Genomic DNA, 72,089 nt, shown 5'->3' with positions numbered 1-72,089 from the left:
TATTCATTTTGGAAAGTAAGAATAAGAAATTTCATACAATCTGTAGATATTGATGCATGGAGAATTATTAAAAATGGTCCACATGTTCCTCAAAAGAATGGTCAAGGAACTACAAAAGTACCAAAACATGAAGATGAATATGATGATAATGATTGGAAGAAAATTTCTATAAATGCTAAAGCTATTAATATTTTACACTGCTCACTTGACCTTAATGAATACAATCGTGTTTCAGGATGTCAATCTGCTAAGGAAATTTGGGATAAGCTTGAAGTCACTTATGAAGAAACTGATGTCGTCAAAGAGTCCAAAGCAAACCTTCTTATCCGAGATTATGAGCTGTTCGAAATGAAGCCAGGAGAATCAATTGCGGATATGAGTACAAGGTTTACCGATCTTGTAAATCTTCTCAAAGCACTTGGTAAAAAATTTGAGGAAGCCGAACTTGTGAAGAAAATTCTTAGATCACTTCCAAAATCTTGGGAAGCAAAGACAACAGTTATCCAAGATACCAAGGATTTTAAAACATTCACTTATGATGAACTCATTGGATCTCTCATTGCACATGAGATGGTATATAAGAAAGATGAAGTTGAAAATGAGTAAAAGAAGAAGAAAAACATTGCTCTCAAGTCAAACAAGGATGGAGATAAGAAGAAAGGAGTTGCATTCAAAGTTGACTCAAGTGACAACTCAAGTGCTTTGAGTGATGATGATGATGAAATGGCTATGCTTGCAAGAAAATTTAAAAGAGCTTTCAAGAAGGGAGGAAGCAAATATAAGAAATTCTTAAAAAAGTATACTCCCAAGGATAAACATTTCAGGGATTCAAAAGAAGAAGTTGTATGTTATGAGTGTCACAAACCTGGACATATCAAGCCTAAATGTCCATTACTCAAAAAGAAGAAAGGAAAAGAAGATAGGAGCAAGAAAGCTATGAAAGTAGAATGGAGCAATAGTGAAGAATCTTTAAATGATGAATCAAGTGACAAGGAGACTGCTCACCTTTGTATGATGGCATTTGAAGAGAAATTCAAGAGTTCACAAAAGGAAGAAGAAAGTGACAATGAGGTAAACTCTTATGAATCTCCTAATGTAAAAGAACTTGAGCTTGCATTTGCTAAAGTATATGATGAGTATAGAAATTACAAGAGAAAGTACACTAAAATGAATTTAGAAATTGAATCATTGAGATCACAAAATATTGCCATGTCCAATGTGCATAAAGAAAATGAATTTTACAAAGGACAAATTGCTTTGTTTAAAGAACTAGATTTAGAGTTGAAAATCTCAAAAGAAACTTGTGAAATGCTCATTAAGAAAAATAAAGTTCTTGAAGCTAAAGTAGAATCTTTGACAAATGATTTGGCAAAATTTATAAAAGGAAAAGAAACTCCAGATGTACTTCTTGGAAACCAAAGAATTTCAAATGAAAAATATGGAATTGGTTTTGATGGTTTCATGAACTATGGCAAATACAAGAATTATTTCATTAAAGCATCTACATCCTCTTTGCCCAATATCACATGTTATTATTGTAATAAAAGAGGTCATATAATTAGTTCTTGAGCACTTAGGAAGGATCTTCTTAAGGTAAAGAAGGTATGGGTGCCAAAGGGAACCTTACCTAAGGTCACTAACCCCCAAGGACCCAAAGTTGCTTGGGTACCTAAAGCTCAATGATTAAATTTTAGGTTTGTTTCAAAGGGATAAAGGAAAGTAAAAAATGGTATATAGATAGTGGTTGTTCAAAGCACATGACCGGTGAAAAGGACAAGTTTTCAAAAATCACAATGGAAGATGGAGGACATGTAAAATTTGGAGATAAAGGGAAAGGAAAAATAATTGGAAATGGCACAATTAGAACTAAATCTTGCATTGAAGATGTGTCGCTTGTTGAAGGTTTGAAATATAACTTGCTAAGTGTAAGCCAATTTTGTGATAAAGGTTTTGAGGTAAAGTTCACTTCTTCTCTATGTACAATCAATAACTTAGATAATGACATATTGTTCATTGCTAATAGATCTAATAATGTTTACTTGCTTGACAGGAGTAATTTTGAAACTAATCATGGTATATGTCTAGTATCTTTTGATAACTCTAGTTATTTGTGGCATAGAAGACTGGGTCATGCAAGCATGCATACACTCTCAAAATTGTCTAAGAAAGAACTTGTTAATGGTCTTCCTAAGATTAATTATGAAAATGAATTTCAATGTAGAGCATGTGCACTAGGAAAGCATACTAGAGCATCTTTTAAATCTAAAAATATTGTGTCTACCACTAGGCCATTAGAATTGCTTCATCTTGATTTATTTGGACCCGTATCTCCCACTAGTCTTGGTGGGAAGACATATGCTTTAGTTATTGTTGATGACTATTCAAGATATACATGGACATTCTTGCTTACTCACAAGGATGAGACTTTTGAGAAATTCACCTCTTTTAGTAAAATGGTTTAAAATGAAAAAGGTTTTTGCATCACATCTATAAGAAGTGATCATGGAACTGAATTTGAAAATCATTTGTTTGAGAGATATTGTGATAAACATGGAATCAACCATAATTTTTTAGCTCCTAGAACACCACAACAAAATGGGGTTGTAGAAAGGAAAAATAGGACTTTGCAAGAAATGACTAGAACTATGTTGAATGAAAATAATTTGCCAAAGTACTTTTGGGCTGAAGCTATTAATACATCTTGCTATGTGTTGAATAGAATTTTGATTAGACTAATTTTGAAAAAGACCCCCTATGAGCTGTGGAAAGGAAGAAAACCAAATATCTCATATTTCAAAGCATTTGGTTGTAAGTGCTATATTTTAAATAATAAGAAGGATAACTTAAAGAAATTTGATGCTAAATCCGATGAAGGAATCTTTCTTGGGTATTCAACAAAGAGTAAAGCCTATAGAGTGTTTAATAGAAGAACTTTAGTTATTGAGGAAACTATTCATGTTTTGTTTAATGAGACTAACCCTTCTATTAGAAGGAAACATGTTTGTGATGATAATAATGAGTAGGTATTTGGAAAAGAAAATATAATATCAAGTCAAGAAATGGAATAAATTGATGACAAAGATGAGGAAACTCAAGGAGATACCACAATATATGTCCATAATGCCAATAATGATCAAATCAATGAAGAAATGCCAAATTTGGAAGAATTATAAGTGAATGAGCCCCAACATGAAGATTTACCTAAAGAATGGAGATTCCATAGAAATTATCCCCAATAAGACATTATTGATGATCCATCTCAAAGGATGATGACTAGAGCACAATTGAGAAGATATTTTGGTAATGTTGCTTTTGTTTCACAAATTGAACCTAAATGTTTTGAAGATGCTCAAAATGATGAAAGTTGGATTCTTGTCATGCAAGAAGAACTAAATCAATTTGAGAGAAATAAAGTTTGGAATTTGGTGCCTAAACCAAAAGATCATTCAATTATTGGTACTAAATGGGTTTTTAGAAACAAAATGGATGAAAAAGGCAATGTTGTTAGAAACAAAGCTAGACTAGTGGCTCAAGGCTACAACCAAGAGGAAGGGATTGATTTTGATGAAACCTTTGCTCCGGTTGCTGGAATTGAAGCTATTAGAATGTTGTGTGCCTTTGCATGTTACAAGGATTTTATGCTTTATCAAATGGATGTCAAGAGTGCATTTTTAAATGGTTATATTGATGAGGAGGTGTATGTTGCACAACCTCCAGGCTTTGAAAATCATGAGCATCCAAATCATGTTTATAAACTTACTAAAGCTTTATATGGTTTAAAATAAGCTCCTAGAGCATGGTATGAAAGGCTTAGTAAATTCCTTCTACAAAATGATTTCCAAAGAGGCAAAGTGGACACAACACTTTTTGTTAAGAAACATCATAATGATGTGCTCATTGTGCAAATTTATGTTAATGATATAATCTTTGGTGCTACTAAAGAATCTCTTTGCAAGAAATCTTTTGAGATTATGCAGAATGAATTTGAGATGAGCATGATGGGGGAGCTCACATTCTCCTTGGACTTCAAATTAAGCAAATGAAAGATGGCATATTCATAAATCAATCAAAGTACATCAAGGATATGTTGAAGAAATTTAAAATGGAAGATTTAAAGAGCATGGGCACTCCTATGAGTTCAACAATTAAAATGGACAATGATGAAAAAGGTAAAGAAGTAGATACAAAACTTTATAGAGGTATGATTGGCTCTCTTTTGTACCTTACTGCATCTAGACCAGACATATACTTTAGTGTTTGCTTGTGTGCAAGATTTCAATCATGTCCAAAAGAATCCCATCTAAGTGCAGTTAAAAGAATCTTCAGATACCTCATTGGCACATACTCAATTGGTTTATGGTATCCAAAATGTGAATCATTTAATCTTGTTGGTTATAGTGATTTCGATTTTGCTGGAAGTAGATTGGATAGAAAAAGTACTTCAGGTACTTGTCATTTTCTTGGTCTTGCATTAGTTTCTTGGCACAGTAAGAAACAAACTTCAGTAGCTTTATCTACAGCTGAGGCAGAATATATAGCTGTTGGTAGTTGTGTCGCTCAAATTTTATGGATGAAACAACAATTGGAAGATTTTGGTTTAAAATATAACCTTGTTCCAATTAGGTGTGACAACACAAGTGCCATAAACTTGATCAAAAATTCAGTCCAACATTCAAGAATAAAACATATTGAGATCAGACATCATTTCATTAGAGATCATGTTCAAAATAGAAATATCAAAATAGAATTTATTGCCTCTGAAAATCAACTTGCTGATATTTTTACAAAACCACTTAATGAGGAAACCTTTTGTAAAATTAGAAGGGAAATTGGCATGAGCGAACCACTTGCTTGAAATTTAATTCATAGTAATTTAATATATCTGCATATTATCCAATGTGTGAGTAATTTGCTGTGATATAAATTTGCTGAGAAAATCTAAAGAACAATAGCTAACTTATTTGTGTACTCGAGAAATTAGTTTACTAAGTTGTATGCTAATGTTGCGTGACTAAAATTAGTTTGCTATATCGTGTACTGTTCAAATTTCAAACCAAAAAGTGATTGTGCTTGAAACTCTATGCGCGTCAAACAATGCACTTACCTATTCACATTCTCCTTGTTGTGTCAGACATATAGAAATATATATATATATATATATATATATATATATATATATATATATATATATATATATATATATATATATATATATATATGCATATAGAGATAGATAGACATATTTGAAATAAAAAAAATGAAGTTCAGATAAGGTACACTAGAATAGAAAAGCGCGGGACTCAAAAAACTTAAACCTCTGCTACACAAAACCGTCACCCATCATTTTTTTTCCCTACTCTCTCTCCTCTGCATTGGCTTACGGCATTACTCCTCCAAAATTTTCTTGCCAGCAAATCTAACCCATTTTCATCAGAACGCTTATCTTTCTAATCTCTCCTTCATTCCTCATTGCACCAAAAGCCTTTTTAGAATTCCCCATTCTTCATCGTCTCTATTTCCCCATCTATGGCTCGCACTAAATGAAAAACTGCTGCTGCTGTTGCTGCTGCTTTGTCGTTATCATCGCCATCTGAAGATCTCCCTATCACCGCATTAAGGAAGAAATTGAAGGAAAAGAAGAAGACACTAGAAACTGAATCGACTAGTGCATCCTCCGACCCATCTAAGGTAGTCGAACCTGCTGTATCGGCACTAGAAAAGAAAAAGGGGAGAAAAATGTGCGGGATTGATACTCAACGCAAAAAGGGTGTTGCACAATCTTCGGGTTCGGTTGACAAAGCACTGCTTGATTGTAAATTCATCAAATGGGATTATTTTGATCAGGTAAATTTTCAATTCAAAGAACTCTTTGAATTTCAAGAATGGATGAACGTTTGTGAGTGCACTAATGCTTATTACCCTAGATTGGTTCAAGAATTCTATAGAACTCTAAGAATAGTTGATGAAGAGGACAAATTTGAAGTTGCCTTGAATGATAGTGCATATGTTATTTCTATTGAATTGATTGCTAAGGCTTTAAAATTGCCTAATGATGGAAATAAAATCTCTACTCATAGAGATGTTGCTAGAGTTCCAGGCTTTAACTGGCTGAGTTTGAAAATGAAGTCTTTCCTGCCAACAATGCCACCAGTGAGAAGTCCACTAGCACAAAAGCTTTTCAACATATTAAAATCATTCACAGTATGGTGAACTATATTTTTTGTCCTAAGTCTGGCAGCTATGGCTATTTGAGTTACCTGGAAATGTGCATCATGTGGCATATTGCTAACTGAGTAAGAATGAATTTGGCTTACCTGATTTTCAAGAATATGTGTAAAGCTTATGGGATTGGAAAATTGCCTTATGCACATCTCTTGACTGCTTTGTTTAAAGAGTTGGATATAAATGTCTCTAAGGAAAGTTCTAGGACAGATTTGATTGTGCTTAGAGAAATTCACTCCGATACTGATGGAAGAAAGAAACGGTTTGAAAAAGGTGGTTCTTCCTCAGCTAAAGTTGATTCAGATTCTTAAAGTGAGTTTATGAGTGAGCTTCAAGGGCTAAGTGTAACACCCTCCCTGCAGCAACTCCGTACATTCTACTGTTCCGGTGACCAGTGTCGGTTCAGACAGTTAGAACGTTCGGAAAAATATTTAAACTAAAGTGAAGAACCATAATTAGCTCAAATATTAATAAGAAAAATTTAGGAAAAATTTTAGAAATAAAATACAACCAAGTTAAATGAGTCGGTGCCCTAGCGATGGGTAACCTAGTGAGAAGTTGCGGTTCTCGCAACTAGGAGCCCTAGACCCGGGGAAAAATTTATAAAATAATTTTTGAGACTCCAGAGAAGGGTCATTGAGGTTCCTATGGCATTAGAATGCCAAGAAAATATTTAGAAAAATATTTCAATCGGTACAGACAATTTTGGCCCGTTAAGCCAAACGGAGGGCATTTTGATCATTTCGTCTTCAGAGATGATTTTTGGCCGACTTGTCCAGTTAAGTAAATAATTATTATGACATAAAATGTAAATAAATATTACTAAAAATTTAATTGAAAATGAGTAAAAAAAAAAGAAAAAGAAAATGAAAGAAAATGCCTAATATAACATCATACATGTGTCATCATGATGTAATTAAAAAGCCCCAACCAATCAAAATTCAACAAGCCTTCTTAAAACAATTAAAAGAGATAAAATGGACCAAAAAAATTCTGGTGTTTCTCCTTCTTCTTCAGCCAGCCGAGAGTTCTCTCCCTCTTCCTCCATAACTCTTATTCTCTTATACCTTCAATCCTTTGATTTCTCACCCCAAAATCTATAAAATCATTCACTAAAATTTGTCACCCAACCTTGCTAGAGTGTTTGGCAGCCAAGAAAATAAAAGAAAGTGAAGAATTAACAACAGAAAATTCTGCCCTACTAAGTTAGTGCCATCTTTCTCTCTCTTTCTTTGGATATCCATGTTAAGACACTAAGTTAGGCTAGGAATTTGTGGGAATTGAAGAGAATTATGCATGCTAGGGTATATGGTAAATTTTGGCAGCCTATTGGGGGTGGTGATTTTGATTGTTTTGATGGGTTTAGAGTGGATTAGAGATGGTGTTTGAAGTGCATATATATTGATAATGAATTAGTATGTTTAATTAATGTATGTTGTGTGAATTGGAATGGGGAATTAGGGTTTTGGAGAAAAATTTGGGCTTTGCTTATGTAATGGTGAATGAACATTCTAATGGTCAATTAGTGACCATTTGAGGTAAATTGACCATAACTTGGAGTGAATTGTAGCATTAAAAACTGATTTGGTATGCTGCCTTGTGTGACCTGCAGGTTTTGATGTGAGTCTAGCCTGTTTGGACAGCCATAACTTGGGCTGTGTAGGTTCAATTGGTGTTTGGCCAATTGGACATGAAACTAGACACATAATGGCACAACTTTGGTGAAGAAACCATGCCCATAAGACCAAACCAAGTGGGCCAAAAGCTTGCCCCAATCTGGGTGTCCTGCAATCTGTTTCTGCAGAATGACCAAATGAACAGTGATTGTTCATTTGGCCATAACTCAGTGTAGAATGGCCCAATTGACCTGAAATTTTACCAACAACAAGATAAGATATAGACCAACAACTTTCATGAAGAAACCTACCCCAAATTATGACCAAAACCTATCCAACAAGGGAGTTTCAATCACTGTTCACTGCACTGTAGATATAGTCAGTCTAGAAAAATTTCAATCCGGCCAGTTGTGGTTTTTGGACCATAACTTGAGTTACAAAACTCCAAATGGAGTGATTCAAAAAAGGAAATTCAACTAGACAAAATAAGGAACAACTTTCATGTTTATCATTTTTCCAAATTCCCACTGCAACAGTAACTAATGGAACAGAAAATATAAGGTATGAAAACTGAAAATTCTGCTCAATTAACTTTAAGCTTAAAAATGGTATTGGTAACCAATACCAACAAATTTTGAATGCAAAATGTGGTATGTTGAGAGTATCAAAAGCAATGTACCTATTGTCTATGCAAAAGTCAATATTTTTGTTGACTAATGAAGGGAATAGTAACACCAAAACTTGAAATTCAAAAATTGTAAAACTCAAAAGTGTCAAATGCCCTAGTATACCTAACAAGATTGGTTTGGATAGTTTGGCATGCCAATAGGGTTCAGTTAGCGATCGCACATGGCATTATGCCATTCAGTGATTTCATGGCTTTTAGCCATTCGACATTGTGTTGAGACTTGGCCTTGTGCTAATGTTATCTGACTTATTAGGTACATTACATTGCCTGCCGGAGATACATATGTGACCGATGGTGTGACGGCTCGAGGTACTTGATACCCAATGCCAGTTTACCCGTTTATCCAGTCCAGTCGTCCAGTATAGGTTACTTGGGCAACCAAAAATGAAAGTGGATAAATTAAATGAAATAATGAATATAACCAGTACAAAATAAGTACGACTACAAATACTCAACGAAAATTTATTTACAATGAGACATCAATACATTCACTGCATATTTATTTTATGTTATTTCTTTTTATTTTATTATTGGCACCACTAAGCATTATTGCTTAGCGCGTTGCTTTTGCTACGCGTAGGTTCTGGAGATACTGATCGAGAGCCCAGTAGACCACAGACTAGGTGAGACCTCCTGCAGCTCTGCATAGTGTCCGTATCACCTCACCGACGTCAGTGCATTGGTAGGACACTAGGTTTCAATTTTGATATTTTGTAATTAACTTTTATTTTCTCATATGTAATTGAAACTTATGTAATGTATTTTGGTATTAATGTAAATAGTAAAAAATTGTGTTTATGAATGAAAAAAATTGAGTATTTATTTATTGCTTATATATGAATACCATGAGAAATGAATGATTGAGAAATGGAGATCTTGTGGAAAATATTGAGATTTTGATAATTATTGGAGTTTGAGAATGATTGGAAACAATTATTGGAAGTGTTTTTAACAGGTTCCGAAGAACTGTTTTCTCCATTTTTAGCCGGTACTCTGCCGGATTTTCTATAAAATTTGCGGAACCTTAAATAAATTTATGACTTCAATAAATGACTGAAATGAATTATATTTCACAAATTATACTCCATAACTTTGAAAAAAATAAATAAATAAATAAATAAATTAGGAAGAATAAAAATGATTGAAATAAAATAGTGTGTTCCGGTACACTGTGTGACATATCTTACTCGGCTATACTGTAGACGGGTAAGGGGTGTCACATTTAGTGGTATCAGAGCACGGTTTAGGCGTTTCTGGGCCTAGATTGAGTCCATACCATGCATTGCATTTGTAAGAGTCGAGGTGACACTAATGCAGATCTGTTTGTCTTTGTTATTTTGATTAGGATATGGACCCCACATCTCAGAGGGCAGTTGAGGAGGAAGTGGAGAGTCATGCTCCACTGCGATGGCGAGGCGAGGGTAGGGGAGAACTTGCTCCACCAGCTCCATCAGAGCCTGCTCAACCTCCACAGGCTGTGTTCCAACAAATGGCCGAATTCTTCAAACAAATGGCTGGGGTAATGCCACCACCACCACCACCTCCACAACCGAAATCACACCTGGAAAAATTGAGAAAATTTGGAGCAGTGGACTTCTTTGGCAAGAGAGAAGATGATTCTATTACAGTCAAAAATTGGTTGAACAGAACAGGCAAAGTTTTAAAACAACTCCACTGCACTCCAGAGCAAAACTTAGAAGCTGCCATATCTCTGTTGCAAGATGATGCATATGAATGGTGGGATACTGTGTCCAGTGAAGTACAGCCAGAAGTAATAACTTGGGACTTCTTCCTCTTCGAATTTAAGAATAAATATGTGGGTAGTGTATACCTGGAAGAGAGAAGAAGAGAGTTCATTAACATGAGGCAGAGACAGCTGACAGTGGCTGAGTATGAAAAGGAATTTGTCAGATTAAGCCGCTATGGAAGGGAGATAGTCCCTAATGAGGCCGAAAGGTGTAAGAGATTTGAAGAGGGATTAAATGACAACATAAAGATCATGATTACTGCCTTGGGAATCACAGACTTCACCAAGTTAGTGGAAGCTGCAATAAAAGTTGAAAAGGTTAGAATAAGTGAGCAGACCAGAAGAGAGAGACAGCAGAAGAGGGGCCCGAGTCAGTCTAGTTCATCTCCTGCACCTGGAAAAAGTTCAAAGGTCCACCTGTATAGAGTTCAGGTCAACCATAAGGTCGAGTCGGTCTCGGGGGCCTGTGCCACGATTTACCCCTAGGAGAGGTCGGTCCACACCATCGGTGGGCGGCTCTCTCGAGGATGGGGTTCAGGGGACCAGCCCCAGCATCTTCTGCATGTCCACATTGCCCGAAGTGGCATAAGGGGGAGTGTTGGAGAGTGACTGGTGCCTGCTTAAGGTGTGGGTCAACAGAGCATAAGTTGAGGAACTGTCCACGCAGAATTACTACAGCTGCTCCAACACAAGCAGACAGACCTGCTCCTACACCACAAAGAGGTAGGAAATCTGGTAAATCTGAGGCAGTGGGACCATCACAGAGGCCTGCATCTGAGCCAGCAGAGAGGCACGAGCGGACCACTGCGAGCCTATGCCATGAGAGCCCAGGAGGAGCAAGATGCCCCGGACATCATCAAGGGTACGTTCTCCCTCTACAATACATCTGTGCATGCATTGGTGGATCCAGGATCCACTCATTCATACATCTGCATCAACCTACCCGTAGAAAGGGGGATACTAGTAGGGGAGAGTGACCAAGACATTCTGGTCACTAATCCATTGGGCCACAGTCTAGTGGTGAACAAAGTGTACAAGGGTTGCCCATTAAGGATTCAGGGGTATGAATTCTCGGCAGATCTAATTAAGTTGCCCTTCCACGAGTTTGACGTGATTTTGGGAATGGACTGGTTGTCACGTCATCAGGCAATAGTTGATTGCAAATTGAAGAGAATTTCTCTGAAAACTTCTGAGGGTAATGAGATCACTGTTGTGGGTGAAAGGACAGATTTCCTGTCCAATGTTATCTCAGCCACAGCTGCAAGAAAACTGATGAGAAAAGGCTGTGAAGCCTACCTAGCACATGTGGTGGATACTAGGCAGGCTAAGCTAAGTCTGTGTGACATACCCACAGCAAAAGACTTCCCAGATGTGTTCCCTGAAGAATTGCCTAGTTTGCCACCAGAAAGAGAAGTTGAATTTGCTATTGAGGTACTGCCGGGTACAGCACCAATCTCTATTGCTCCTTATAGGATGGCACCCACAGAATTGAAGGAACTAAAAATCCAGTTACAAGAGTTGCTGGACAAGGGGTTCATACGCCCCAGTGTGTCACCATGGGGAGCTCCAGTGCTCTTTGTGAAAAAGAAGGATGGGACTTTGAGGTTATGCATCGATTACCGGCAGTTGAATAAAGTAACTGTGAAGAATAAATATCCATTGCCTAGAATTGATGATCTGTTTGATCAATTGAAGGGAGCAGGAGTATTTTCAAAAATTGATCTCAGATCAGGGTATCATCAGTTGAGGGTGAAGGATGTAGATGTGCCAAAGACTGCATTCAGGACCCAGTATGGGCATTATGAGTTTCTGGTGATGCCCTTTGGCCTAACAAATGCACCAGCGGCATTCATGGACCTTATGAACCGTATCTTCCATCCATACCTAGATTAGTTCGTAGTGGTCTTTATTGATGATATTTTAGTGTATTCTAAGACCAGGGAAGAATATGATGAACATTTAAGGATTATTCTGCAAACCCTGAGAGAAAAGAAGCTGTATGCTAAGTTGTCCAAGTGTGACTTCTGGTTGAATGAGATTGCATTCCTTGGACACATAGTGTCAGCTAATGGGATTAGAGTGGATCCCAAGAAAATAGAAGCAGTGATGGAATGGAAGCCTCCCAGGAATACAACTGAGGTCAGAAGTTTCTTGGGGCTAGCTGGGTATTACAGAAGATTTGTGAAGGGATTTTCCTTAATAGCTGCTCCAATGACCAAGTTATTACACAAGAATGTCAGATTTGACTGGAATGACAAGTGTCAGACCAGTTTTGAGAAGTTGAAGGCTATGTTGACAGAGGCACCAGTGTTAACACAGCCAGTATCAGGAAAGGAATTTGTGGTCTGTAGTGATGCCTCTCATAATGGGTTAGGGTGTGTATTGATGCAAGAGGGGAAGGTGGTCGCTTATGCTTCCAGACAGCTAAGGCCACATGAACAGAATTACCCTACCCATGATCTAGAGCTTGCAGCAATTATCTTCGAACTGAAGATATGGAGACACTACTTGTATGGTGAAAAGTGCTACATTTACACAGACCACAAAAGCTTGAAATACTTGCCAACCCAGAAGGAGCTCAACCTTAGACAGAGGCGATGGATTTAGTTCCTGAAGGACTATGATTGTGTAATTGACTACCATCCTGGGAAGGCAAATGTAGTTGCTAATGCTTTGAGCAGAAAATCCATCACAGCTTTGAGATCATTGAATGCCCGTCTATCTTTGGTTCGAGATGGAGCTATTTTAGCTGAGTTGCAAGTGAGGCCAAACATGTTACAGCAGATTTTAGATGGGCAGAAGGTAGATGAGAAGCTAAAGGCTATTATGAGAAAAATCCTAGAAGGGAAAGCAACTGACTATGAGGTGAAAGCAGATGGGTGTCTGTACTACAAAGGAAGAGTATGTGTACCAGATAATGGGGAATTAAAAGCCAATATTCTGAAAGAGGCACATGCCAGTGTTTATGCTATGCACCCAGGGAGTACAAAAATGTATCATGATTTGAAGCTTCAGTATTGGTGGCCTGGTATGAAGAAGGACATAGCTGACTATGTGACTAAATGCTTGACATGTCAGCAAGTCAAGGTAGAACATAAAGTTCCATCGGGTTTGCTCTTGCCCATACGCATACCTGAATGGAAATGGGATCGGGTCACCATGGATTTTGTAAGTGTTCTACCTCTCACCTAGAAGAAACATGATGCAGTATGGGTGATAGTAGATAGATTGACGAAGTTAGCACACTTTCTACCAGTTAGGACTGACTACTCACTAGAGAAGTTAGCATAATTGTATATCAGTGAGATAGTTAGACTGCATGGAATTCCACTTTCTATCATATCTGATCGAGACCCAAGGTTTACATCAAGATTCTAGAAGAAGTTGCATGAGTCCTTGGGTACACAACTCCACTTCAGCACAGCTTTCCATCCTCAGAAGGATGGGCAATCAGAAAGAGTAATCCAGGTCCTTGAGGATATGCTGAGGAGTTGTGTCATTGAGTTTGAGGGAAGTTGGGATAGATACCTTCCACTGGCAGAATTTGCATACAACAATAGCTACCAAGCTAGTATCCAAATGGCCCCGTATGAAGCACTGTATGGGAGGAAATATAGAACTCCAGTGTGCTGGACTGAATTGGGTGAAGACAAACTGGTAGGGCCAGACTTGGTGAAACAGACTGAGGAGAAAGTAAAACTAATCAAAGCCAATCTGAATGTTGCCTCAGATAGACAGAAATCTTATGCCGACCTGAAGAGAAAAGAAATAGAATATGCGATTGGCGACACAGTGTTTCTCAAGGTGTCATTGTGGAAGAAAGTATTGAGGTTTGGAAGAAAAGGTAAGTTAAGCCTTAGGTTCATTGGCCTATATGAAGTCATTGAACGTGTGGGTCTAATGGCCTATAGGCTAGCTTTACCACCAGAGCTGGACAAGATCCACAATGTGTTCCACGTGTCTATGCTAAGAAGATACCGTTCAGATCCTTCACATGTCATCTCTATGGAAGAAATTGAGGTACAACTGGATTTGACATATGAAGAAGAACCCATAAGCATCCTGGCTCGGGAAGTGAAAGAGTTGAGGAATAAGCAGATTCGACTGGTGAAAGTACTTTGGAGGCACCATAATACCGAAGAGGCAACATGGGAAAATGAAGAGACGATGAGGCAACAGTTCCCTCAACTATTTGCATCAGGTAAATTTCGAGGACGAAATTTAAATTAGAGGGGAAGAGTTGTAACACCCTCCCTGTAGCAACTCTGTACATTCTACTATTCCCGTGACCAGTGTTGGTTCGGACAGTTAGAACGTCCGGAAAAATATTTAAACTAAAGTGAGGAACCATAATTAGCTCAAATATTAATAAGAAAAATTTAGGAAAAATTTTAGAAATAAAATACAATCAAGTTAAATTAGCCGGTGCCCTAGCGATGGGTAACCTAGTGAGAAGTTGCGGTTCTCGCAACTAGGAGCCCTAGACTAGGGGAAAAATTCATAAAATAATTTTTAAGACTCCAGAGAAGGGTCATTGAGGTTCCTATAGCATTAGAATGCCAAGAAAATATTTAGAAAAATTTTTCAATCGGTACAGACAATTTTGGTCCGTTAAGCCAGACGGAGGGCATTTTTGTCATTTCGTCTTCAGAGATGATTTTTGGCCGACTTGTCCAGTTAAGTAAATAATTATTATGACATAAAATGTGAATAAATATTACTAAAAATTTAATTGAAAATGAGTAGAAAAAAAAAAAGAAAATGAAAGAAAATGCCTAATATAACATCATACATGTATCATCATGATGTAATTAAAAAGCCCCAACCAATCAAAATTCAACAAGCCTTCTTAAAACAATTAAAAGAGATAAAATGGACCAAAAAAATTCTACTGTTTCTTCTTCTTCTTTAGCCAGCCGAGAGTTCTCTCCCTCTTCCTCTATAATTCTTATTCTCTTATACCTTCAATCCTTTAATTTCTCACCACAAAATCTATAAAATCATTCACTAAAATTTGTCACCCAACCTTGCTAGAGTGTTTGGCAGCCAAGAAAACAAAAGAAAGTGAAGAATTAACAAGAGAAAATTCTGCCCTACTAAGGTTAGTGCCATCTTTCTCTCTCTTTCTTTGGATATCCATGTTAAGCCACTAAGTTAGGCTAGGAATTTGTGGGAATTGAAGAGAATTATGCATGCTAGGGTATATGGTAAATTTTGGCAGCCTATTGGGGGTGGTGATTTTGATTGTTTTGATGGGTTTAGAGTGGATTAGAGATTGTGTTTGAAGTGTATATATATTGATAATGAATTAGTATGTTTAATTAATTCAATTGACCTGAAATTTTACCAGCAACAAGCTAAGATATAGACCACCAACAACTTTCATGAAGAAACCTACCCCAAATTATGACCAGAACCTATCCAACAAGGGAGTTGCGATCCATTCCTTTGCACTATAGATATGGTCAGTCTAGAAAAATTCCAATCCGGCCAGTTGTGGTTTTTGGACCATAACTTGAGTTACAAAACTCCAAATGGAGTGATTCAAAAAAGGAAATTCAACTAGACAAAATAAGGAACAACTTTCATGTTTATCATTTTTCTAAATTCCCACTGCAACAGTAACTAATGGAACAGAAAATATAAGGTATGAAAACTGAAAATTCTGCTCAATTAACTTTAAGCTTAAAAATGGTATTGGTAACCAATACCAACAAATTTTGAATGCAAAATGTGGTATGTTGAGAGTATCAAAAGCAATGTACCTATTGTCTATGCAAAAGTCAATATTTTTGTTGACTAATGAAGGGAATAGTAACACCAAAACTTGAAATTCAAAAATTGTAAAACTCAAAAGTGTCAAATGCCCTAGTATACCTAACAAGATTGGTTTGGATAGTTTGGCATGCTAATAGGGTTCGATTAGCGATCGCACATGGCATTATGCCATTCGTGATTTCATGGCTTTTAGCCATTCGACATTGTGTTGAGACTTGGCCTTGTGCCTAATGTTATTACAATTATTAGCCGCTCATTGCACACCGGAGATACATATGTGACCGATGGTGTGACTCGAGGTACTTGATACCCAATGCCGGTTTACGCTTATCCATCCGATGCGTCAAAGATAGGTTACTTGGGCAACCAAAAATGAAAGTGGATAAATTAAATGAAATAATGAATATAACCAGTACAAAATAAGTACGACTACAAATACTCAACGAAAATTTATTTACAATGAGACATCAATATATTCACTGCATATTTATTTTATGTTATTTCTTTTTATTTTATTATTGGCACCACTAAGCATTATTGCTTAGCCCGTTGCTTTTGCTACGCGTAGGTTCTGGAGATACTGACCGAGAGCCCAGTAGACCACAGACTGGGTGAGACCTCCTGCAGCTCTGCTTAGTGTCCGTGTCACCTCACCGATGTTAGTGCATTTGTCACACCTTACCCCTCTGTAAGGCATAACATGATCCCGTAGAATACCTAATGAACTACCGAACTTCACCTACCGATAACTCATTAAGTACCCTACAAGGGATTTTAAAACATTTTTCTTATTTTTGACAAGTGGTGAGCATTTTTCAATAGGTATTTAAAACATTTAATTGAAATTAAAAACTAATTAAAACTTTTGGCCCATTTTATTTTTTCGTAAATTTTATAAAAATTTCGACAGAGTTCCCTCTGTATTTTGAGAAAACAGTTCTTCAAATACCTGTAAAAAGCACTTCTAAAAATTTTCTCAACAACTGCTTCAATTTCATACTCAATCTCAATCAATTTCTCAACACATTTATCAACTTTCAAATTTCAAATCTACTATCCAATGATTATCAAAATACTAGCAATCCATTTCATTCATATTTTATTAGAAACAAAACAATTTAGATACATCATTACAACATTTACATTAAGAGAATTTCAAACTACAATATATATTATAACTTTATACAAATTTTATACAAACTGCTCAAGACCCATTTTTACATGTCCATACATTTATGTGCAATATATACATCAAAAGAAATATTTACAGTTAGGGTATAAATTATACCCGAAGGCTTTAAGCTGATCGGTCCTCACACCTCAGCAGCTCAGTCTGCTACTCCTCTAGTCTCTGTATCTGCGACAGCAATAGAAGCTATCGCTGAGTACTAGGACTCAGTGGTGCACAACATACTAAAATAATCTTTATGCAGGACTTAAATCATATTTATTCTAAAATTTAACTGAACATGAGAATTAAATACAAATCATGCATTATGAGATTTTAATCCCAAACAATTTCATTTTGAAGTATCAAATCACATTTCATAAAACCCACAGTTAGATCATGCCATTCGAAACAAATAGAATCTCAATAGCCAGAGGCTAAAGAGAAATCACATCACAAGGCTAGCTAGCTCAAATATATGGATATCCATTCAAATCCTCTTCTACTGGCACACCTCAACACTTCTCCAGAGAAGGAATCAAAATTCGAAACTAATTACCCCCACTAGTCGTGCTAGTGAGGTGTTCAAATATATGGTCATGACACTGTGGTTTCAAAACTTATCTTAAAAATTTGCTAAACATTGTCATTTCAAATATACACAATAACTTTCAACAATTTAAGTCAAAACATCATCACTAATGTCACAAATAAATTTTCAATAATTCAAAGCAAATGTAAAATACATATTTCATTCACTTTATCAATACATTTTAAAACATAGTGATGTTGTGCACAAACCTCAAACGAGTTGCCTGTTGGCCTTGACTCGACTCCTCGGGTTTTGTCCCGGTATTCTTTTCCACTGAAACACACAATTTCATAGTGTTTCAGTACCATAACTTAGCATAATTCCAATAATAAATTTAACTTCACTTTTATCTAACTCTAACGTGCTAAATTCGATGTTCTTGAAATTTTGTGTTTCGGGTTACTATTCACTACACTATTCAAGTCAAATTGTTGACTTTTTAAGGCTTAATAGGTATGGGAACTCCAACTTCACCCACATACCACATTTTGATCATTAACTTTGTTGGTTTTGGTCATTTTCTCAAAACTTAAGTTCTTTTGGCAAAATTGTCAAATTTCAGTTTTGGAGTCCTAAGTTGCATTGTTCCATTGGTCACTTTATTGTTGGAATTTGGCAAAACTTTCTTCGTAGAAAATGTTCCTTATTGTCTTAAGTATATTCTCATTTTTGGATCACCCCAATTGGAGTTTTGTAGCTCAAGTTATAGCCAAAATACAGTTACTGTTCACTTGCACTGTTCATACTGCTATTTTGGTTCTGGCAGATTTTTTATCCAACTTCGTTCAGTAATTTGATCAAGTTAAGTCCATAATTTGGTTTAATTTCCTTCATACGAAATGTTCTACTATGTCTTAGGTTTCCATTGGTTCAAGAATCGCCTAAATCGGAGTTTTCTAGAGAGAGTTATAGCCATTGGAACTTTACTATTCAAATGGAAATCTGCAATTTTGCAGGTTCAGTAACTCAAATTTGCTCAATCATTTGACTAGGTTAATGGCATAATTTGGGTTGGTGTTCTTCATGAAAGTTTTAGATCTATATCTTATCTAATTAATGGTAAAATTTCAGGTCATTTTGACCTACCTAGCTCGAGTTATGACCAAATGAACAGTTACTGTTCATTTGGTCAGTTTGTGCAAGATGTGCATCGCTCTTACTCAACTTTGGTCAATTTGTTCACTAGGTTTTGGTCAGTTTTTGGGCATGATTCCCAAATGAAAATTGTGTCATTTTATGTCTATTTTCATCCCCAATTGGTGGCATATCAATTGGACTTGTAAAATTTCCATTTTGATCCTTTAAAGTTGGCTTGGTCATGCTGCCAGCAGCATGATCATTTACCCTACGAATTTGACTTCCATTCTAACAATTCCCACATATCTCCTTTGGTCATTATTGACCATTTTTCACTTCACAATAGGTCAAACATGCCATTTACTTACTTCTCACATTTTTGGTTCACAAACCCTAATATTCAAAACCCTAACTCACTAAGTTGTTTCATTTAACAAATTCAATGCCAATATACATGCTTCTTTAACTCTATCAAGCTCATACACACCTTTAAGTCCATCAAATTCATGCACACACATCAAAACCCTAGCTGGATGAATTTTGCTTTAATCCTCCAACAATTAATTTCTTTTCATTTTAAGCATAATTCTAATTAATTGAACTATAAACACAATTAATTCAACTAGAAATTTCAAGTTTAGCTTACTAACCTTTCCTTGAATTTTCAATCTTCAAATCTTTCACTTTCTTCACTTTTCTTTCCTTAGTTCTCCTTTCCAAGTTGCAAGAACGAGGTGTAATCCATAATTTTTGGGGAGTTTGTGGGAAAATTTGGGGTTTTAAAAGCTTACACACAAGCTTTAATGGAGGATTTAACTATGGTGAGGGAGAGGGAAATGGGAGGCGGCAAGAATGGGAAGATGGCCTTTTGTTTTTAATTTTTTTTTTCTTTTCTTTTATCTTTATCACTTAAAGAAGACCAAAATCCTAATTACTATATAAATTAATTAATTTCTTTATGACATCATGCATGAGGTCATGCATGATGTCATCACCTTTGACTTTTCCATCTTCTTCTTCTCTTTTATTTATTTATTTATTTATTTTTCTATTAGTTCTTTAATTTAATTTTCGATTCCGAAATTTTCTTTTCTCCGATTTTATTTGACAGTTAGGTCAGGAGTCAGCTCTCGGGGTCAATTGACCAAATTGCCCCTCGCCGATTCATCCCAGTTTGCAAATAATTCCATATTTCTTCTGGCTCCCTGACCTAATTATTTGACTGGCTTAACAGTTCTTTTTCATGATTTTCTCTTTTCCACTGTGTTCATAAGGGTCCTAAGGACCGCAGCGTCACTTTTTACGGTTCAAAATTTGAGTTTAAAATGACTTCGCAGTCATTCCCGAGAAGGTCACCCATCGCTGTGACTCTCGGCTAGTTTAACTCTTACATTACTTTTTCTTGTTTATACTTAACTAATTGAACATTACTAATTATTTGTGTTTATGGCTTCTCTAGTTGTCTTAAGTGTGGTTCTAATCCCCTTAATTGTCAGGACCAACACCGGTTACCGGAACAGTGAAATCTACCAGGCTATGCAAACGGGGGTGTTACAATTCTCCCCACCTTAAATAAATTTCGTCTCGAAATTTTACCTGGTATCAATCTCTGAACAGCTGTGGGTGCTGTCTCCTCATGTCCTTTTCTCGTTCCCAAGTAGCCTCCTGGCCCGAATGATGGTTCCACAGCACTTTCACCAACGGTATCTGCTTGTTCCGTAGCTGCTTCACCTCATAAGCTAGAATCTCTATGGGTTCTTCTTCATATGTGAGGTCTGGATTTACTTCAATTTCCTCTACTGGTAGTACATGAGATGGGTCTGATCGATACCTCCTCAACATCGATACATGGAAAACATTATGTATCTTTTCCAACTCTGGAGGTAATGCCAACCGATATGCCAAAGGACCTACTCTTTCCAGAACCTCATATGGGCCAATAAAACGAGGACTCAGTTTCCCCTTTCTGCCGAATCTCATAATTCTCTTCCAAGGAGAAACTTTGAGGAATACTTTCTCACCCACTGTATACTCAATATCCCTTCTCTTCAGATCAATGTAGGACTTCTGTCGGTCTGATGCAGTCTTAAGTCGATCTCGGATCACCCTGATTTTCTCCTCAGTTTGCTGAACAAGTTCAGGTCCAATCATCTTTCTTTCACCCACATCATCCCAACACAACGTGGTTCTACATTTTCTGCCATACAAAGCTTCATATGGAGGCATCCCAATGCTTGATTGGTAGCTGTTGTTGTAAGCAAACTCAATCAAAGGCAAGTGTGTATCCCAACTGCCCTCAAACTCAATCACACAAGCCTATAGCATGTCCTCCAAGATCTGAATTACCCTCTCGGACTGGCCATGCATGCGTGGGTGGAATGTAATCAAGTTCAATCTAGTTCCTAGGGCTCTCAAGACTATCCCGAATCTAGAAGTGAACCTAGGATCTCTGTCGACACGATAGATCTTGCACTCCATGCGATCTCACAATCTCATCGATGTATAACTTGGCCAATCTTTCTAAATCAGAGTCCATCCGAATCGCGTAAAATGAGCGATTTAGTCGATCACAATAATGACCCAAACTGCATCATGACTCTTCTGCGTCCTCAGAAGTCCCATCACAAAATCCATCGTTATTCTCTCCCATTTCCATTCTGGTACTGGTAGTGGATGTAACAACCCAGCGGGTACTTGATGCTCTGCCTTTACTTGCTGACAAGTTAGGCATTTGGATACAAACTCTGCCACATCTCTTTTCATACCCATCCACCAGTAATGCTCCTTTAGCCCTCTATACATTTTTGTGCCACCAGGGTGTATGGCAAAAGGAGACTCATGTGCTTCCTTAAAAATGATCTGCCTCAAATCAACATCATTAGGAACACACATTCTGCCCTGGTGTAGCAATAAACCATCATCTCTGATTGAGAATTCTGGTTTCTTGCCCTGTCGGACTTCTTCCATCAACTTCTGATACTTCTGATCATTCTGAGCAGCCATTCTGATATGATCAATCAACATTGGCTGTACATGCCATGCAACTGCTGTCTGCCCATCATCATTAATCTCTAAGCTGGCATATAATGATCTCAACTCATGTACCAAAGACAAAGGAGTAACCCGTAGACTTGCCATAGTCTTGCGACTTAAGGCATCAGCCACAACATTAGCTTTCCTTGGCTGATAGTCTATTAGACAATCATAGTCTTTTATCAACTCTAACCATCTCCTCTGTCTCAAATTCAACTCTTTCTGGGTGCCCAAATACTTTAAACTCTTATGATCTGTATAGATGTAACACTTTTCTCCATACAAATAGTGTCTCCAGATCTTAAGAGCAAACACAATAGCTGCAAGCTCCAAATCATGTGTTGGATAATTCCTCTCATGCGGTTTTAGCTGGCTTGATGCATAGGCAATGAAATTTCGATCTTGCATCAATACACAGCCTAACCCATTGTGAGAAGCATCAATATATACTGTATATTCTTTACCCGGAGTAGGTAAAGTCAGGACTGGAGCTTCAGTCAAACATCTCTTCAATTCATCAAAACTCTGCTGGCATTTGTCCGTCCACTGAAATTTCACATCTTTTCTAAGCAGCTTGGTCAATGGAGATGCCAACATGGAGAATCCCTTCACAAATCTACGGTAGTATCCAGCTAAACCTAGAAAACTGCGAATCTCTGTGACATTTCTGGGTGGCCTCCAATTAAGGACAGCTTCAATCTTACTTGGATCTACCTTGATGCCCTCTTCTGATACTACATGCCCCAAGAAAGATATTTCTTTCAGCCAAAATTCACACTTCGGCAATTTGGCATATAAATTTTCTCTCTCAAAGTCTGCAATTCACGGATGTTTATCATGCTCTTACGCATTCCTCGAATAGTACATTATTTCATCTTTGAATACCACAACAAACCGGTCGAGGTATGGTGCGAAGATAGTGTTCATCGATCCATAAAAGCGGTGAGCATTAGTTAACCGAATGGCATGACCAAGAACTCATAATGGCCATAGCGGGTTACGAAGGCGATTTAGAAATACTCTGCTCTTGTACCTTCAGGTGATAATAACTCTTGATCTCGGTCAATTTTGGAGAACAATTGCACCCCTCAACTGATCAAACAAGTCATCAATGCGGGGCAATGGATATCTATTCTTTATTGTCACCTTATTCAACTGCCGATAATCAATACACAAATGGAGAGTGCCATCTTTCTTCTTTACAAACAACACTGGCGCTCCCTAAGGTGACACACTAGGGCGGATAAAGCCCTTGTCAAGCAGTTCTTGCAACTGCACTTTCAACTCTTTCAATTCTGCAGGTGCCATTCTATATGGCGTTATGGAGATTGGATCCACACCAAGTATAACATCAATTTCAAACTGCACGTCTCTTTCTGGAGGTAATCCTGGCAATTCATCAGGAAACACATCCGAAAAATCACATACAGTAGGGATGTCCCTTAGTGCTGGACTCCCCACTTGGGTGTCTATCACATGTGCCAAGTATGCTTCACACCTTTCGATCATCCTTCGGCTAGTGCAACGAAATGATGTTTGATGGCGATAAATGCCTCTCCCCATGTATTACCACATCACCGTACAAAGGAGACCAAAAGTGACTCTTGATCTCTGATCAATCATGGCGTGATGCCTGGCTAACCAATCCATGCCCAAGATGATATCATACTCTCTGAAGGGCATTTCAATCAAGTCTGACAGGAAAACATGTCCTTGGATCACCAAAGGACAGTCTCTATAAATTCTGTTGACCCGGACCTCTTGTCCTAACGGACTAGTTACTAGCACTTCAAAACCCATTTGCACACATGGAACAGTAAGTGAACTGACTATGCTAGCACTAACATATGAATGGGTTGAACCCGGATCAAACAATACAAATACTTCTTGATCAGAGATAGAGAATGTACCAGCTACCACATCGAAAGTCTCAGCCTCTTCTCGCTGTCTCATCGTGTAGACTCTGGCTGAAGCACTCCCTTGTGCTGATTGACCAACTGTGCCATCGCTCAAGCGGTGCCTCTACCTCTGCCTCTTCCTCGCTAATCGATGTGAACCTCTAGGAGCGGGACTGCAATAGATCCCTCGGCAGTAGTAGGAGCTGGACCATATCTCGGAGCACTAGTACAGTCTTTAGCTATATGGCCCTTGCCTCCACAGTTGAAACAGGCTCCAGTGGCCCAATAGCATTCCCCCCCATGAATCTTACCACAAGTCTCACAGGGGCGGGCAGAATGTGAACCCCTGCTCATTCGACTGGACCTAGGGGTCTCTCGAGAAAAATCTGCCTTTGCCAAATCTTCCACCTCGACCTCTGCTGGGTCCACTAAACTTCTTTTTCTTTCCAGAGGTAGCACCAGAACTCTGTTCAACTGATTTTTCCCCCTTGTCTTTTTCCGATTTCTCAGCTTTTTCTGATTTTTCTTTCACTGGGGTTGCTTCTGATTCAATTCTCTCCAGTTCAAGTGCTTGAGACATAAGCTCTGAGAAGTTACTGTGTCGAAATCCCACAACTTGCATCCTTATGCTGGGCTTCAAACCGGTCTCAAATCTCTTGCACCTTGCCTTGCTGGTATTAAGGAGACTCCCAGCATAATGACTTAAGCGGGAGAACTCCCTCTCATACTCTGCCACTGATCTATTCCCTTGTTTTAGACTCAAAAACTCTTGTAACTTCTGATCAACATATGCATATGGGATGTATTTCTGTCTAAACTCTCTGATGAAGTCATCCTGTGTCAAGATCGTGGTTCAACCAAGTCGTGGGGATGGTCTTCCACCAGTCATACGCATCCCCTTGCAGTAACGACACAGAATACTCAAACTTCAGCTCATCTTGGCAGTGCAACTTCTTAAATACTCTGTCCATTCTTTCAAGCCATTGCTCTGCCTCTAAAGGATCCACTGTACCTTTAAATTCTGTAGCCTTATACTTCAGTAATTTATCATACTGTCTTGCTGGAGGCAATGGTTGTGCCACAGGTATTTGCGGTGGAGCTTGAACAGGCATACCCCCAGTCATTTGTTGAAACATTGCCGCCATCTGCTGTGCAAACTGTGCAGGAAACTGCGGCATTTGTGGGGCTGGTGCTACTGACCCACTGACATTCGGTAAAGCTGGGGCTTCCCCTTGTGCCTCAGCTTCAACAGACTGCTCAACTGAGCGATCCCCTTCTTCCATTTCAGGCTGAAGTTAGGGTATCTCCTGAACAAGTAACACAAGGAGATTTCCCTCCATTAGTTCATATTCAAGATGTAATGCACTGTATGTAACAATTATGGACATTGAGCAGTTATACTTAACAAAGAAAAGACACAAATTCACAATTTAAAACATACTTTAAAAACTTGCTCTGATACCACTAAAACATGTCACACCTTACCCCTCTGTAAGGCATAACATGATCCCGTAGAATACCTAATGAACTACCAAACTTCATCTACCGATAACTCATTAAGTACCCTACAAGGGATCTTAAAACATTTTTCTTATTTTTGACAAGTGGTGAGCATTTTCCAATAGGTATTTAAAACATTTAATTGAAATTAAAAACTAATTAAAACTTTTGGCCCATTTTATTTTTCCGCAAATTTTATAAAAATTTCGACAGAGTTCCCTCTGTATTTTGAGAAAATAATTCTTCAAATACCTGTAAAAAGCACTTCTAAAAATTTTCTCAACAACTGCTTCAATTTCATACTCAATCTCAATCAATTTCTCAACACATTTATCAACTTTCAAATTTCAAATCCACTATCCAATGATTATCAAAATACTAGCAATCCATTTCATTCATATTTTATTAGAAACAAAACAATTTAGATACATCATTACAACATTTACATTAAGAGAATTTCAAACTACAATATATATTACAACTTTATACAAATTTTATACAAACTGCTCAAGACCCATTTTTACATGTCCATACATTTATGTGCAATATATACATCAAAAGAAATATTTACAGTTAGGGTATAAATTATACCCGAAGGCTTTAAGCTGATCGGTCCTCACACCTCAGCAGCACAGTCTGCTACTCCTCTAGTCTTTGTATCTGCAATAGCAATAGAAGCTATCGCCGAGTACTAGGACTCAGTGGTGCACAACATACTAAAATAATCTTTATGCAGGACTTAAATCACATTTATTCGAAAATTTAACTGAACATGAGAATTAAATACAAATCATGCATTATGAGATTTTAATCCCAAACAATTTCATTTTGAATTATCAAATCACATTTCATAAAACCCACAGTTAGATCATGCCATTCGAAACAAATAGAATCTCAATAGCCAGAGGCTAAAGAGAAATCACATCACAAGGCTAGCTAGCTCAAATATATGGATATCCATTCAAATCCTCTTCTACTGGCACACCGCAACACTTCTCCAGAGAAGGAATCAAAATTCAAAACTAATTACCCCCACTAGTCGTGCTAGTGAGGTGTTCAAATATATGGTCATGATACTGTGGTTTCAAAACTTATCTTAACAATTTGCTAAACATTGTCATTTCAAATATACACAATAACTTTCAACAATTTAAGTCAAAACATCATCACTAATGTCACAAATAAATTTTCAATAATTCAAAGCAAATGTAAAATACATATTTCATTCACTTTATCAATACATTTTAAAACATAGTGATGTTGTGCACAAACCTCAAACGAGTCGCCTGTTGGCCTTGACTCGACTCCTCGGGTTCTGTCCCGGTATTCTTTTCCACTGAAACACACAATTTCACAGTGTTTCAGTACCATAACTTAGCATAAATCCAATAATAAATTTAACTTCACTTTTATCTAGCTCTAACGTGCTAAATTCGATGTTCTTGAAATTTTGTGTTTCGGGTTACTATTCACTACACTATTCAAGTCAAATTGTTGACTTTTTAAGGCTTAATAGGTATGGAAACTTCAAATTCACCCACATACCACATTTTGGTCATTAACTTTATTGATTTTGGTCATTTTCTCAAAACTTAAGTTCTTTTGGCAAAATTGTCAAATTTCAGTTTTGGAGTCCTAAGTTGCACTGTTCCATTGGTCACTTTATTGTTGGAATTTGGCAAAACTTTCTTCATAGAAAATGTTCCTTATTGTCTTAAGTGTATTCTCATTTTTGGATCACCCCAATTGGAGTTTTTTAGCTCAAGTTATAGCCAAAATACAGTTACTGTTCACGTGCACTGTTCATACTGCTATTTTGGTTCTGGCAGATTTTTTTATCCAATTTCGTTCAGTAATTTGATCAAGTTAAGTCCATAATTTGGTCTAATTTCCTTCATACGAAATGTTCTACTATGTCTTAGGTTTCCATCGGTTCAAGAATCGCCTAAATCGGAGTTTTCTAGAGAGAGTTATAGCCATTGGAACTTTACTATTCAAATGGAAATCTGCAGTTTTGCAGGTTCAGTAACTCAACTTTGCTCAATCATTTGATTAGGTTAATGGCATAATTTGTGTTGGTGTTCTTCATGAAAGTTTTACATCTATATCTTATCTAATTACTGGTAAAATTTCAGGTCATTTTGACCTACCTAGCTCAAGTTATGACCAAGTGAAGCCATTCGTTCATTTGGTCGATTTGTGCATGTGCATCGCTCTTACTCAACTTTGGTCAATTTGTTCACTAGGTTTTGGTCAGTTTTTGGGCATGGTTCCTAAATAAAAATTGTGTCATTTTATGTCTATTTTCATCCCCAATTGGTGGCATGTTAATTGGACTTATAAAATTTCCGTTTTGATCCTTCAAAATTGGCTTGGTCATGCTGCCAGCAGCATGACCATTTACCTTACGAATTTGACTTCCATTCTAACAATTCCCACATATCTCCTTTGGTCATTATTGACCATTTTTCACTTCACAATAGGTCAAACATGCCATTTACTTACTTCTCACATTTTTGGTTCACAAACCCTAATATTCAAAACCCTAACTCACTAAGTTGTTTCATTTAACAAATTCAATGCCTATATACATGCTTCTTTAACTCTATCAAGCTCATACACACCTTTAAGTCCATCAAATTCATGCACACACATTAAAACCCTAGCTGGATGAATTTTGCTTTAATCCTCCAACAATTAATTTCTTTTCATTTTAAGCATAATTCTAATTAATTGAACTATAAACACAATTAATTCAACTAGAAATTTCAAGTTTAGCTTACTAACCTTTCCTTGAATTTTCAATCTTCAAATCTTTCACTTTCTTCACTTTTCTTTCCTTAGTTCTCCTTTCCAAGTTGCAAGAACGAGGTGTAATCCATAATTTTTGGGGAGTTTGTGGGAAAATTTGGGGTTTTAAAAGCTTACACACAAGCTTTAATGGAGGATTTAACTATGGTGAGGGAGAGGGAAATGGGAGGCGGCAAGAATGGGAAGATGGCTTTTTGTTTTTAATTTTTTTTCTTTTCTTTTATCTTTATCACTTAAAGAAGACCAAAATCCTAATTACTAAATTAATTAATTAATTTCTTTATGACATCATGCATGAGGTCATGCATGATGTCATCACCTTTGACTTTTCCATCTTCTTTTTCTCTTTTATTTATTTATTTATTTATTTTTCTATTAGTTCTTTAATTTAATTCTCGATTCTGAAATTTTTTTTTCTCCGATTTTATTTGACAGTTAGGTCAGGAGTCAGCTCTCAGGGTCAATTGACCAAATTGCCCCTCGCCTGTTCATCCCGGTTTGCAAATAATTCCATATTTTTTTCGGCTCCCTGACCTAATTATTTGACTGGCTTAACAGTTCTTTTTCGTGATTTTCTCTTTTCCACTGTGTTCATAAGGGTCCTAAGGACCGCAACGTCACTTTTTACGGTTCGAAATTTGAGTTTAAAATGACTTCGCAGTCATTCCCGAGAAGGTCACCCATCGCTGTGACTCTCGGCTAGTTTAACTTCTTCTGTTCTGTTTTTCTTGTTTATACTTAACTAATTGAACATTACTAATTATTTGTGTTTATGGCTTCTCTAGTTGTCTTAAGTGTGGTTCTAATCCCCTTAATTGTTCGGACCGACACCGGTCACCGGAACAGTGAAATCTACCAGGCTATGCAAACGGGGGTGTTACAGCATTGGTAGGACACTAGGTTTCAATTTTGATATTTTGTAATTAACTTTTATTTTCTCATATGTAATTGAAACTTATGTAATGTATTTTGGTATTAATGTAAATAGTGAAAAATTGCGTTTATGAATAGAAAAAATTGAGTATTTATTTATTAGTTATATATGAATACCATGAGAAATGAATGATTGAGAAATGGAGATCTTGTGGAAAATATTGAGATTTTGATAATTATTGGAGTTTGAGAATGATTGGAAACAATTATTGGAAGTGTTTTTAACAGGTTCCGAAGAACTGTTTTCTCCATTTTTAGCCGGTACTCTGCTGGATTTTCTATAAAATTTGCGGAACCTTAAATAAATTTATGACTTCAATAAATGACTGAAATGAATTATATTTCACAAATTATACTCCATAACTTTGAAAAAAAAATAAATAAATAAATTAGGAAGAATAAAAATGATTGAAATAAAATAGTGTGTTCCGGTACACTGTGTGACATATCTTACTCGGCTATACTGTAGACGGGTAAGGGGTGTCACACTAAGAATTTCTATTAATGAGCAATTTAGTACAACACATCAGTCTATTGAACTTCTGAGAAAATTTGTGGATGTGGTTGATTACAAAGTGAGTCATTTGCTTACTCAAAATGAGGAATTAAAGAAACTGATTGTAGATCTTCAGCAGGCAAGGGAAACTGGTTTCCCAACCAAAGTTGAGACTGATGTACCTGCAAATGATGCCTCTTCTCCTGCTACTCATGTCTCTGCTCATGGTAATGTTGAGTGTGAAGGTACTGGGCTTGGTGAGTCTATTGCTGCTGTGGAACATGAAAGTGAATAGGTTGTTGAACCTGAAGTTGAACCTGCAGTTGAAGCCCCTGTTGAGCATGTTAGTGAAAAGGTTGTTAAACCTGAAGTTGAACCTGCAGCTGATGATGCTGTTGAGCATGGTAGTGAACAGGTTGTAGAACCTGTAAGTGAGCCAACTGTTGAACTTGAGAGTGAACAAATTATGGACCTTGCAGTTGACACTACACAGCAAAAGGAAGCCTCTCTAAAGGATCAACAAGAAAGTGCTCCATCTCAACCCTCTGCAGCTGCTGCACCTCCAGCCAAGAAAGGTAGAAAAAGATCTAAGTCTACGGTGTCTAATCCATACCAGTCTATGGCTGCTGCCCTTCAAACCCCATCTGATGAGGATGAGCCACAGGAGCATGAGCATTTAGCTGACCAAGGTTCTCAGCCACCTGCTGCTAAACCTTCCAGGAAGAAAATGGTGCCTTCCAAAGCTACTCGAAGGAGCAAAAGACTTAATGATTAGAACATAATCTGGATTTTTAGTTTCCTATCTGTATTTTTAGTTTACTAGTATGTTTGCTCCTATTGTTGACTGATTTTTCAGTTTGCTACTGTTTACCTTACTGCATTTAAGTTTTGGACTAACTTGACTACTTTTTGGATGATGACAAAAAGGGGGAGAATAGGATGAATATGTTTTTATACTTTGACAAATGGAAGTATGTTTATGTGAATATTAACATTGTGAATATCTTATGAACATGCTTTGTAGTATAAATTCAGAGGGAGTTTTTTTTTTTTTATATAGCTGATAAAATTCTTGGGAATTATGTGCATATATTTAGGGGGAGCATGTTCTGCATACTAACTTGCTTGGATATACATAAACTTACGCTCACTTTTATTTATTTTTGATTGATGATTCAATTGAGTTTTGTCATCATCAAAAAGGGGGAGATTGTTGACCCCGTGTAGCTCAAAATGAGCATTGATTTTGATGATAACAAAATTCAAACAGAATCTATCTAACCCAACTTTAAAGTGATGTGTAAATCTTTTCTCTTATTCATAAATAATCTTTGAAGTTGCATCTAAAGAGGAAGAATATTCAAAGGCATCTCAAGACAAATCCAAGATGAGAAAGAACAAGATTATGTAAGCCAAGACTCAAAGTAAAGGTATGAAAGTCATAGAGTTAGAAATTGAGTCTTAGGACTTGTGTAAAAAGAATAGATGAAAGTTTAGTCAAATGGAGCTCAAAATTAAATTTTTCTTTTAATTATTTTATAAAATTTTCTCTCATCATGATCTTGGATATTACTATTGAAATATATTTTTTTAAGGTCTAAATCAGATTTATTTTTAAATATTACTATTTGAAACAGGCATCTGGTAAATTAGTTTGCTAACCTGTTTGCTAATGTGTTTGCTAAAACATTAGTTTACTAACTAGTTTACTACTGTTGCCAAAATTTCATTAGTTTGCTAAATGATCAGAGTTGCTCAACTTCGCACAAAAAGACAAAATAACGGCTATTTTGCCTAGAGCAGAGTGTATAACGTTCTAAAAAGGTTTCAAACGGTTTAAAATGATTTGGGACTATAAATACACCTTCTTTACTTCATTTTACTCTTGATAAAAGCTTACATTTGAACTCCAACTTTGATTTTTTTATTTATTGCTTTCATTCAAGAGCTTTAAAGTCTTTGAGCTACCATTGGCAAATCAACTCATCTCTTCTTTATAGTTGTTTTTGTATTGAGTGAGAGTGAGTGTTAAAACATTAAGTTGCCTTTAAGAGACGTTGTACAAGCACCTATTGAAGCTTGAGAGTGTAAGTGCTTGAGATAGCACTTGTCAAGGGTTCAAGCTACCTTGGTAAAAGCTTGGTGTTGAAAAGTTGTAAATGGCTTTTGGTCTTTTGCCTTTAAAAGAGCAAATAGTGGAGAGAAGACTCAAAGAGGGTTCTTTGAGAGAGTGGATGTAGGCTAGTTAAGCCGAACCACTATAAAAATCATTGTGTTTGATCTCTCTAACCTTGACCTCCTTACTTTTGTGTAATTTAATTTTATACATGATATTGAATGTTGATTGAATAAATTGAGTTGATATAATTGAGGATATATTGAGTAGGTTGAGAATTTAGTTAAATATTTTGTGATGCATGTTATGTTAAAAATCGGTATAAATATTGATTGAAGCTTGAATTGCAATTTAGGGATATATTATTGAAATACATATCACTTTCATTATATATAAAGGAGCACCTAGTTGAATAAAGTCACAATTTTTCATTAGGCTACAAGCAATTATTTAAGTCCAATTCACCCCCCTCTTGGACTACTTTGAGACAACAAAGTGGAAAGGGTAGTTCGAGTAGTAGCAGGCCGAGCAAGGTAGTCAAGCATTGGTTGGTCGGTTGGAGCCCTTTTCACCGAGGGCTCACCCTCACCCTCACCCTCTTCAATAGCAGATTTCTTCTTTTTCATCTCCAGGACCATTTGGGCTATCTTCTTCCTCTTAGCTTTTTCTGCGTCGCTTCTACCCACATTTGCTCAAAAAATATAGTCAATAAGTAATAAAGATTTGTTGCGCTCATGCTGGGTTGTCACTGTATTCTACCCATCTTTGCTTGGATCTTGGAGCCAGCTACATCACTATGCATATATTTAACATGAATGTAGAAGGGCTTGGGGGTCCAAGGCTACCCCTTATCCACCTCATCTTCGCCACCCTAATTTCCATGATCATTTTTGATACACCAATTAAATTCTATAAATATATATATGGAAATTTTATAATTTTTTATTTGAAACACAAATCTAAATTCAAAATCATTTGAATTTCACATATATCAAATGTATCATTTCTTTGTACTTTTTAATATGTAACCAAATATGGGTATAAGTTAGATATTTTACCATTAAAATAATGAGTTTTAGTTAATGGTATTGAAGCCCTTTCTAATATTGTGAGATCTTAAATTTGAATTACAACCTGCATTATTTGTAAATAAAAAAATTCTATCCTATTGTAATGGAGGGATTACATTGGTTGATTTTGTGGTGAAGAGTTTGTTTTTCTTTCCTAAGTATAATGTAATTAAAACAATAACTAAATAAAAATGAAATATAATTTTAGACTTTTTTATTTTTACTATATGTAAAAATTAAATTAAATTGTATTATTTCAAATCTATATTTATATATGTCTCTATATAAAATAAGCAGCTGTCACGTGACACTCTTCACAAAAAATATGACATAGATAATTATAAATTTATATAATATATCAAAATTTCTCTCTATCCTATTTGGCTCTCTCTATATTAATTATACTTATTTTTCTTATTTTTTATAGAATATATTTTATTAAAAATTCTCCTTACTCTTTAATTTTAAATTAGATATTTCATTGAATTTGCTCTATTTTTTAATAATTAATTATTCGATTGCTTTAAATTGTTATTAAATTATTAATTATCTTATTGTATTTATATAAATTATAAATTATTTAATTATTACCCTTTTAATGTTATAATAATTACTTAACCGTAAGTTATTATTTTCTTATTATTACATGCTTATTGCAATATCACCAATAATAAATGATGTCTACACTAGATAAAATATAAATAAATTACAATGATCATTAGCTTTATTTTATTATTGATCTTTTAATTTTCTTTTAAGCAGCATTATTGTAGCTGAGTCAAATTTATTGTCCATTTTCATTGAGATTAAATCATTTTCCCCTTCAAATTTTTTAGATTTTTTCCTAATTAATTTGCAATGTTGAGTACCAAAATTAATTATAATATTTTAAATCACCAATATTTACCAATTTCATAATAAATAAAAAGTTAATTTTTAATTAAAGTTTAAAATTATTACTTTTTTTTATTACAATTAGAATTTTCTTCTAATTATTCATATTTGCCTATTTAGTGATAATAAAATTGTTATATTAATAATATTTCTTAAATAATAAAATATTAAAAATAATAATTTTAATATTAAATAATTTTTATTTACCATGTTTTTAATTTATTTTTCTAAAATTTTTTAATTAAAATTAATAAATAATTTTTAATATTTTATTATTAAAAAAATAATATTTTATTTATAAGCACTTATTTTTGCGATATAAAATAAAAAGAAGAAAATAGAATAACGAGTGAGAAATTCAAAATCAAACAGCTCTGGTTAATCAGTCACCATTTGTGGTCTTACCTCCAAATACCAACTTCAGGTATTTCTCATTAAAATCCCTTATTGGGTTGTGAAATGTGAACCTTTACAGCTAACCCAACTCAATTAATGCTCAATTTTTCAGTAATTTCTGTAAACGCATCTCAATCATATCAACTCATTCTTTGATTTTGATTTGTTACTATGAGCTCAGTTAGGGTTTGATTAGTCATCCATATACTTTTTCAGCAATCCTAATGTTGTTGAAGTTTTTTGTTTTGGAACTCATTTTGAGCTTCTTGTGTTTGTAATCCCAGTGATTGGATAGTTCTTCATATTTCTCATCAATTCCTTGAATTATTTCGTCGGCTATGGCTGTAGATGAGGATATGGCCCCTAAGAAGAAGAAAGAGCCCACTGAAAACGAGAAGAGGTACATTTGATTGTAATATTTAGTGAATTAGCAGGAAATTTTTAACCGAGGATTGGGTTCCTTTTACAAGTTTTGTTAAAGCATTGAAATGCTCTGATAATCAGGAGAATGAAAATTGTGCCTGGGAGTTTGATGAAAGCTGAGATGAGACCAGGTGGGGGTGATGCTAGACCATCAGATGGTGACCAGGTAACTCTTTTTATTTTATTTTATTTTATCAATCTTTAGATGATTGTGAAGTGCATGATATGTGAATGATTCATTGCAAGTATTTTCCTTAATGAATTGATTAACTTTTTTTGACTTTTGTAACATTTTTCAGGTCATATACCATTGCACTGTTAGAACTTTGGATGGAGTTGTTGTAGAGTCTACTAGGTTGGAATATGGAGGTGGGTTGATTCCTTGATTGCCAAGTAGGTTATTGAATGATTCATGAATGCATTTCCATGTAGAAAATGTTTTGGTTCTCATAGATTGCTGTATTATCTAGTGGCTTTACTTAATTCTAATATTTGAGCCTTGAATAAGATGCTTTCTATGATAAATGATCTTATGTTTTTATGGTCATTTGATTAAACAACCCTATCCTTTTACCTGACAGGCAAGGGCACTCCAATAAGACAAGTTTTAGGCAAAAGTAAGATGCTACTAGGATTGCTGGAAGGACTTCCCACAATGCTGAAGGGTGAAGTGGCAATGGTACTGTCTGCTACATTTTGCAATATGATATGGGTGCTTGTGCATCTGTTAATTTATGTATCTGCATTGTTGTCAAAAAAAAAAAAAAGAATAATAAGTGGACCAAATATAGCTTGCACATATTTAAGGAATTGATATGTGTCTTCATGTACACCAATTTTGCATTCCATTATTGTGAGAAATTGCTGAATAAAGGTTAGGTTTGTACGATTTTCTTATTCTTTTAATTTAAAAGCTGGTGATATCTTTTGTTTCAGTTCAAGATGAAACCTGAAATGCACTATCGTGAGGTTGATTGTCCAGTTTCACCCCCAAGTAGCTTTCCACAGGAAGATGAACTTCATTTTGAGATTGAGATGATAGAATTTTCCAAAATCAAGGCAAGATTTTTAAATTTTAAATTTATATCCTTTTTGTTTATGACAGATTGACATAATACTTTCAACTTTTATTCACTATATAAATGTTCAGGATGTCAAATCATACTGTTAATTGGAATATGTTGAAGATTTGTGTGTGTGTGAATCTGACACCTAGTAAAATGCCTTAATTAGTGATTGACATGTCATTAGTTCTAATTTTGAATTACTAATCGCTCGTGTTAATTTTCAGGTTGTCAGTGATGATTTGGGAGTTATAAAGAAGGTATTGAGAACGTGAATTATTGAATTATGTTTATTATATGGAGTTATGATAAATCTCACCTTAGTACCTTACTAACTGCTGGCTGTAAGAACCAGCTGATGTCTTCTCTTGTTTGGTTAGTTTTAACATCCTGTACTGGTCACTGTATTGTTTTGTTGGCTCTCTTGTTGGAATTGTCATCATAGGACTAAAGTCCATATTCATTTGAGAATGTCAAGAAGTATTTTTTGTTTTAGTAGGGAGACAGGTCAATATTAATATTCAGTGTTCAATGTGGTTGGATGGTTTTTCTTTTTCTATGTAATAACTATGCATTTAACTGTCCTCAAGTCCTGATCTCTCTGAATGCTAAGGGAAAGGAGAAATTGGTAAACAACTCTGAAAAAGCTAAAACGTCGTAGAGAAGGAAAGCACGGGAGCTAGGAATCAAGCATGGCATTGAAACAGTTGCATGTGATCCAATGTTGTGTGAAACAAGGAAGATGTCTCCACCTGGCTTAGAACGGGTGGTTGAAGGAGTGGGGATTTGGAAAGATGTCCAGTGCTTGAGGCCCAGTGCTCTTTTGTACTGGAATAAAGGAAGATGCTTATGAAATGTGCATTTTTGTTAAATGTATAGTGATGCAAGATCTACAACTCAACTCAACTAAGCCTTTATCCCAAAAATTTGGAGTCGGCTATATGGATTCGCTTTCTCCACTCTGAACGATTTTGGGTTAAATCTTCAGAAATGTGTAATGCTTCTAGGTCATGTTGTACTACTCTCCTCCAAGTCAATTTAGGTCTACCCCTTTTTTTCTTTCTATCCTCTAACTTAATGTACTCTACTTGTCTAACTGGAGCCTCCGTATGTCTACGCTTCACATGACCAAACCACCTCAATCTCCCTTCTCTCAACTTATCTTCAATTGGCACCACTCCTACCTTTTCTCTAATACTCTCATTACGGACTTTATCTAGTCTAGTATGGTCACTCATCCACCTTAACACTCTCATCTCTGGAACTCTTATCTTAGATGCATACGACCCTTTCAGTGTCCAACACTCACTACCATAAAACATAGCTGGTCGTATGGCTGTACGGTAAAATTTTCCTTTCAATTTATTGGGAATCTTACGATCACATAAAACCCCCATGGCACGTCTCCACTTCAACCATCCGGCTTTAATCCTATAACTAACATTCTCCTCACATCCCCCATCTACTTGAAGGACTGAGCCTAGATATTTAAAGTGATGCAAGATCTACAATCTGTAATTTTTTTTTTCCAGATTCATAATCAAGATTTGGGTCATATATAATCTGCTTATTTTGTGGATAGGTAGTAAATGAAGGGCTGGGCTGGGAATCGCCAAGGGAACCTTATGAAGTAAAAGCTAGGTATAAACTTGTTTCTAGTCCATTTTTGCCCTTGCCTTGCATTTATATTGAACTGTAAGATGAAATATCTAAAGTTTTTATGAAAAATGTGTTCTATTTAAAGGATTTCTGCAAAGAAGGGTGATGGGAAAGTAATTCTATCAAACACACAAGGAGAACCATATTGCTTTACTTTTGGGAAATCTGAGGTTGGTTATGTGTTCTGAACTTTCTGTTGTTTATATTTATTTATTTATCTTCATATTCCTAGTTTGCTACATCTAATAACATTCTCCATTGGACTTTCCTTTTCAGTTCATCTTTTGCCATCGGTTTGCATTTTTATTCCCATTTCTCATTTTGTAATGCAGAGAAACTTTTAATCCATTTAATGTTTTGTACTCATGGACATTTCTTTGGACATCTAAAGTATTTATCATTTTTCATTATTAATTTAGGTACCTAAAGGCCTTGAGATGGGGATGGGAACAATGACACGAGAAGAGAAAGCAGTTATATATGTTACCAATCAGTACTTGACTGAGTCTCCTCTCATGTCTCTGGTAGAAGGTTTTGATGAAGTTCATTTTGAAGTGGAGCTTGTCCGTTTTACTCAGGTATGAATATTTCTCCAAGATTGTAAATCATAGTTGTTTACTCTTCCATTGGCATGCTGATTCGTTTGTTTTCATCATTCAATGAGACTATAAAAAACTGAGAAGAGTTAGTTGAGGAGGAGATTTGATGATGACATCAGATAATAATCTCATTGCTAATTTATTTTACTGAAATCCTAATTGATGTGAAAAACTGTATCGTCTTGTCTCCATGCAATCATAACACATGTCAAACTGTCATTCTTTTTTTTTTTTTTTTTATCGCAATACTTGTCTATGTTGATTGTCCACTGTGGTTAAGTTTGCATCTAGAAATGAAACAAACAAGTACCAACCCGTGATTGGTTGCCTTGTTATATATATTTAGTTGGGAGCCTTGATGTTAGTAGATGAAAAACAGTTAGGGGTGTGCAATTGGTTGGTCGGGACCAAACTACCGAAATATAGAGTTATGGCAACTGAACTGAAAGTAAAAACCGAGTTGAATTCTGTTCATCAGCTTTTATGCCATTTTCAGATTTAGTGTTTCCAAGAACAAAAATTCAAAACCCTCACAATCTCAGCAAATAAACACAATCATTCACTAGAATTGCAAATTTATAGACCCAGAAATACAATCACAGAAAGGAATCATACATGCAACAACATTCTACCCAGGAAAGAGAGAGAGAGAGAGAGAGAGAGAGAGAGAGAGAGAGAGAGAGAACCAAAAACAGGCTTCAAATCTTCCACTGCCAAGGAAGTTTCAACAAATTCTATTTGAGCCTCACAACAAGATCACATATCCAGAAGAGGAAGCCCAAAAATGGAAAACTAGAAGAATAAAAAGGGTTGGAGACGCTGTCGTGGTTCTTTGAAAGCATCTGGGCATGCTGAGAAGGGCAGGGAAGAGATGAGCCTCGTTTAAAGCAAGGGAGGGGGAAAGTTTTTCATCGGAGCAAGGGAGGGATGGATGATGATGGAGGTGGGTCTTCAAGCCAATGTATGTGGGTTTTTAGCTCTTCGTCTTATAGTCATCGCTAAGACGGGAAAGATGCATGTGGGTTTTTAGTTGAAGAAGAAGATAAGAGGGGAAGATGGGCTGAGGGTGAAGGGGAGGGAGGGGATTTGTGAATTGGGAGAATTGAGAAGGTTCAGTTTTTTGAGATAGTGAAAAGGGGGAAAAAAAAAAAAAAAACTAACAAAAGCTTAGGATTTTATAATGTGCCTGCAGCCTCCATTCAAATCGATGCAGTTTTTAACATGGTTATTAGGGTAGCGGGGGACAAAATGGTGCAGCTTTTAAAAAATTAGCTTAGTTTTTTTTTTTTTTTAATGAACTAACCCAACCAAACCGATTTTTTGGGGAAAAAAAACCAAAAAACTGAATTAAATGGTTCAGTTCTGTTTTTTCAGATAAAACTGATTTCTGCTCGCCCCTAGAAACAGTCATCATCTTGGATGTTAGCATAAGTGCCTCTTTATCATGAGTGTCTGAAATTTAAAAGATGTTTGTGATACTTAGCTGTTCTGGACTCAAATTATGTGCAGCATTTGGAATTTAACATACACATTTGAGTTGTATTTGTCAAAGAAATATAATTTATTCCTGATTTATAGCCAAATCCTGGTTAAATATTGTTTATATTTGTGTGTGCATGTGCCTTATTTTTTTAATTGATTTATTATTATTATTATTATTATTATTATTATTATTATTATTATTATAATGATGCGATTCAACTCTCTAGCTTAGTGTTAACAGGTGCGGGACATGCTAGGAGATGGGCGCCTGATGAAGCGTCGGCTTCGTGATGGAAGAGGTGCGCGTACATAAGTTCATTTATACTTTCTTAGAGATCATATTCATATGCTATTGGAACCCCATATATATGCTTGATGTTTTCTCTGTCATTTTCATAGTACACATTGACTGGTATCTTTTTGTATATAATACGGATGTTTGATAGATTCATACATTTAGATTCTATCTCAAAGAATCCTAGGTTACTTATAGCATTGATTGCTCTAGCATGTGGAATGAAAGAAAAAAAAAGCGTAAGCTTCTGCCTCCTTTTGTTTTTGGCAACTGGCTAATTGATTCATCTGCATAATTGCATGGCTTTATTAATGTTATATTACACATGACACAATGTGGATCTGAATTGTTCTAAAAAATTAGGTGAGTTTCCCATGGATTGCCCTCTTCATGACAGTCTACTACGGGTCCATTACAAGGGTATGCTTCTTAATGAGGAAAAGAAGATCTTCTATGATACAAGAGTTGATAATGATGGTCAGCCGTTGGAGTTCAGATCTGGGGAAGGGCTCGTGAGTTATTCCTCATTATAAAGCTCAATTTACAAGTTTTTAGAAATAATGATATTTGGCCCAACGTCTTGTGCTCAATCTCAATTAGTAGTTTGCAGCACAACTAATAACTTTAACTTTCGCATGTGTTGCAGGTCCCTGAAGGATTTGAAATGTGTGTTCGTTTAATGCTTCCAGGAGAGATAGCTCTTGTTACTTGTCCTCCTGATTATGCATATGACAAGTTCCAGAGGTTGCTTTTCAAAATCTTGTTTAACATATTCTGTCGTATAAAAACTAGAAACACGTTGATTTAACTCACTGCTACATTATTCTTTACTTTATTGTATTCTTCCTGAAATGATGTCCCCAATTCTTTTGATCCCTCCATGTTATTAGGCCAGCTAATATTCCTGAAGGTGCCCATATTCAATGGGAAATTGAGCTGCTTGGTTTTGAGATGCCTAAGGTAACCAACAAATATTTTTCTGAAATTTAATTGCAGGACCATTTCATTTGTTTATATAAACTTTGTTAGACTCTCAATTTGCTGTCTCTTATCATTTTGAAACTATTTTTGTTAGTGGCATTTCAGCAAGCCAGCTTTTCTGTCCATATCAGTTTTTCTGTTTGGCTGGCATTCATTTAGCCATTAGTAGCTTTAGGGGGGAATGGACTTTGGAATTGATAATGGAAATTGCTGATTTTATGGGATTTTTCACATGATTCAGCTCTGAATAGCTGGAAATACTTACTAGGATTTCAGCTTAGAAGTTCATGATCATTCCTGTATCATTATATGTAGAAAGGTTCAGATGAATTCTTATTGCAGGATTGGACCGGTATGGATTTTCCAAGTATAATGGGTGAAGCAGAGAAGATTAGAAACACAGTATGTAATCGTGTCTGCTTATTCAGTGCTGTCTTTTACCACCTGCAATATTGCTTTAACTTCATATATACATTTCTTGATTGTTGATACAAACTTTGAACCATTGTGGTGGTTTTTACCTAGGGAAACAGGCTCTTCAAAGAAGGAAAGTTTGAACTTGCAAAGGCAAAATATGAGAAGGCAATATATTATCCCCTTACTTCATATGTGTTTGAGCATCTTTGGATTGTTAATTCTTTTGTTTGATGTTTTTGGATTGTAAAGATGTAAAATTACACTGCCTTCAACTAGTAATTCAGAGTGAACCCATTTGCTGGCAACACTTACTAGCGTTGCTTGGTTGATGATGTTGCCTGGAATCATGGTTGGTTGGTTTTTTTTTCTTTTTTTTTTTTCATTGAGCTGGAAAAAAGAAGCAAAGAGGAGAAAAATATTTCAAGTTTTATGTGATTTCTACATTTATACTACCATTTTTTATGGTTTCTGAAGTTATTGTCTTTGACAATATTGGCTGCTCAAAATAAAATGGTTCATTTTTTATTCTAATTCAATTATGTTGTGTCTATGGTTTTATGGATCCCTTTTTTGGGCTCTTGAATATCTGGATTGTATTTGGCACCTATCAAGTCCTCATACAATGCTGTGTGGCAATTGCTTAACAGGTACTTAGGGAATTTAATCATGTAAATCCACAAGATGATGAGGAAGGGAAGGTTTTCGTAGATACTAGAGTAAGTTTTTCTACTCCTTAGAATAACCCAAACAAGCTGTTTTGCAGTATATATTTTCAATATCTTTGCTCATGTTACATTTTTTGTTCTCTTTTCATGGATGCTTGAAGAACTTGTTAAATTTAAACTTGGCTGCATGCTACCTCAAAATGGGAGCTACTCCTTAGAATAACCCAAACAAGCTGTTTTGCAGTATATATTTTCAATATCTTTGCTCATGTTACATTTTTTGTTCTCTTTTCATGGATGCTTGAAGAACTTGTTAAATTTAAACTTGGCTGCATGCTACCTCAAAATGGGAGAATGCAAAAAGTCCATTGAGTATTGCAATAAGGTATGTTTTGGGAGATTTCTAGTTTCTTTTCATATGTTCTGGATTTGATATTGTGGTTACAATTAATATTGCTATGTTATTTATTTAAAATTCCCTTTTTCCTTTTATATTCTTTGTTGTTTGGTAGTTGCTTAGTTGGCTTAAATGATGTTACGATCCCATTGCAAGAAAACTTATATCCCACATTGGAAGTATGGGATTTTAATGTGGAGCACATATGAACTTGGACTCTCCAATCTCAATAGCTAGCTTTTGGGGTGTGGTTTTGCTAAGATCGTATCAATGATATTAGAGCCGTTCACTATGACTTCCGGTTGCAATCGTGTGGCACAAGTGGTGACACCGGAATATCAGTGTTCCCCCAGGGCTAGATTAAGTTAGCGCAAAGCCAGCTTGCATGGGTGCCTAGGCTGCGGGAGCATGGTGGAATGTTATGATCCCATTGCAAGAAAACTTGTGTCCCACATTGAAATTATGGGATTTCAATGTGGGCTATATATGGACTTGGGCTCTCTAACCTCGATAGCTAGTTTTTGGGGTGTGATTCTCCTAAGTTCGTATCAAATGATTTCTATTCCTTTAGAAGGAATAGTATTTCGGTGTTAGGAGCATTTCTCTATGGGTAAGCTGGTTGTCACTGTGATTAAAATATCAGTAATTCTCGTAATTTCTTAGTTGGATGTGAATAAGAAAACCAATCGTACAGGGTTTTAGCATTGTAGGCTTTTGCAATTCAGATACGCTAGAAGCGAGAGATCGGATATAAAGCAAGAGATCAGATATAAGACTCAAGGATTGCCAAGTTTTTGGGATGGGAAATTCCATTTGATGTACAACTGGTGTTAGATATCAAACTCTAGCTTTTCTATAACATGATGCCAGTTTAGGCTTTGTAAGGCAGCAGGCTTGTCTCTGACTAAAAAGCTGCTGGCAAGGTAGTTCCCCAATTAGCATATGAATACATGGGGGTTTGGTACTTGACACTTACGTGGGCATTCAATTAGAGACAAGGGGATTGATAATGTTGTGATGCATGTTATAATTATCTAAGATTAGCCCATACAGTTTTTAAAGGCAGGCATATGATGCTAATACAGTCTAATGGTGTAGAAAATCTTCCCTGTTTATTTCTAAAATAATTGAGTTTGTGTTCAAATGCTATGCTCTCTTTTCTTTGTAACTTGCTTCGCAGGCTGTTGTTATTCCTCTGAATCTGCATCTTTGAATTTTGGTCTTGATAAAATAATGCAGGTTTTGGATGCAAATCCTGCTCATGTAAAGGCTCTATACCGCCGTGGAATGGCTTACATGACAGATGGCAGTTTTGAGGAAGCAAGAGATGATTTTGAAAAGGTGTGTTGTATTTTTCATTTTAGTGGAACATTTTAAAATCATTGACATTCATTTTCTGAAAATGCTGGTGGATGCTTCCAGATGATGAAAGTTGACAAGTCATCTGAACCTGATGCAATGGCAGCACTTCAAAAACTGAAGCAGAAGAAACAGGTAGGTTAAATGCAATATTATATTTGTTGTTTTAGACAGCTTAATGTTTTATATCTTTCTGTATGACTGCCATTCATTGAGTAGGAAGTTGAGAGGAAAGCACGTAAACAATTCAAAGGACTATTTGACAAGAAGCCAGGGGAAATTGCAGAGGTTGGAACTCATACAGAAGAAAGTAGTACAAGTGAAAATCAGAGGAAAGATGATCAGGTGGATTCAGATGGGATTGAGGAAGAGGCCTTGCTTCAAGGTGCAGGCGCAGTCAATGCACCTAGAGTGGGCTGGTTCTCCCACTTGTGGCCCACTGGTAGAAGACTGTTTTCTGCTCTGGGTTTTCAAAGATGTACGATATTGTGACAGGGAATTATCAGCTTTAGTATCCAACTTCATGACACTTGGGGATTCAGTAATATTTCCAATTTAAAAAAAAATTAAAAAATAATATATTAATAAATTTATTTTAAAATTTAAAATTAAATAATATATTATTAAATATAAAATAAAACTACAATTAATTTAAAATTTTATCATTAATAAAATTTTATAATATGATTATAATAGTATAAAATATATAAATTATATTATATTATTAAATAAAATAATAAATAATTCGTGTTGTTGAGTATATATATATATATATATATATATATATATATATATATATATATATATATATATATATATATATATATATATATAGACACTCAACATGATTTTGTTTCTTTAATTTTTTTTTTTAATTTGTTCTTATCACATCTCATCATTCTATTACCCTGCAAACGATATTACCATCGTAAAGTTAATTTAATATTCTTTGATTTTTTGATTTTATTTACTGTGCAAATGATATTATTTAATTTTTTTTCTTTTAATTATATTAGATGAATTTTCTTTTTTATTTTTTTATATAATTGACTTCTACTTATTCGAATTTGAGATCTTAATAAAATTTAAATTTTTCAGGATTTGTGTTGTATATATATTTAAAAAAATGTTTGCGTATGCAGGAAGTACATGTTTGTACCAAACTTACATGGAATAAATTCAATCCATAAACAAATAATTTAAAATATATATTCTGATTCAAGATCTCGTAATCTTGGAAACAAGTTCAATAAATAATAACAAACTGAAAACCTTTAATCATAATCGGTCATTTTAATTTACTTGTTTTCTATTATCATGTAAGCTGCATTTGGCAGTAAATTCCTGCTCATTTCATGCTATTTCTCTTGCAACTACTAATCAACAAGAGGCCGGTAAGCTAACACTATACAAGGAGCCATAGAAGATATTAAAAGGGTATCTCTCTTAGTTTATAAGCTGGTTAAAGCTCTAAAAATAGGTTTACTTGTTTGTTTATAACAATTTTTTAGATAAATTTATAAGTTAAAAAAAAATAAATTAGAGATTTAACTTTTTATTTTGGCGTTTATAAGTATTTTATTATGTTATTTTCATTTAATTTTTAAAATTTCTTTATAAAGTTTATTTAATACTATTTTTAGTCATTTTAAAAGTAAATTTACTTATAAATTATTTTTTATTAAGTGCATTAATTATTTATCAATTATTTATAATTATTTTAATTAAATATATAATTATTTAAAATTTTAAATATTTATAAATTTAAATTAACTTAATATCGAAATTTGTAAACTGTTTTTCATAAGTTAAGCTAAATAGGGAGGAGATGGAAAGCTACTAAAGATGTGGTAGGAATAGGTCTCTCGCCATGTTTGAAATTATGCATGCAAGCAATGACAGCAACTGCAGATGATAAAGGCGACTGTTACGTCCTCTGCTATACACACTGCATTAGTTACAATTGGCTTCCAATGGCCTGCACCTCCCAATGTCAGCGTCACACTTCGCTGTGCAAACTGCATTCAACTTTACGATGGTAAGACGAAGATACCTACTGTTTTTACTACTTCAAAACAAATATAAGAACGCTATAATTTTAGATTAAAAAATTTGATACTTGAATTAAAATAAAAATTAGAATTAGGAATGAAAAGAATCAAAATTGATATAACATGCCTAAAATTAAGTTATATAAAGTCAACATGTTAATTAAAAAGTCAAATGTTTGGTCAAAATGTCAATATAATCAAGAAAGTCATGACGAGTGATCAGTCCGAACATCAGATGGTTTAAACTAATCAATCTAAGATCAAATGGCTCGGATTAATGAATCCAAGCATAATATGGCTCGAACCGAGCAAAAATATGAATGAAGACATCCAAGCAAAAGTGCAACTGGATGCTTGCCAACATGATCGAACGATACCCATCCAAGCATCGATAGAACTGGTCAACAATAAAAGCATATTTATTGGCAAGAATCTTGGGACAACAACCGAATATGTTGAGATTCTTGGAACTAACTTTAACGGCTCCCTAACTTTTAATATATAAATATTAAAACAACACATAAATCAGGTGCGCTTACTCTGTCAAAATCACTATTGTACTCCATTTACATTATCAAAACAATCTACCAATCAGAACTTTAGTTTGAGGATCGGAGTGGTTGGCCGACCAAAAGGCCACCGATCTCACATTCTCTTTCTGAATTATAAGTTGACGAGGCATTAAGACCAGTCAAAGAGACTCACGATAGCATCAAAAACTAAAATAAAGCTATACTAAAATTATTTAAAACCGAATCAAAATCAAAATATTAAAAGTTGATCCCAATTTTGATTCCTAAAAATTCAAAGAAATAAAGAATGACTACATATATAGATAATGCCATTATGATATAATAATAAAGGATGAATCATTCTGATTTCAATAAAATGTTGGTTTTCAGATTGTATGCCGTGTAATTTTTTTATATACATATATACACAAATAGAGGTATTTGTTGGATGATGAAAGAAAAATAAAAGAGAGAAAATTTATTAAAAAATGATTTACGATGGAGAGAAATTCATTTGAAGAAGTAAAATAATATGAGCCTTAAGTTGATAATAATTCACTCTTTGAGACCAACACCATATGAATTAATCACAAATAAACTGCTTAAGAATAAGAGGAACTGAGTGACGGAACCCCTCAATTTGACAATTCTCTTGATCAACATGCAGAATCCTTCCGCAGTTTTCCTCTCTAAATACACACATTTGTACAGCATATATAGTTTACCAATTTTCAATTTTTATTTTAAATAAAAATATTATATTTTCAGAGATATTTGTCAGAATAGAATGATTAAAATATAAAGATTTTGCTCTCAACTCAAAGGCTTTAAAATTTTTTTGCCTATTATGCCAAATATACCAATAAACCATCTAGATTTGGGAGATTAATCACATTAATTTGCCTTTGCTTTTGTATTAACAGTTAAATTTCACTCATACGAGCTGCATTTAGGAGTAAATATCTGCTAATTTTATGCTATTTCCCTTGCAACCTTTAACCTGACACATATATAACAAGGAAGGAGCCACTTGGGCATACCCAAAAGAACTTGAAGAACAAAAAATTCAGAGAGGATATGGAGAACTACTGGAGAGGTGGTAGCCATAGGTCTAGAGCAATAGTGGCAATATTATTGATTCTGATATGGTGGAGGCAGCAAGCAGCTGCGGATACTGATCGAGACTGCTACATCACCTGCTATGCTCACTGCATTAATAACAGCTTTCTTCCATTGGCCTGCACTTATCAATGTTCTCAGGAGTGCCACATCCCACTTCTTTGTGCACAATGCATCCAACTTTTAGATCGTAATCCTTATATTTCTTTGAAAAATTATTGTATCAACTTAGTTTATAGATCCTCACCTAATTCTGTTGCATGATTCTTTCTATGACAGGTAACGTGGACGGCTGCTCGAATGAATGCTCAGTGGATTATCTAGCCCTACCACTGATGCTCAGTGGATTAGCTACCCCTGCCACCAACCATGTTTAATTACTCCCTTTAGTCATGAAGAAAAATTGTATGACAATAAAGAAATAATGCATGAATCATTCTTATAACTGCAATAAAAAATTCCGGTCCTGAGATCATATGTTATAATGATATTCTAATTTTCAGTATCCCTGTTTGCAATCCGAAATTTTATAAAAATTCAAAGCGTAGTGAATTTTATTATTCTACCTAACACTTATGAAAAATTAACTGATATTTGCTGCTGATTAGAGATTAATATTGTAAATCTGTTACTAAATTATATTATTAGATAAATCGGTAAATTCGTTATTATAGATCTTATTTTTTTAATGTATAGTTAAAATTAATTTTAAAATTATTGTGAATTTCAATTGAAATTAAATAAAAATATCATATATGTAAAAGACAACCACCAACAATTCAAATTTCATGTATATAATATATTTTTTTATTGCAAGATATATGACAATTTATTTATAAAATATTTCCATTCAATTTTTTTTTCTTATTTCCCTTTTGAAGTGTTGCAGAAGTTGGTAGAGCAATTATCCAGGCAGCTTTCCATTTTCTTGGCATCTGCCACATTACAAACCTCATAAGCATCTCTCAAATTATCTGAGAAAATATAAAATTAGGTTAATTAATTCAATTTCACATGTAATTAGAGAAATGGGATAACTAAAATTATAGGTGTTATATAAAATTATGATAAATCTTATAAATAAATATTTGAAAATAAATAAGAATTGTCCATACCTTGAAAAGCATTGGTGCAAGGATGAATAGTGCTACCAAGGGTACAATAGTATTGGTGAGTAGAAGCAGAATGAAGGATACATTTCTTCAAGCAAATTGCAGCACAAGAAATAGGTTTAAAGGGCAGAAATGGTATTTTGAAATCTAACATGCAATTAGAGAAACACAAACCATAGCACTTTATATCAAACTCTTTTTTTGGCTGTTGCTTCCTCTAAGAACATCGTCAACAATATAAACACAGCCACAGCTACCTTATTCTGATCACCTTTCCCTTCCATTTCAGGGGCTTTAATTTTCCCTTAATTGGAATTTATATATGTTCTTGATGGTTTTGCTGAAATTCAACAATTATCTAATATATATATAGTCAATTAACTAAGAGTGCAACAAAGTAATACAATCTAAACAATAATTAATTAAAACTTTAAAGATGAAAATCTTCCTTGATATCCACACTGATTTTCAAATCAGGCGTCTAGGCTACCTTATAATAATAAGTCTCCTTCTCCATTTCTTACTACTTGCAAATGTGTTTTATAAATTACTTGCAAGGCTGGTGGGATAGGAAAGATAAAGTGAGTTAACCATTTTAGGTCCAGTGGTTTAGGGCTTGAAAGTTAATTGAGTCAATACAAGGAGTGTTATATTAAGTAAAAAATCAAATTAATGTTAATGAATTTTATTTCAATAGTACTAAACTTATCTCAAAATTTCGAGTGGTTTAAGCTTATATTTTATGAATTATTGATTAATAAACAAGAAATGTAAGGTAGAACTATGATTGACACAATCACAAACAACAATTCTACATATGCATGCAAAGATAGACCAATATAATTGTTTTTTAAGAAATAGAACCAAATATAATAATTTATTGATTATTTATTCTTTTCGAAAATAACATACATGTTCTCATAAAATCAATTTCCTCTCATTCTTTCATCTTCTCTTTTTTTTTTTTTTTTTCCTTTAAAACACTCTTGCACAACTTGTTTGAACAGTTATCTACGCAGATTCCCATTTTCACCGCATCTGCATGCAACATTAGAAAACATTATATTAGAATATTCTCCAGAACTATGAAATTTCAAGATTATATAAAATTAAAAACATCTAACTACCAGTCTCTTAAAAAAATGCATATAGATTGCAGAGAGAGGATATGTTTGTATATACCATCGGCGTGATCAGTGCAGGTATCAATTGAACAGCCAAGTTTACAGTAGCAAAGCTCAAGGGAAGCAGTAGGAGGTGGAAGAAGACGCACCTTTAAGCATTGAGTGGCGCAAGGGATAAACTTCGCATTGGGCACAGCTGCCACTGGATCATTAAAAAGATTGATTTTCTCTGTTTCAAGAACGCAAAGAAAGAAGCAATCAGAATAGCACTGAGAGAAACCCGCTCTTGATTGCCCTAAAAACATCACCAAAAATGTTATCAACCCTGAAGCAGCACCTGCCTTCACACCCTTCCTTCCATTTCAGGCCTAGCTAACTTCTTTTTAGCTCCTCAAAAATATTCATCTTTTGTGATAGCTGATTTTCTTGAAAGATCAGGGGCAGATAAGTGACGATGCAAAACTATGTGTATGACATTGATCAATAGTCCAATCTAAACTATTTAATTTCAAATCTAGCTTCTAGATTGCATAACCATTCATATTTATGCATGAAACAAAAGGAGATTTTGTTTCTTCCTTATATAATAATAATTATTATTATTATTAGTGCCATTTGTAGGATTGCTTTTTATATCATTTCACATGGCACAAACATATTAGTACACACTAAATATAACAATAAAATGGTGCCATAAGAGGCTATAATTATTCTACCAAGAAAAAAAAGAGGATATAAATGAATTAATAGTAACAAATAAAATTTTCAATTAAATTTGAGATAGCTTACTATATATAAAAGCAAAAGATATGCTAAAAGCGAAAGTTAATTAAGGGATTTATCAATAGGATTTACTATTGGTTTACCATTGAACAAAAAAGACTTTTTTAAGTTATTTTTTTTTTCCTTTTGTATCTTTAAAAAAAGAAGTATAACTTGGTTACTAAAAAAAAAAATTAAAATAGCCAAAAAATTTATTAAAATAAAAATTAATTCCTTATATATATATATATACACACACACACGCAAGCACACATCCTTCATCATTGTATAGTTGAAAAAATTATACACTTTATTAGTTTAATTTTCATTTTATTAAGAAGCAAATTAATTAAAAAAAAAACTTCAATACATTGGACTCCAGACCAATTTAGTTTAATAATTAACTGCAGTTGATAATTGACAACTATTTATGTTAGTAGTATTTGATTTATGTTAAGTATTTGATAGTACGTAGAATAACTAATAAGAGCAAATAGCATATAATTTATTTTGTTTTATTTTGATGAAGAAAAAGTTTAAGTGAGGGGGAAGTTTTCAATTAAGGGTAATAACATATCACTAACCTCCACCAGGAAGGATAGTTGATAGGTCTCGAGCTCTTGCTAATTAAATCTTACCAACTGAATTAATATTTACTAGCTTATGTAATTTATTTTATTATTAAAATAAATAAATAAAAATTAAATAATATAAGAAAAATATGAGTTATATATATATATATACTCCCTAATGTAGAGATACATGCAAATTAAAAGAATAATAAAGTTGTATTCTTATCTTGAAACAACAATAATTAATTAAGAATAATTTTAATTTCACAATTTTTTTGAAATGTAGCAGCTTAGTAGATGTATCAACTGAATAACAGCTATTCAGTATTTTTGCTAAGATCTTGCTCGGTAATATTAATTGTTCTAATAGCTATTAGTTATTTTAGTAGCTGTCAGTTTTTTTATTAACTATTAGTTATTAGATATTAACCGTTAGTGGTTAACTATTTATATAGCCGTTAAAGTAGAAGTATTCGGTAAAAATAGATGTTAATGTAAAAATAGTGATAAAATCTTGTTGACTTTAGTCAAAATGCTTTCTCAATCTCTAAAAATTAAGAGTAATAATTTTTCATGAACCACTTGCTTGACTTTTTAAAGCTAGTGTAAACACTATATCACCGAATAGTATAAATAAGAGAAATAACTAAACGCTAAGCTGTTGTCAAATAGAGTCCAAATATATTTAAAGTAATTATTGAGTATGAAACTTCATTAGCTAACCTAAACCTCTTATTCAAACACCCCCCCTCAAGCTTAGGACACAGTTTATAGAATATGTTTGAAAGTTTATTTCATTTCCGCAAAATTTTCTCATGCGAGCCGTATTTAGCTGAAAAATTAATTAAAACCTGCTTATTTTATGCCCTTCCGTTTTCAGAAAATTAACATTTACCAATAAAGAGGCCTATCCAAAGCAAATCACAGAATATCCATGAATGAAAATGGCCGAAAGGTCTATTTGTCATTATTGTTAATATTATTGAGAAAATTATTTTTTAAAATATATTATTTAAAAAATATTAAAAAAATTAAAATTTAAATTTGATCAATTTTAATTAAAAAATATTAAAATAATAAAATAATTTTTTTCAAACTATTTTTTTAATAATATTTAAAATAATATTTTTATTTAAAAAAATTAGTTCAACCTTCAAAATCTAATGCTAAATATGTTGAAAGAGAGCTGCTACGGTCACGGTGACAGTAATGCTGATGCTAATGCTCATATTCTCAGGCCAAACCACAGCAATTGGCGACGGCCGAAGAGAGTGTTAAGTAAGCTGCAAATCTCGCTGCATCGATAGCAGTAAAACTTTACTCCCACGTTTGTGTACCCGTGAACCGCATCAAATTCAAGAGAAATTTACCTCTGAGTTAGGGGTAAAATAAATATTAATGAGAAATTAAATGAAATTTTAATAAAATATGAATGAAATTTATATAAAAAAAAACTATTAAATTATTAGAGAAACAAATAATAATTTTTCAAAAAAATATACTAAAATTTATAGATAAAAATTTAATTTTAAAAATTTGAGAGAGGTAATCAGTAATTTCATTTTAAAAAATGTATTAAAATTATAAATAATTTTTTAATTTTAAAAACTTGTGGGGTCAAGCTCCGAGTATTTCCGTCCTTGATCAAATTGGCCAACGATAAGTTGGTAACCCACAGTAATGGGGGCAGAAATTTTAATTGGGAGGTCCAAGTAAAAATATATCATCTTTATATATATCTTTCCTCAGTTTTAATGGTATAATCAGTTTTGGTATATATATATATATACCAAAACTGATTATACCATTAAAACTGAGGAAAGAGATATTACAATCACAAAGTCTTTTGAGATCATTAAGCTTTTAACTTTTGCTTCCTTGAATAAACACAAAGTCAAAAGTTACAACTATATCTATATAGGGTTAGTTCAGGTAGGAATCAAGCCCTTAACGAAAGAAGGTCTGAACACTTCCATCTTAACTGTTCTAAGAGATGCTTGCTTCTATGACTTCCAAGATTCTTTGCTTAGTTCTGTTGAGTCTAGTCTTTACACTGGTCCAATTTCTTTTGAATGTTATCCAAATTTAACTGTTTCTTTAAATGATAGAAATTTGCTTGATAGTCTTATTTTGCAAATTAAAACTCATAATTATAAAATGCTTCCTGGATCTATTCCTATTGCTTTGATTTTTAAAGTTCATTACAAAGCCATGATGACTGCTTTTGCTTCTAAAGTTCTTATTCACAGTCAGAAAGGAGAAACCCTCCTCCTTCAAACTGATCTTAGCAGAGCCAATGCTGTTATTCCTAAAGCCATCAAATGGAATGAAGTCTCACTACCTGAAGGCTAGATCCTAGAAGGAGCCACAATACCACAACCACTGCCTCCACCTAGCCCAAATACCCAGCTTAAAGAAATCGCTCAGTTCCCTGACGGAAAAGTAAAACTCTCTTTTGCTAGAAAACCCCCAACTTCCAGAAGATCTTTTAATGCTACCTCTTCCTCTGGAACTATAGACCTAGGAAGAATCTCACAACTACCTACTATCATAGATCTACCTCTAACCAGAACGCCCTCTGTAGTTAATTATCCAATAACTATAGAACACTTTACTCGAATCCCAGATCTACCTAGACACTCAATTTCCGATATACCAAGAATAACTTCAATGCAAACTGTTGACTTTTCAACTACCATACCACGACCTGTCTATTCCACTCCTGAAGAACAACCCAGACCTACATCTCCAACCTTCTCCTCTGTGACTGAGAATAAAGAATTTGAACTGGATGTTCTTCAAAAGGATTTTCATATTAACAAAGCTTATCTTCAAAAAGATTTTTATGCCCCTCATAATCATGAGAAAAAACTTTGGTTTTTCCAAAACTTCATGGACCAAAGGCAGGAAATCCAAGAGAAATTTTATGCATTCCTTCATGAGCATCAAATGCATATTTTCTTCTTTGATTGGTTTAAAAAATATGCTTCTGAAGATCATCTGGAATATCCTTTTGCTTCTAAAACCTTAAACCCACTTTCTAAAACAACTTCCTAGCAAACTTCAAAAGAAGAATGGATTCAATCTGTCCATCTCAAAATCACCCTTACAGCTTCTCCTTTCAAGCTTAAGAGTGAGAAGAACACTGAGAGAGATCTTGAAAATATCATCCAGCAGAGCAACTGGACCAATAGTCATCTTCATACTATTGGAAAACAGTTAAATGTTCTCCAAAAGCAGGTTCAGCACCCAACCACCATTATCGCCTCCACAGAAACAAAGATGAAAGCTCCAGCCTTTAAGCCTTTTGAAGTTTCAAAAAGCTCTCTGGCTAGCCTCCAAGAAAAGAACAAAGAAGAATTTCTACAAGCTATTCAGGATCGCCTGAACCAACTTCCATCAACTTCTTTAAAGTCCAATGTCATCATTCCAGACACTCCTGAAGCCTCTGTCAATGTAATGGAACAACCGTTTGACGAAGAGAACGTCTTCCAAGAAGAACCTCTTCCAAGAGTATATAAAGTTCATTGGCAGAATCCCCAACAACTTTACTATCCACGAGCCACTGCTCCAGATATCAATCTGGAAGATAAGCCGAGTGCCCTCTCCCAAAGCCGCTACAATGCTTCTTCTGTCTATGAATGGAACATAGATGGAATGTCATAACACAATGTTCTCAACATTTTCCAACAAATGACGATGGCTGCAAATGCCTATCGAACCCAGACAGGCACCACTGATCAGGCTATTACAGAACTTCTCATAGCAAAATTCTCAGGTCAACTAAAAGGATGGTGGGATTACTATCTCACTCTCCAGCAGAAACTTGAGATTCTAAAGTATGTTGAACTCGATGAAGATCAAGATCCGATACCTGATGAAAATGGCAGACCAATTCAAAATGATGTTGCCACCCTCATCTTAGCCTTGACACTTCACTTTGTCGGAGATCCTTCGCATCTCAAAGACAAGAATGCCGAGCTTCTTTCAAATCTTCGATGCAAAAAACTTAGTGACTTCAACTGGTATAAGGATACTTTCCTTACCAGAGTTATGCTTCGGGAAGACTCTAATCTACCATTTTGGAAGGAGAAATTCCTTGTTGGCCTCCCCCTTCTCCTTGGTGAAAAGGTTCGAAATAAGATCAAGGAACAGAATAACGAAAAAATTCCTTATTATCAACTCACTTATGGAGAACTCATTAGTTTCACCCAGAAAGAAGGCTTGAAGATTTGCCAAGATCTTAAGCTACAGAAACAACTCAAATGGGAGCTCCATAAAACCAAAAAAGAACTTGGAACCTTCTGCCAACAATTCGATATTTCCTACCAAAAACCATCTTCCTCTTCAACTTTCAAACCATGCACAGACTGTCAAACCAAAAGATATCGCAAGCACAAAAAACACTTTTCCAAACATAAAACCTCCTACTACCAAGACAGACCTCCCAAAGGAAAGTCTTACAATAGAAAGTACCAAAAACCTTCTCAAAAACCCTATGATCCCAATTATACTCTCAGAAAAGATGTTACTTGCTATAAATGTGGCAAGAAAGGTCACATTGCAAAATATTGCAAGCTCAACAGGAGAATCCATGAGCTCCAACTTGAAGAAGAAACTTTGTATAAACTTGAAGCCCTTTTGCTTGAGTCTTCTGATTCTGAAGAAACTGTTTCAATTTCTTCAGAAGATAATCAGGCCCTCCAGCTTGATGAAGTCCTCTCCGACTCTTCTACTTCTGATAAATCCGAAAAACAATTGAATATGCTCACCAGAGATCAAAGGTTTATGCTTGATATTATTCAACACATCTAAGACCCTCAACTTTAGAAAGAATATCTCACCAAGCTTCAACACTCTTTTGAGGCATCATCTTCTGAAACCCCTTCCACTTCTGTGCCATCTAAAGCCAATAACCCATATGACCTCACAGTCATCTTACAAAAAGCCAAAACTTCCAAAACAAAAACCTCTGCTTTCACCATTCAAGAACTTCATACTGAAATCAAAACTATCAAGTCTGAACTCAAGCAACTCCAAACCAAACAGAAGGAAGACTCGTTGTCATTCAACTTCTTCTCAACAAATTTTCTGAAGAAGAAGAACACAATCCAGAACTTGAAACTGAAACACCACAACTAGCCAACCTACAAGATGTTCCAAATAATTTTCTTTCAATTTTAAAACAAGTCACTTCCCAAAAATATTTGGTCAAAATAACTTTGAAAATTTCTGATGATTTTCAATTAGATACTATTGCTCTCTTTGATACAAGTGCTGACCTTAATTGTATCAAGGAAGAAATATTTCCAAAAGCATTTCGAGAAGCAACTACTGAAAAGCTAAAGGCCGCTAACAACTCTTATCTCGAAATTGATTCAAAAACTGATGCATACCTTTTGAATAATGGTTTGCAAATCAAAACTTCATTCTTGCTTGTGCATAACATTCATCATACGGTCATACTTGGCACTCCATTCATAAATCTTATTACTCTTTATGCTGTTAATTATGATCATATTTCTGCTAAACTTAAAGGAAAGAAGATTGTTTTCCCTTTTATTGAAAAACCCCAAACTTGTAACTTGCATATTATTAAAGCCTGCTCTGTTTATGAAAATCAACTCAACTGTCTGATTTTGTCAAAGGAAATAGAACTTCAAAACCTAAGAAAAACTGTTTTAATCCAAAGAATTCAAAATCAACTTCAACTTCCTATTTTAAAGAAAAAGATTTCTCTTCTTCAACGACAAATAGAAAATACTGTTTGTTCAGATCTTTCGAATGTTTTTGGAAAAGAAAACAACATGTTGTTGATCTCTCTTACGAAAATGATTTTCAAGAATCTCAAATTTCTACTAAAGCCCACCCAATTCAAATGAATAAAGAACTTGAAGACCACTGTAGAAACGAAATTAAAGATTTGCTTTCTAAAAATTTAATTTCTGCTTCAAGGTCCCCCTGGAGTTGTGCTGCTTTTTATGTTAACAAGTATTCCGAAATTGAAAGAGGAGTCCCCCGACTTGTTATTAACTATAAGCCTCTTAACAAAGCTTTGAAATGGATTCGTTACCCGATTCTAAACAAAAAGGATCTTCTTCAAAAACTTTTTGCTGCAAAAATCTTTTCAAAGTTTGACATGAAATCTGGCTTTTGGCAAATATAAATAGCTCTCAAAGATTGTTACAAAATTGCTTTCACCATTCCGTTTGGCCAATATGAATGGAATGTCATGCCATTTGGTTTGAAAAATGCCCCATGTGAATTTCAACGCATCATGAATGACATTTTTAATCCATACTCTGCATTTTACATAGTTTACATTGATGATGTCTTAATCTTTTCATCTTCTATTGAGCAACATTTCAAACATCTAAGAACTTTTATCCTTGTTGCTAAAAGAAATGGACTAGTAGTTTCTAAGTCCAAAATTAGTCTTTTCCAGACTAGGATTAGGTTCTTAGGACATTATATCTCCAATGGTACAATCTCACAAATAGAAAGGTCACTTGCTTTCACTGATAAATTTCCTGACAAAATTATTGAGAAAACTCAACTTCAAAGATTTTAGGATGTTTAAACTATGTCTTAGATTTCTTTTCAAACTTAAATAAACTGCTTCAACCACTTCATGAAAGACTTAAAAAGAATCCTAAGCCCTGGACACAGGAACACACTCCCCTTGTTCAGAAAATCAAAACCCAAATAAAGCAAATTCCTTGCTTATATCTTGCTGATCCATTTGCTTTTAAAATTGTTGAAACTGATGCCTCTGATCTTAGATATGGAGGAATTCTAAAGCAACTTAAAAATAACAAAGAAGTTATAGTTCGGTATATTTCTGGACATTAGGATGAAACTCAGAAAAATTATTCCACTATTAAAAAAGAAATTTTATCCATAGTCATCTGCATTCAAAAATTTCAAAGTGATTTGCTTAATAAAAATTTTTTGCTTCGAATTGACTGCAAATCTGCAAAAGAGATTTTGAAAAAGGATGTTCAAAACATCGCTTCTAAACAAATCTTTGCTCGTTGGCAAGCTATTTTAAGTATTTTTGACTTTGATATCGAATATATTAGAGGGGATATGAATTCTATCCCTGACTTCCTAACTCGTGAATTCTTGCAGACTCCTCACAATGATACCAAGAAAGAAGACTGAAGAATCAATGAAAGAAAAATCTTCAGCTTTTACCTCAAAGAAAACTTCACCCAAACCCCAAGCTTCCTCTCAACAACTTACACTAAGCCAACCTAAGATGACTTCCCAAAGCCCTATTGTCTCATGGAATGCTTTATTCCAGAAAGAAATAGATCAACTTGATTAACCTTCAACTTCCCAAACTCCTCCAGAATAACTTTCTCCAAGTGATTTGCAAGTTTGGCTTGCAGGCCTCATTAATCACCCACAACTTTGCCAGTCCCTCAGAGATTCTCTCCCAGAAGGACAACACAAAAAACTTTTAACTCAAGCTTGCTCTCAAGAAGCTGAGAGAGAAATTATTGTTCAAAACCAAAAAACTCTCTCTCAAAAATTACTTTCAACTCCTAAACTTGTTCCTTCAAAGGATTTGACTTTAAAATCAAACGAACCAGTGGTTTCACAAAACTTTTCTCAAAACTCTGGTTTAGCATTCAACTGGATTTTAAAGGATTCTTATCAAAGTATTTTAACTGTTGAGAATGGATTTTATGATTCTAACCCTCGTTTATGTGCAGCTAAGTTCTTTGGTTCTTGGCACTTCAATCCGTGGGATAAGTCTAAAGATCCAGCCTACTACCAAAGTATTTTGATTGAAACTGGGTCAGTCAAAATTAAACACTTCCCAGAAAACTCCCCTGTCCCAAACTATTCCACCTGCACTATACTCAAAGTTATCCACCCTGCCAATTGGGGACAAGACTTATTTGCCCCAAAGCAATTTCAAGCTAGATTTGGTCAAAGCCTCCCTTCTACTACAACTTTCACATATTGGGATTACCACCAAGCTTGGATAAATGCTTTCCTAATCCAAAACCCCAGCAACTGTCATACTTGGCTATTTTTCTTCCAGACCATCTCCAAATTTCACTTTCCCAGATGGTTCGCCCAATGGTGGAATTGGATGGGAGCCATCCCTAAAATATTGCCCTCCGAAATCAATCAAGGGTATACAACTTTCAAGGCTCGCCATAAGCCCACAACTGAAGAAGACATATTTTATCCCCTCATACTATTTGCTTCGAAATTCTTTATGCCATGGGTTCTTTCATGGGACTATGGTTACAAAACTGATCAACTTCTCCAAGGGCCAGTTCTAATTTGCAAGTTCAAAATTAGATGGTGGTCCAAATTTCAAAAACATCAAAAGGCCTCCTTAGAAGCTGTGAAACAATGGCTACTCAAACAGCCTAAGGAGCAAAGACAACTTCCTTCAACTTCTGCCCAAAACCCTATGACTTTTTTGGCCCAAAAATCAAATGCTCAATCCCTCTTGGCCCAAGCCAAGTCTGAAGAAGAATATTTTACTATCATCCAACAATTACCGAGTAACAGGTCCTCCACTTCGAAAACTCCAAGCCAAGCTAACTCATCTTCTGATGTCGTCAGTCTCAGTAATGATAATGAGGATGACTGCTTTGGAATATTGTCTACCTTAAAGCACCAATAACTCTTCACATGCCTACAGTTCGATATCAACTTTTCTGGCTATCATCAAGACAACTTTGGTCATCACATGGCTACAGGAACTCCACTTATATATCTTTTTAACTTTCTCATGTGTAATAATAACTTATAATCATTGTAAACCTCTTTCCTTCATCCATAAAAGGAAGAGGCTCTCTACTTCATTTTACAAGGTTTTTTCCTTACAAGTCTTTCTTAGGGATACCTCTCCCTTTCTTTATCCTATCTCCTTGTGAGTGTCCGATATCAGAGCTTCAATAAAACTATCTTCTTACAATCTTTATTTGTATTTATTCTTCACATCTATATCCGTGGCTGGTTCTACCGCCCATAATTTTATGCTTTTATAACTTATTGTTTTATTCTTTATATCTATGTCTATGGCTGGTTCTACCGCCCATAATTTTACATATAACTTGTTGATATATATATATATATATATATAATTGAATCACTAAATTTGAGAGTTAATTTTAATTTAATATAGTTTACGATGCTGAGCAGAATTATATTATTACTGTCATCTCATATACCACAATCATTAGGGGTTTTATTATCTTTCATTCTAATATTTTACTACTAACACAAAATTATCACAAATGTCCTACAATATAGACTAGTCCATTTATTCTGGAGTTCTGTCATGACCGAAGTCCCAAAGCTTGAAGAATAGATTTTCAGCTTCTAATAGCAGTTAAGATTGTTGTAAATGACAATAGGTTGAACACATTCCATAAATGGTAAAGTACCTTATGATTCATGAGAGCTTTTCATCAATATCAAGATAAACTTGTATTTCTCATAAAAAGAATATTGTAAATTTGAGTTTTTGGGTGGTGTGAACTAGAACAGCAAAAGAAGATTGTAAATTTGGTTACTGATAGATGTGAGGGGCCCATGATAGATAAATACAAAAAATTTTAAAAAATAAGTTCTAATGAAGCTCTTATAGATGAAGTTTAATGATAATTAGGAGTGATCATTATTTGGTTTAAATCGAAAAACAGAACCGAACCGTCTTAATTTGGTAATTTAATTCGGTTTTTGATATAATTCGATTTGGTTCAGTTTTGTATTTTAAAAATTTTGATTATTTCGGTTAGATTCGGTTTTGAAGAAAAAAAATCGATTTGAATCGAACCGAATAATATTTTTTATTTTTGAATTAATTTATTTTGATGAGGAATTTATGAATTATATGTAATTATATATATATATATATATATATATATATATATATATATATTGCTTAATTTAATTGATTAATGGTTATTATGTTCAAACTAAGGTTAAAATCAAACCAAATAACTTGAAAATCAAGTCTAAATTAAAAATAAGTAAAATTTAGAACCGATCGGTTTGAACCGAACCGAACCGAAATAAAGCGATTCGGTTCGATTCGATATTTTATTTATTTCGGTTTGATTTTATTCTAAAATATAGTAATTTAATTTTGGTAATTTAATTCGGTTCGGTTTAGTTTAAACCGAATGCTCACTGATAATGATACTATTATGCTTTTCTATGACTTCTAAAGTGCATTTGATGGTTATAGTACCGCCACTTGACACCTATTAACAATCTCTTTGAATAAAGTATATATATATATATATATATATATATATATATTTTTTTTTTTTTTTTTGTATAAAAAAAAATACACCTATCTTAAGTTGAAAGTGTGCTGAGGTTATGTTTTTGACGTTCCGCAGCATGTGTTCAATTCCAATACAACTACAAATTGCAAATTACTAATAAATCTCTTATTTTGTTTTAGATTTTAAAGGGCATTAGTCCTAGCATGGCTTCATCTATCTAGCACCTCAAACTATATCACCCATTAATTTTTTTTTTTTAATTCTCACATTGCATTTTTAAATCCATCAATATTTGGTGAAATTAAGGGGTGATCGACTTGAATAGAAAGCCCATCAATCAAATTAAATTTGTTCTTATTTATATGCATCCGCAAAATAAACATTATATATATATATATTATACTCTTCATGTGCTGTTTTTCATTTGACATATGAAGCCGCAGTGGAGAGCTGCCTGGATGAATGCTCAATTATTTATCCCAACACCATGCATTTATATATACCCTTTAGTGTGTTTGTGTGCATATATGTACATACATTCGTTATGTGATTATAATAAGAATAAAATGTTGGTACCATAACAAGAAGTGTTATGACATGCTAGCGCATGATAAAACAGGAAATTACATTGGATGTATTCTTGTTGTTCGACCAATGAATTGTATTTACGTATGATCAATATTAATTTTGGTATATTTAGAATGATAAAAAAAATGCTATTTAATTCTTCTATTGTATGTATTATTATTATTTTTTTAAAAATACTCATAATAATAATTTGAGCTGACGGGATTTATTATTATTGTTTTTATGAACATACTAGCCAAATAATCCTAACAAATAAGAAAAAAAATAAATAGAATTCTTTCCTAATATAATTTTACCTTGATATAATATATTTAAAAATAAAAAATATTAAGATAAAAAAATTACATGAAAATAAAATAAAGTTCAAAAGAGGAAATAATAAAAAATTAAATAAAAATATTTTCTTAATAATATATAGTTAATTAACTAGTATAAAAAAATTGAGCATTCCGCGTTCTAAAAAAATTAATATAAAATAAAATTATTATATAAAGTTAAATTTAATTTAAAATAGTGATAATAATTTATGTTAATTATTGTTATTATTTTTTATAATCGTTGGTGAGAAGATTCTATATTTCCACGAGGAAAGGAATCGTGGGCCTTGTAGTACAAGCAATTAAAGGAATGGACCTGACAAATTTGCATGCCTACGTGGCAACACCCCGTTGGTCTCTATGCTACACTTAGATTCTAGAGATTCACTTACATGTGACTTGCAACGTAAGCACTAAGCACGTTTTTGCGTGTTCAAAAGCAACGTACGCATTTCCCGTGTCCTCCCTGACCTCACCAATCAAAAACCCAAGTAGAAATCTCAATTTCCTAAATTACCCTCATTTTTTAACTATTGAATTCCTTAAATACCCTCTCGCTCAAGGGAATAGACTTTTCTTTCTCTTTGAAAATCCCTCTCGGATAAGCTGTTTCTTTCTTTTTTTTTTTCCTTCCCTCTTTTTCTCCTGTGTCACATTATCTAGGGTTTGCTGAAATCTGTACCACTAGATCCAGAAGCGTGTGTAATCCTAAATTTGAAGGATATTTAGGCTTGTAGGGGTTTCGATTTCGTCTCATTATCTCGAATTAGCGTTTGGTTTATTCGAGAATTTTGAACATTTAGGGTTTTGCTGGTTTTGGTTAACCACAATTTCTTAATTTGGCTTCTGAGAATGGGTTTTTGGGGCTTCTAATTACGTTAGTTTCCCATTAGTTTGCGTTTGTTTTGGGCCTTTTTCGGTTTGTGAATTCACCTGGTGCTTCTACAGTTGGTGTTTGATCTCTGAGAAATTTTTGGGAGTTTCAGGGTTTAGGCTTGTTTTGTTTGGCTTTTAATTGTCTCTAAATTGGCTTTCTTTGGGTGAAAGTTTTATTATAGTTTTGGTTTTAATGGCGAAGGTGGGTGAAGAGGACGTTGAATATGATAGCGATCCTGAGGAGGAAAAGCGCATGCTGGGGATTAGAAGACGTGAAGCGGCAAGCGACGATGAGGAAGGCGAAGGGGAAGACAAAACAGGAATGGATCGTAGGGCCATTCACTCTGATGAATTGGATGTTCAGGGTGGGGCTGAATATGAGAGCGATCCTGAGGAGGAAAAGCGCCTGCTGGGGATGAGAAGACGTGAAGCGGCAAGCGACGATGAGGATGGCGAAGGGGAAGAGAAACCAAGAATGGATCGGAGAGCCCTTCACTCTGAAGAATCCGATGGCCAGGGTGGGGCAGCAGAATATGATGATGATGGAGAGGAAGTAGAAGGGGAAGATGATGAAGAAGAGGTCTATGAAGATGAAGAAGAGGAAGAAGCTTATGAGGACGAGGAAGAGGAAGATGAACTTGATGGGTTTGATGAAGGGAAAGAAGGGAATGCGGAGAGAGGAGGAGGTGGTGGTGGAGTGGAGGTTAAGGTGAAGGAAGTAGAGGGGAGGAAGGTGGAGGAAGGGGCAGATGTGAAAGCAGCGGAGAATCATGTGGAGGAGGAGGAGGATGAAGAGGGGAGAAAGGAGAATGAACCATTTGCAGTACCCACTGCTGGTGCTTTTTACATGCATGATGATCGGTTTAGAGACAATGCTGGTGGTCGACACAGGTACTACTGTAGTAACATAATTTTCGTTTTCAGTAGTCGAATTTATTGGAAAGATTCTGATATTTCCCAACGCTGATTTTTGACATTTTTTACTATCCAGCTGTAGCTAGTTAGTTACTAGTCCCCTGGCATGTATATTGAGTTTGTGTTTTTGGATAAATGTAGGCGTTATGTTTGGGCTGGTTAATATTAAGTTTCATCGTGACCTAACTTCCCCCTTTAACATTAACATTAACATTAACAAATATTATTGTAAGACCTGATCCTATCTAGTATTTATCTCCAAATTATTTCCCTTTCTTGGGATAATTTTCAGGGAACATTTTCTTGTGATTGTGGCATGTCTAAAATATGCATATATAGACCTATTCTGTATTTGTCACAAAATTTCCCTGCCATGGCTTTTAGTGAGGATATTTAGAATGTAGGGGAGAAAAAGAATTGTCATACAATCAGATAACAAGTTATGGTTTTTGTTTTTGAGGGTAGATATCATGCTATGGCTAACCTATGGGTTTGTGATGCTTCTGTTCCAAATTATATGTTGCTTGGATTTTATGGATGAAAAAAGAAGTTTGTAGTGTTTTTCCTATGCTTGAACTTGTCCATCTAGTTTTCCTTTTCAATTGCAGATGACTTTTGGAGGTTGTGTTCTTGGTGTCCCAATATTTGAATATCCTCCTTAAATTGCTATTTTATCCTGGAATTGTAAGCATTTTCTTGATAAATTAGTCCAGTATGTTCCTCATTGAGTCCTTAAATATTTCTATTGGGATATCAAGTTTCCATTCTTTGTTGGAGGAGAAAATAAATTTTTTTTTAAGCAATGAATTGTTTTAATATTCTGGACAACTTCATGCTGCTGTTTGAATCTGAATTGCCCATTTAAAACTTCTTATATGCGATGAATTTGGATAGCAATACTGTTACAGTTATATGAGCAGGCCTAAATATAAGCATTCATGTGGCAATCATGTTTTAATTTTGAGGTTTTGGTACCGTATCATGTGCATGTCTGTGCTCACATTTTGCAGTTGAACTGAGACAGGATTATGCTTTTCTTGATCCGTTTGCACTTTTTTATTTTTTTAATTTGATGGTTTGAGATAAAACATTATTATGGTGGATACTTTTCTGACTTGGTATGGATAGAAAGAATTGGTGACAAAAATTGGTTGAAATGTTGTTTACATCTAGCTGTTGTGCCATTGCTCCATCAAATTGTTATTTTAATGTTGTATTTCACTTTCTATTATCCCTTGGTGCCAATGTTTCCATCTCATTTTGCCTGCTATCATGTCCATTTATTAAACAAGTAATTTTAAAATCAACGTCATACTTGGTTTAGGAGAACATATGGCGGAAGGAAGTTGTGGGAGTCCAAAGATGACAAGAAATGGGGGCACGACAAGTTTGAGGAGATGAATTTGCAGGAAAGGCATTATGAACAGGTGAAAATTATATATATTCTCCCTTTTATTTTTCTTCTCTCTTTCTGAAGCTTTCCTTTAAAAATAATATCAGGGAAGAAGGGGTTCTAAAGGTAATTTTCGAGGTCGTGGTGGGAAAAGTCGAGCTCCAGACCGTGGATATGCTAGAAGGAACAAATCTAAAACGTTCAGCAATGGTAACAATCAGAGTCAGCCACCTAAAGGTGTGAGAGGGAGGGGGCCTAGAAAGTATGAACCTACATGGAAGACCGGCAGCCTGGCACCTCCAGCACAAAACAAACAGCCTGAGAAGTCATTAGATAAAACTTCACATAATAATTCTGGGAGAGCTTTTACTCCAACACCAAATACAGAACCTGATCAAGTGCTTCCTGCCAGAAAACATTCAAGCTTGAGTTCTGCTTCTCCTCCTTTTTATCCTTCTGGATCTTCGAATAAAGATATTCCTTTGACTCAGAAAAGGAATGTACAAGCTGGAAGTACAAGCAGGAATATTCGTACTTCTGTTATCAATGAAAGTTTCTCCATGCAGAAAGCCAGTGCATTGGCACGGGGGAAGAATATAGCTGATTCTGTTGGTATTGACAAGCTTTACAGTGATGATTCTGTTACTTCAGTGGCTGGGAAGTCCTTGAACACTATGCAAATGTCACCTGGATCTTCCTTGGTCAATACCATGCAATCCTCTCAATCTAGAACTCAAGGAAGGGGTGTAGCTATTTCAAGTCAGACGACTTATCAATCAGCCCCTGTGCAAAACCAAGTCAACAGAGCCTCATCTGCAACACAGCCCCATTCTGTTCAGCGGAGTCCTGTTCAAAATCGTGCCCAACCTTCTGTCCTAGCTCCTGGTCAGCAGTTCGGACAGCGTACTGGTACTGGATCTCAAGCTTCTTCACCCCCAAAAACAGTTTTGTCAATAAATTCGTACGAGTCTGGGGAGACTGAAACTACTTCAGAATCAAGTAAATCTAAAGGTGCATTGGTTGGAAAGGGAAAAGAAAGCATTCAAGGGAGCGGAAGAGGCTCTTTTCTGTATGGCGGTACACAGGTTATGGGAGCATCAGGGAATATGGGTGTTGGTCATGGTGATCAGAACTTTCCTGCAACTCCAGCCTTCTTGCCAGGTATAGGTTTTAGGATCACATTTTATGCTATTTAGGGGGAACATGGAATTCTATAATATTGGAAAGTTAGAGCTTTCATTTATAGCTAGTGCATTAGTTTTGTTACGATATTTTCTTTTTTTTTCTTATTACATTTTATTAGATTATATAAGACCTTGTTTTATAAATTATTTAAAGCTCTATTCCTTTTCATTATTCTTTTATGGAGTAGGAAAGAGCTTTACCCTAGCTTGCTGATTTTTGTATCTATATTATGTTAATTCAGAAATAAAAATTGCAAGCATGATATTTGTGCTTTGGGCCATTTCTTATCATGAGTGATTGGCATGCAGTTATGCAATTTGGGGGCCAGCATTCCGGTGGTATTGGAGTTCCTGCTGTTGGCATGGCGTTTCCTGGATATGTTGCTCAACCTCAACTTGGTTTAGGAAATTCTGAAATGACATGGTATGATATTTTTTTCCGATTCAGCTAGTACACTATTCAGTTAGAGATTCTGGGTTTTTCCTTTAGATCTTTTATGCTCAATGACGGTGATGTCTTTTTAATTACAAGTGACCAGTTGATGCTTTCTGTGATTCATTTCTCCACTGGCATAATCAGACTTATTATAAATCATCTTTTCAAACTTCCTTCTTTTTACTTCCTTTAAAGTTGTAGCTAATTCAAGGGATCCATTCGATACCATTCTTGCTATGTAGTTGATATCTAGATAAGAATGATCATTTGGTGGATGTGTTTGCTTAGAAAAATCCTTCGCAGTCTTTTTCTCAAGGAGTTTCTTTTCCCCCACTTAAGTGATAATAATAATGGTGGTGATTTTTATGATACTTAGGCTACCAGTTTTGGCTGGTGCTGCGGGTGCTTTAGGGGCTACTTATTGTTCACCTTATATTGGCGTTGATGGGGCTTATCATGCTCGCCCATCTGGACAGACATCTTCTGTGGGTTCTTCGAGGTTAGTAGCCTGTCATTTGTGTCGGTTATCTAGAACGTTCCAATCATCTATTGCCTTTTTGGTTAATGGAAGATTCTATGGTGACTTTGTTTTTAACGAAGTAAATACCACTTTGTCAATAACCTCTGTAGATGAATGAAACAAAACTGCATCCTATGGCTAAGTGCACAAAGTAAAAAACAAAGTACAGTAAAATCAATAACTGTGGGAAGCACTTTGGTTAATTGGCATGTCTTCTGTTAAATAATGTTGCTTGTAGTATATGGTCACTGGTGTTTTTATTATTTGTCCTATAAGCTCAATCATGATATGAGATAGGGTAGATGCTTATGCATGCATGCATGATGGTGCAAGGCCTAATGCATAAATTTGCCCTTGAACCAATTATGGAAGCCTATTACACCACTAACTTTCAATTTTGACCTTTATATTTTTTTTTCCTTTGTGTTCTATTACACCACTAACTTGATGAGCATCTTATGCAACATGTTAATTTTTTTTATTTGCTTCTGAAAGTTGCATGTTTGCCCTGGCTGAAGTTGAGGCTTTATCAACACATTATTGATCCAAGCTTGATGGTTCTTATTTTTTTGATGCAGCAAAGAGAGTGACAATATTAACAAGTCCAATAATGAATGGAAACCTTCTCAGAGACCTGGTGAGACACAAGCTTACTTTTTATGCCTTTGTACTTCAATATTGATTAAATTAGTTCACAACATGGTTATTATATTCTTATAGGGAACTAATTTGTTTTCTCCTGCAGAGCTTGTGAATGATGAGTTTGGGCAAAGACAAAAGCCTCGCAGGCAAGTGGAATTTTCTATGCTCTTGCCAAGGGGACTTGCCCCTTTTTATTTTTGTCTGTGTGATTTCCCTAGTTAACTTTTTTCAATTGCATTTTTTTGTTCTTTTTGTAGATACTCAGAGATGGATTTTAAGCAGCCAAGTACAAGTACTTAGATAAGGAGGACCATATTTGAATAAGCATATAAAGGTTAAGTTCGGTTCAGTTATGCTTTTATATCCTTGGAAGGCTTCAAGATCCTTAGTTGTGGTTTTGTGGTGATGCAGGCCCTTGATCTGGCCCCGTCTGTTCTCCAAAGTCTGTTCTGGAGTGCTTTGGGCTGCAATATGCTCCAGGATATTTTAGGTAACTGCATTTTGGCCTCTTGACCATTTTAAGGGAATCTCCCTTGCCATTTTTTTTCAAATTTTAATTATTTTGTCAGCATCAAGTTCCTTGAGAATTTTGATATTGATTCAATTTTTTTATATATATATTTTAGTAGTTAGTAGAACCTTGAAAATTATAACTCTTCTATCATTAGTTTTGATTAAGATTATGGTGTACCCTTTTAACTAGCTAGTTTAATTGTACTTACTCATTCCTTGGTCATTAACTCTCCATCACGTGCTGTTTGAATGCTGCAGCTATATGATAAAAACACCTGCTCATGCTGCATTCAATTTAAGAACAAAATTGTGGCTTGACGGGTGGTAGTTTCTTGTTTAAATGTGAGGTATGAACATTAGAGAAAGATCCATTGGAGTTGTTGGTTTTTAATTGCAAGTTGGACAATCTGATAATTTGCCTATGTTTTTATTGTTTTCAGGTTTTCTTGTGGTTTGGTTTTTTAGTGAAGCTTGAGAGAAATGTATGCGGGCTTCTCCAAAAACTATATACTAAAAAAATTTGAAGAAGAACAAGAACTATTGTGCAGAAGCTGTTTGGTTGGTAACGTTGAGTTTTCCTATTTATATAAGTAGATGGTGTTTGAGTTTTCCAACCGACTTTTGATGACCTTAACTTTGTGGTTGAGTCTGGTTTCGAGAGTACTTTAATGTGGGATTTCTATTTAGATGAGGACTGCCTACTTGGTAAAGATACTGCAGGGTAGAGAATTTAATTGTTAAGTGGACAAATATTGTGTTGACAAATGCTTTTTAAAGCTATGGACTGGGCTATGATTTAAATGTTACTCTTGTTCATGTTATGACGAAATTGAGGCAATAAATTTTCTGTGCCGCATTAATATTTTACTTGAATTTTGATTGAAACCCGTGAACTTCATTATATCCCAATTGCTCTGTTAGCTGGGCCTCAGCATCTGCTAAAGCAGTCTGTTTTTGCCTAGTGGAGAAAGTGTCGCCTTCTGATTTCTGAATTTGGATAAATTCGGGTTTCTATGACTCATTTATAGAGTTTTCGTTTCAACTGCTTTGACAAGCCGTTTTACTTACGACGGGTTTTTATGGGTGCTCAATTTAATTAAATTTTAATAGGATGGATTTGAATAGATATATCTAATCTCTCTGTATAAATATTTAATTAAATATAAAATATATATATTTTTTTATAATAATATTTATAAATTTTTATATAGAATAAAATTAAAATATTTTATGAAATTATTAAATTTTTAAGATATATATTATTAATAAAAATAATTTTTTATAAAAATTTTTAATTAAAATATATAAAATCAAATGGTTGGGATATTTTTGGATAAATAAGTTTAACTAGTTAAAAATAAATAAATTTTAATTTGATTTAAGGTAGATTTTGAGTTTGAATGGTGTGATTTTCGAAGATATTGTGAAATCCCATCCCCAATTCTTGGATGAGGTTAGCATTTTAATAATTTAACCTTTTTCTGAAAACGCTTGCTTCCTTGTTAATTTGATAATTAATGGATCAACAAAATACTCTGCCCAAATTGAAGATGTGAAAAATGAGATATTAGTAAAACAACTAATAAGTAAATATAACATTATAGTTCATGTAAAACAAAAGTAAATATACATTTAAATTAATTAATTTAAAATTTATGAGTTAATACTACTATCTTTACATAATCAAGTAAGGTGGAAGAGAAAAATCAGATGAAAAAGAAAAGATACCAGGAAAAAAAAATATATATATATATATATTATACACTATAAAAAGGGAGGAAGCTAGCTACTTTGTATTTTTTGCATGCCACAGTGCCACTTGAAGTGGTTGTATTATTATTATTATTATATGCAATTCGTGTAAAAAAATTTATTAGAACCCACCTTCTGTAATTGTAATGGCTTGTGATTTTCATTATCTGACAACCAGCATCGTCTTTTTTTTTTTTTGAATTTCTCTATACTTGCGAGTTATCAACTTGTTGAATATAGAATTTCGTATTTAATAGACAAATTAAGATGCTTAATAAAATTTTGGCAATTCAATTGGCTTCTGACTTTAATAAAATCTATATAAATAAATATTATAAAGCTGAGCTCTAAGATAGGTTCAAGCTATACTGCCATCTGGCGCTCTGACATGCCTTCTAATATTGTCCATTTTTCCTCTATGTTTTCGGCCAAGTTGTTTGGTTTCCGTTGCTGTGCTTTCTTCTTTTTGACTTCCACTCAACGTTTTTAACTCAACAAGTTCTCCACTTTCAATTACTCTGGTATGGGTATGGCTTCCACTTTTATCTTTTAGCCCTTTCCAATTTCATTTTCATCTTTTTGTTACAATCAAATTCGTGCCATGGAAGTTCCAAGTTTATGATATAAACAAAATCCCCTTGATATTGCAAATATTTTTCAGACCCCCCATTGATTCACATGTTACAAACAGCTTTATGTGGACTGCAATTTAGAAATCGACAAACCAAGCCTCTATCATCTCACCAGGTATCCTATGCAGATTCTTATTTTCTTCATATTGATTCATTTAGATGTTTTATCCTTTAAGAAAAGACTAATACATATTCATTATAATGCTGCATTCTTTTAATTTCAAATGTATTCATTTGTCTCAATTGTTAAATATCTATTACCATGTGCTCTTTGATATAATATGTCTTCTCTGGTTTGCAGTTTGTATGATTTTCAAGTCTTACCTAGAACAATTTTAGATAATGCTTCATAGCCCTTCACCTAGGTAGAGACCAAACATCATCCTTCAACAACAAATGACTTGTGCATTAGATTTTCCACAGTTGATGAGATTAAGAAAATGCAAATTCAGCAATTTCACGCGCAAATGCTCTTCAAGTGCTAATCTCTATGATTGTTCACAACTTGAAAAGCTACCAATGAACATGAAGAATCTAAATTTTTTGGTAGAGCTTCGAGCAAGAGGATGCAATCTATTAAAATTACCTGCTGAACTAAAGTATTTATCATCTATAATAGAACTGAATCTTATTGAGAATAATTTTGATAGAATTCTGCAGAAATTATACAAGTTTCTAAGCTGAGATGGCCTGACATGAGTAACTGCAACAGCGTCAATCATTACCAGAGCTACCTCCTTAACTGCAGAAATTAAAACAAGTTTCTAAGTTGTCACTATTCAATATCTGACCCCAAGGGGTTTGCTTTATGTGTAATTGCTGCATGTAAATGCAATTTTTAGAACAATATTGATGGACACAGTTCTCATATGCTAAATCCAATGGATCAAAGCATGTCTTTTGCCATTGGTATGTTGCAAAAAGCGATTGGCTTAGTGAACTCTGGTGCAATAAGGTCTCATTTGAATTCTTTGTTGAAATACTTGATTACAACGTTAGTACAAACTTTCAAGGGGTGAGAAGTGTAAATTGTCCTCAAATGGAAGGGAGCCCTGTTATACAACAAAAGTGAGGAAAGCAATTAATCGTAAATACAAGTGGAAATGACAAAGAAGTGAATTAGCATCAGCTTATGAGGTATACTTTGAGATATTAATCAATGATTATTTCTAATTAGTAAGCATACATAGGCTTCATCACTGATAAATTGACATAAACATAATCCCATGCATAAAGGAAACCACCATTTCATTCCTTGGACTGAGCAATATTGATTTTATTAGTCAAATTCATTGTAGCTAAAATTGGATCATTTTTCATTTATTTCATACATAGCTATCAGCTATTCAATTAGTCACAGCAAGGCATAGAATCATTCATTAATTTTATTGGTTGATTGGATACGGCATAAATTATTGTCCTAAT

At 34.6% G+C, this 72,089-nt stretch overlaps 3 protein-coding genes across 6 annotated transcripts; all 3 read left to right on the top strand.

Annotated features, from left to right (window-relative positions):
- Positions 1-33,959: 33,959 nt before the first annotated feature.
- LOC110660375 (peptidyl-prolyl cis-trans isomerase PASTICCINO1) lies at positions 33,960-43,969 on the top strand. 2 transcript variants are annotated; one of them, XM_021818675.2, is made up of 21 exons: positions 33,960-34,063; positions 34,320-34,435; positions 34,540-34,624; positions 34,758-34,827; positions 35,040-35,137; positions 35,395-35,517; positions 35,750-35,782; positions 37,105-37,163; positions 37,267-37,351; positions 37,601-37,759; positions 39,504-39,561; positions 39,921-40,069; positions 40,204-40,301; positions 40,448-40,517; positions 40,881-40,940; positions 41,064-41,120; positions 41,603-41,671; positions 41,928-42,005; positions 43,257-43,358; positions 43,440-43,511; positions 43,596-43,969. In XM_021818675.2, exons 2-21 carry the CDS (start codon positions 34,374-34,376, stop codon positions 43,866-43,868), a joined length of 1,860 nt encoding a protein of 619 aa, XP_021674367.2. In that variant the 5' UTR covers positions 33,960-34,063; positions 34,320-34,373; the 3' UTR covers positions 43,869-43,969. The 2 variants fall into 2 exon arrangements, with proteins under 2 accessions (XP_021674367.2, XP_058005320.1); XM_058149337.1 differs by lacking the exon at positions 33,960-34,063 and adding an exon at positions 34,100-34,215.
- Positions 43,970-54,327: 10,358 nt separating this feature from the next.
- LOC131183806 (uncharacterized) lies at positions 54,328-55,443 on the top strand. The gene has a single exon (XM_058154433.1). It carries the CDS (start codon positions 54,328-54,330, stop codon positions 55,441-55,443), a length of 1,116 nt encoding a protein of 371 aa, XP_058010416.1.
- Positions 55,444-62,408: 6,965 nt separating this feature from the next.
- Positions 62,409-69,147, top strand: LOC110660373 (protein MLN51 homolog). Of its 3 annotated transcripts, XM_021818672.2 has the most exons (11): positions 62,410-63,568; positions 64,917-65,019; positions 65,093-66,146; positions 66,479-66,593; positions 66,982-67,104; positions 67,704-67,762; positions 67,871-67,913; positions 68,025-68,101; positions 68,179-68,257; positions 68,539-68,627; positions 68,721-69,147. In XM_021818672.2, exons 1-8 carry the CDS (start codon positions 62,871-62,873, stop codon positions 68,065-68,067), a joined length of 2,238 nt encoding a protein of 745 aa, XP_021674364.2. In that variant the 5' UTR covers positions 62,410-62,870; the 3' UTR covers positions 68,068-68,101; positions 68,179-68,257; positions 68,539-68,627; positions 68,721-69,147. The 3 variants fall into 3 exon arrangements, with proteins under 3 accessions (XP_021674366.2, XP_021674364.2, XP_021674365.2); XM_021818674.2 differs by lacking the exon at positions 66,982-67,104 and having other exon boundaries at positions 62,409-63,568; XM_021818673.2 differs by lacking the exon at positions 68,539-68,627.
- Positions 69,148-72,089: the final 2,942 nt, after the last annotated feature.

This window comes from Hevea brasiliensis, chromosome 1 (assembly GCF_030052815.1).
Source record: "Hevea brasiliensis isolate MT/VB/25A 57/8 chromosome 1, ASM3005281v1, whole genome shotgun sequence".
NCBI classification, from domain to species: domain Eukaryota; kingdom Viridiplantae; phylum Streptophyta; class Magnoliopsida; order Malpighiales; family Euphorbiaceae; genus Hevea; species Hevea brasiliensis.
This window is presented reverse-complemented; position numbering and strand designations above follow the sequence as displayed.

What these genes read in the sequence shown, in the direction of transcription:
- LOC110660375 (XM_021818675.2), top strand. Translation starts at nt 34,374, where the DNA reads ATGGCTGTAGATGAGGATATGGCCCCTAAGAAGAAGAAAGAGCCCACT. An exon ending in TCGGCTTCGTGATGGAAGAG is followed by an intron (nt 39,562 to 39,920) that starts GTGCGCGTACAT and finishes CTAAAAAATTAG; the next exon opens with GTGAGTTTCCCATGGATTGC. An exon ending in CAAAGGCAAAATATGAGAAG is followed by an intron (nt 41,121 to 41,602) that starts GCAATATATTAT and finishes ATTGCTTAACAG; the next exon opens with GTACTTAGGGAATTTAATCA.
- LOC131183806 (XM_058154433.1), top strand. Translation starts at nt 54,328, where the DNA reads ATGGCTGCAAATGCCTATCGAACCCAGACAGGCACCACTGATCAGGCT.
- LOC110660373 (XM_021818673.2), top strand. Translation starts at nt 62,871, where the DNA reads ATGGCGAAGGTGGGTGAAGAGGACGTTGAATATGATAGCGATCCTGAG. An exon ending in AACTCCAGCCTTCTTGCCAG is followed by an intron (nt 66,147 to 66,478) that starts GTATAGGTTTTA and finishes ATTGGCATGCAG; the next exon opens with TTATGCAATTTGGGGGCCAG. An exon ending in GAAACCTTCTCAGAGACCTG is followed by an intron (nt 67,763 to 67,870) that starts GTGAGACACAAG and finishes TTTCTCCTGCAG; the next exon opens with AGCTTGTGAATGATGAGTTT.